Source organism: Paroedura picta, chromosome 9 (assembly GCF_049243985.1).
Source record: "Paroedura picta isolate Pp20150507F chromosome 9, Ppicta_v3.0, whole genome shotgun sequence".
In the NCBI taxonomy this organism is placed as follows: domain Eukaryota; kingdom Metazoa; phylum Chordata; class Lepidosauria; order Squamata; family Gekkonidae; genus Paroedura; species Paroedura picta.
The window spans coordinates 27,564,083-27,636,171 of NC_135377.1; the positions used below are offsets into that span (position 1 = coordinate 27,564,083).

Here is a 72,089-nt window from a genome sequence, read left to right on the forward strand (position 1 = left end):
CCTTCCCCAGTCATTACCCTTTACCCCCCAGCAAGCTGGGTGCTCATTTTACCGACCTCGGAAGGATGGAAGGCTGAGTCAACCTTGAGCCAGCTGCTGGGATTGAACTCCCAGCCTCATGGGCAAAGCTTTCAGATGACTGCCTTACCACTCTGCGCCACAAGAGGCTCTTTATAGTCTTTATAGTCTGGAGATGAACAGTAATTCCAGGAGATCTCCAGGTTGCACCTGGAGGCTGGCTACCTCTGAGTTGGAAATATTCCTTGAGGTTTGAAAGTGGGGCCTCAAAAGGGTATAGTGACTCCACAGCCACCCAACCAGCCATATAGTGCCCCCAATCTATTTCAGGTCAAGAAAGCATTGCAGAGAGGAGGTAAGGTTGCCAGATAGGTGTAGGTTAATGTTCTGGAATTCCACATTTTCTAGGTATGCTTGAACCAGACCAGGTCAGAACTGCTGTGCACAGAGACCTCCTCTTAGGGCTGCCAGCTTCTAAGTGAGGCACAAATCCCACACCAACCATGAGCTAGCACCAGTTGCATTACAGCACACAATGGGCTTTATTACTAGCAAATAAATAAATGAGGGGTTGCTGCAAAGTAACTTCTAGTAATGGCAAAAAAGAAAAAAAAGACGGGAGCGAGTTTGATGTATCAATCAGGAGAGTTACCCTGATGTGCTTAGAGGAAGGGTGGCATAAAAATGAGATGCCTGTGAGTGCTTATTGCCATCAAGTTGCTTCTAACTTAAGGCAACCCTATGAATTAATAACCTCCCAAATGTCCTATTGCTAACAACCTTGCTCAGGTCTTGCTAACTGAGGCAGTGGCTTTCTTTATGGCATCAAGCCATCTCATGCTGAGTCTTCTTTTTCTCTTTGCTGCCCTTGACTTGCCCTGGAGTTATTGGCTTTGTGGGTGACTCAGTTGAGTCACTGTAGCTTCTAAGGAGAGTTTGATTGGATCTAGAATCCTCTTCTTGGTCTTTTTGGCAGTCAACTTTCTTCTTGTTAACTTCCTTAAAACTGCGATTGGGATGTGAGTGTCCTGCATAGTGCAGGGGTTGGACTAGATCAGGGGTAGTCAAACCTGTGTTCCTCCAGATGTCCATGGACTATAATTCCCATGAGCCCCTGCCAATGCTGGGAATTGTAGTCCATGGACATCTGGAGGAACACAGGTTTGACTACCCCTGGACTAGATGACCCATGAGGCCCTTTCCAACTCTATTATTCTGTGATTCTATACAGCATGAATTATTGTGATCTTAGTCACTAGAAACACATCTTTGCCTTTAAGAATCTTTCCTAGCTCCTTCTTGGCTGCCTGTTTCAGGATTTCTTGGTTGCAGTCTCACTTTTGGTTAATGACGAATGAAATAGATTAGATCATTTCAGATTGCAATAGAAGTTAGAAAGACAAAGGGCATGGCTCTTGTCCTCTTGTGAATATTGATTGCCTGCCACAGTTGCCTTTCTTCTTGTGGGGTTGCCAGCCTCCAGGTGGGACCAGGAAATCTGCCACTATTACAATGGATCGCTGAACCATAGAGATCTGTCCCCCTGGGGAAAGCACTTTGGAGGGTAGACTCTGGCACTGCATTCCCCTGAGGTCCCTCCTAAAATCCTGCTCTCCCCATGATCCCCGCCCCAAATCTCCAGGTATTTCCTAACCTAGAGCAGACAACAGGGACTGGCATGTTCTAATTGGTGTTTAGAAAACATCACATTGACTGATAACTTTATATTTTCAAGCTCTCTTTTGCAGCTGCCTTTGGTGCACTCAAATCTCGCTTTGTACCCACCATCTCCTCCAATTAAGTCTGCAACAATTGCTTTTTAAAACCATTCCAAACCCCGCAATAATTGTGGTGGCATCTTCAGAGTGAAATATCATCTTTGAACGACTGCCTGGAGTGAGACGCTGTAATATATATATTATATATATATTTAAGTTACTTAATTGCAAAGCTGATTAATCAAGACCACGGAACAAAGCCCAGGGATAAAATCCCTGAGAATCCCTCTTGCAGGGCCTCGAGATCCTCTGTTAACTAGCTTCCCAACAGTCCTAAGCAGATCTCCCCTAAAAAGTGTCCTTCGGAATGCAGAGCTGAAAGCGAGGCAGGCAAACACCCTCCTGCTCCAGCTGATATTGTGCAGCTATCGGGTGGGATGGGGCGGGGAGAACCAGCAGAGCAACCGGGACACACCGGCCGCCTTCAGGCCACTGGCAGCAGAAGAGACGGGGAGGCGGCGAGGAGTCTGCGCCGGGGGGGGGGGGCGACGGTTTCTATAGCAGCGAGTAGGACTCAGCCAAGCAAACCGGGCTGACTCTTAAGCAGCTTCCAGCTCGCCTTCTGGGGGCAGCGACAGGTGGTGGGGGCTGGTAAGTACGTCTGAATACTTGACACTGAGGAAGGAATCGGGGGAAATCTGCCTTGGGAGGCACCAGCTCCAGGACTTAGGGCCATTTCCCACGGCGATCTTTGTTGCAAATTGTTTGCGGAATGAAAAATCGCCATTTAAAATAGTGGAATTCGTCGTTTTGCACACCTGGCTTTGTAGTGGAATCAGTTGCGTTTTTTAGCGTTTCCCACAGGCTTCCGGTCTCGGCAGAAATCGCTAGAAAGGAAGCGCTATTGCCAAGCTTGTCCCGCCCCTGGCCGTCAAGCAGCCAATGGGCAGCCGTTAGCATGCTCCCAAACAGCCCCTTTCCCTTTAAGAAAGCTTTTTTAAAAAAAAAAACAGACCCATAGCAACGAATCTACGTAGATTCCTTGCACTGGAGAGACCCATCCAGCTGCCTAATGTGATCTATCGTTTGATTGTATGATCGTTGGCACGCTGGCTCGAGTGATAAAAAAAAATTCCCCCCCCCCCTTCTCACGGGCTCGATTTTCGGCTGAATTTATGTGTAAAAAATAAAGGGACTTTATTTCAGCAAACGGGCTTTTATGTGGTTTGTGCTTAGTGACTAAAGGTGAAGGACTGAAGCCAGGGAAGCCTCTAAACAGAAAGAGGCTCGCCGGTGCGTTTATCCCCGCTCGCTCCGAGAAAAAAAAATGGCGATCGCTTCGCCGGAAGTTTGGAGGAGAGATCCAGGGGGAGGGACTTTGAAGAACCAGCTACAATGGTAACGCACAGGTCTTTAGCGCTACTGTTGCAGATTGGTTGCAGGAGTGTATCGCTATCCGGAGGGTGAATCCAGTTTTCTGGATTCCCCTGAAAGCGCCACAACGAAGCGCTTATTGCTGATCGGTTTCAGGATTGTTGCAGATTGTTGACGACGTCGTGCGTTATGGCAAATTAGTAGCGTTTTCAATCGGCAACCATTGTGCTATTTTTAAGCCGTGGGAAATGCCCCTTAATCTCAGAGAGGCTGGGGAGGGGACGATACAGCTAGGTTTGCTCCCTAAGCTATTGAGGGGCAGAGGGTGCTGTGTCCTCTACAGCCTAGTCGCCCACAGGCCTGGGGGATCGGGCTCTGCTCCAGTGTCTCCTCTGCACAGACACCACGCCTGGTATGGTACACTAATCCCCTCCCCATTTGCAACAGAAGGGTGCTGCTATGGGCCTAACAGAATTCCCCAACAAGATGCAGATATTTGGCAGCAGCTGTCTCCACGAGGAACTCAGCTGCGTGACTTAAGGTAAAAGTTGTAGCACCTACCACGTTCTGTCAGAATTCCAAAACTGCCCACAGAATCAAAATGGTTGGGGACCCCAGTCTATCCTGACATACTGACGGCAGGATCACAGCTATAGTATGTGAAGCATTGTGTACACTCGTGGTGCGGGGCCATTATTGTTAGTTCATGCCTGTGTCCTTTGCAATGGCAGAGGTTCACGAGGTTACAAGAGCAGAAGTTCAACCATGGAGCTAGCTTGCCCAAGGCCTCTGTTTAAGCCCAGGGCTTCCTTGCCTGAATGCAAAACGGGCATCATAGCCACCTACCTGGTAAAGCCGTGGCGGGGAGAGGGACGGATGTGGAAAGAATGATAAGCCTGTGCTGCATAAATTATTATTAGGGAGTATTAGTCATAGCAAGCAGGGTTGTAGATCATCTTCCTCACTTAAATGGAAAGAGCCAGATCACAGATAAAGTAGCCCTCACTTGGATAGCCCAGGCAAGCCCAATTTGATCAGATCTCAGAAACTGAGCAGGGCTGACCCTGGTTAGTAATTGGTTGGGAGATCTCAGAGGACTTGGGTGGTGGTTCCTGCAGAGAACACTAGGGGTCATGCCACAGAGCTAGGAATTGGCAGACTAACTCTGAACCTCCCTTATGATAAATGATACAAATTAAACACCGGTTTTAGAAAGAACTGTGCAAAACAGCGCTCCAGGTGGGGTGCAGGATAGAGTCCTGGACACAGCCTTGGATAGCTGGGACTGGATCACACAGAGCAGGGGTAGTCAACCTGTGGTCCATGGTCCATGGACTACAATTCCCATGAGCCCCTGCCAGCATTCTCATGCCAGCATGAGAATTGTAATCCATGGACATCTGGAGGACCACAGGTTGACTATCCCTGACACAGAGAATTTCTGTGAAAGGATGGGGTCAGTTTTGCTGCAGACCTCAGACATTCCCCAGGAACAGCATTTTGGACTAGAAGAGGTAGGGACAAGGGCCTGCTTTGCGGTTGGAAGAGTATTTTAGTAGATTTCCTGGGTATTAAGTAGAGAAAGGAAGTATTTATTCTGTCCATGTTGTAAAATATACTCCACTGCCGTAGTAATCACAAACATATGAACATATGAACAAAGGGTATCTAGGCTATGGAAAATGTGCCTAGAATACAGATTTTGGTTTTTAATAGCAGTCAAATAAATTCATACAGCTACCTTATCCTGAGGCAGACCATTGGGTTGATGGAGATCAATATTGTCTGTTCTGATTGGCAGCAATTCCCCAGGATCTCTGGTAGAGCCCTTTCATGTCAACTGCTCCTGATCGCTGGAATGGAACTTGGGGCCTTCTGCACACGGCCAATGTTCTATCACGGCCCCTCGCACCACTAACCTATCAAATTGCAAAAATGAGAGGAATTTCAAAAGCAGTTTGATTTAACACTGGGTTCTAAAGTCAAAAACAGGTCAAAATTCCGCTTGAGTAGCAGAAGCCCTCTTTGTATCCTAGGCATTATGCAAATGCAAATATTGCTATGAAATCCAAACATAATTACTCATCCTGTACACTTTTAGCATTAATTATAAAAGAAAAGTAAATGTAGCTCTACTGAATTCTGTAATTAATTTCTGCTACTCTGAGTTATTTTAATACTGTTTCTAGAAACTAATTTTCCAAGTCATAATGCGTAGATTTCTTAGCACTTGGCTTCTCTCCCGCTGCCCAAATAAGGACAATATAATGTGGACGCTTCCACATTTTCTGAGCTGCCTAGATTTTGCAGAATATAAACAATTGTGCCACCATATTAGATTGTTTCCTCTTTTTGGTTCCTGTGGTCTCCTTTGTTCCCCCTCAGAAAGATGGATTCTCTGGATTCAATTGAGGTCGAATACATAAAGAACTTGCAAAAACAAGTGTGCTTACTGGAATCTGAGGCATCATATCTATATCCTTTCAATAATATGGTTTTTAAAAATATATGTGTGTGTGTATAATAAGTAATACTTTGTACATTTAGAAAAAACAGTGTTCTGGAGAACTGAAGAGCCAGGTCCATTCTGCAGGGATTGCAACTTGCTGATCTTGCAAAAATCTGTAATTTTCCATTGGAAAAGAAATGGAAAGCCTTCTGGTAATATTACAGAATGTGATTGCTCAGTTCTCCAAGCAGTACCATGTAATCTGAACAGGGGTTTTCTTCTATATTTGGATAAACAGGGCTTTTATGTATACCAATCACGTTTTTTTATTGTCCACAGGAATAAATGTAGAGGCAGTATTAGGTGAGGAACAGCAAGGACAGCTTGACCTTTGAGAAAAGTATAAAAGGTCCCGCGTCTGATCTAGCCAGTGGGCCATCATTCTATTTCATACAGTGGCCAGGCAGTTACTTCAGAGGACCAGGGATTAGGGGGGTGGTCTCCTTTGATTTTGCCTTGCTTCCTTGCACTGGTAGGCTTACTGCATCTAGAGATGCTCTTTAGTCACTGTGGCCTATCACCATGCCCTCCGGGAATGTCTCATCCCCTTTTCAAGTTACCTGTGCAGGTGGCAATCAGACGTCTTCTGACAGAGAATGCTAGATTTAATTTTTCATTGAATGGAGCAGTATTAGAATACATGGGCCTATGAAGTTACTTTATACCCATTCAGATTTTTGGTCTCTCAAGTCTAAGATCTCAGACCACTGGTCTGTCAAGTGGCTTCCACATCACCACAACATATTCCTTGCATCATATTGCATTCTCTCCAGCATTATCTCTTATTTGCTCTTTTTATGTATTGCATCAATATTTTATGTATACCACTATTAATATTTTAACAGTTATATAAGCCTTGTATTATCAATGAATATTTACACTGGAATTTATCCTCATTTGCTGGTCTTTGACTGTAATAATAAATAAATGGACAGCCAGTTTGGTGTAGTGGTTAGGAGTGCGGACTTCTAATCTGGCATGCCAGGTTTGAATCTGCGCTCCCCCACATGCAACCAGCTGGGTGACCTTGGCCTCACAACGGCACTGATAAAACTGTTCTGACCGAGCAGTGATATCAGCGCTCTCTCAGCCTCACCCACCCCACAGGATGTCTGTTGTGGGGAGAGGAATGGGAAGGCGACTGTAAGCCGCTTTGAGCCTCCTTCGGGTAGGGAAAAGCGGCATATAAGAACCAACTCTTCTTCTTCTTCTTCTAAATATTGATATTGGGTGCATTAGCGTTGTACAATTTAGAAGGATTTTAAAGAAAAGAGCAAAGATCACAAGGAAGAAAATCTGATCCAGTGAATAAATGTGAAACTAGTGAACTGTTCTTCCAACATCACATATGTGTCTTAATCATGCATTATATACCAGAGAGAGGGCTAAAAAAGCCACAAGTATTCAACCAAGAATTACCAGAGAAGCTGAAAAAATACTGCAGAAAATGAAGGTAACAACCTAAGTGTTCACAATGTTCTCACACATTTCCATCTTGACTAATTCTGTTTCAGAACCTGTTAAATATTGGACTTGCACACACGTTTTTGCATGTGTATCAGAAATGTTGGGGACTTTCTTCTCCAGCAGCCCCTCCGGATCTTCCACAAACGATTCATCAAGTCGAGGTCCTCTTTGACATGCCATCAAGTGCTGTAGCTGGGGAGATCAGGAGGAGTGCATTTGTCTATGTGGAGAAGCAAGCTTCACACGTGGGGCTCTTTTTTTTTTGCCCCCATTTCCGTGACCGGTAAAGGTTAATTGGGCATGCTCACAAATGGTCATTTTATAAAAGTAATGGCTTCTTAAAATTAATCACTGAATTTATAACTTCTGCAATTCTCTTTGGAGAAATAGGACTACGATGGTAATAATAGTCTGGTCATAGATGCCTGGGTGAACGAATGCATTTTGGAAGGGATTTAAATGTTCTATACCTTGGAATAGATAAGAGTATAAGCCTAAACAGAGTTCCACCTTTCTAAATCCATGGCAATCAGTGGGCGTAGAAGGGGGTAGCTGCTTAGGATGGCACAGATTATCTGTTTTTCTGAACTTGCTCACTCCTGTTATCTGGTGGGCCACAGAGTATAGCTGCCTCTTAGGAAAAAAGCAGGCTATTTTGCTTAAAGGCAGGTACTGCAAGCCAGCTGGAAGGACAAATCTACTGAAGGCAATTTCTGATAAGTGAAACAGAAAAAGGAGGTGTTTAGTTGTAGAACCCACACACTTTCGCTGCTACTCTGCCCACTCAAAGTGAAAGCCGCAGCCTTTGAAGCATTTCACTTCTGATTTAGACTACCCAAGTCTCTTATTTTAGATTGTCATCTATTATTTCTGGGGATGGGTCTGCATATAGACCTTTTATAGCGGGCAGGTTTGGCCCAATCCAAAAAGAGCAGTGTGTATAGTAGCTTAAAACCCTGTATTTCAAATAGGTGTTAAGGAGTTGATCTGTATCTTTTGATGTAAAGGAATTGGAGGCTACAATCAACGCAACTCAAATAGAAATCGTTAAGAAAGAAAACAGATGCAAGATGTTTCAGACTGAAATACAAGGGATACAAGGACATCTCCAAACACTGTCTGGTAAAAAAAAGAGAGAACTATTTCATAGGTTGATATCCTTATAGGCATTTCAGTTTTTAATTAGAGATGGGCACAAATCAGTTCACAAACTAAAGTTCATCATGAATTTTGGCCAGTTCCTGGTTCATGAATTGATGGTCCTAGAAGGATGCCAGGCATGAACATGAACTTTTATGCTGATTGTGAATGGATACATTTCCAGACTGACTGTTCTGCTCAATTAAATTATGTACAAACTCCAAGGCAATGGGGGATGGAATTCTCCAGCCTTGGAAACACCAGCAGGAGTCCTCCGAAGCTTAACAGGCACTGCTGACTGCCAATAACAGAGTTCCCATTCTGCTCTAAGGGATCAGAAGTCTAAATATATATGCTCAGCTCAGCTCCACACCATTTTGTTTGTCTGCAGTTACACAGAGAGGCAGAGAACCTGTTAAAGGCCAACTGGCAGAGCACACAAGATATAGAGGAACTGGAGTGAGTAGTTGTAAGTTCCTGCATTTGTGCAGGGGGTCGGACTGGATGATCCTGGAGATCCCTTCCAGCTCTATGATTCTATGATTGTGAACTCCTTTTCCCTGCTGGGGTTTGGGTGTTAGATGGACTCAGGCTTCATGGCCACGCAAGAGAGGTCAGGCCAGATGACAGCCTTGAGTAACCAGTATTTGGGGGTCAGCATTGGTGAGGCACTCCATCACCAGCACTTCTGCCAAATCCTCTGCCATTGTACACCTGGCATCTCTGCCACTGCTGACAGCCGGTAATGTGCTTCCCCCTGGTTGGCCTCTGAGGCAGAGGTGCTGGGCTGTGGCTCTTCCCCCTCCCCATCTTCTTCCACCTGCTGTGACTACCCTTAGATGTAAGCGGGAGGGAGAAGTAGCCGGGTGGGGGTACTATAGTTGTATGTACTAGCATTTAGAGCAATAAATTAGCATTTGAATCTAGCAAAGGAGATTCATATGTTTAAAATGTCTATACTTGTATCCCTTGCACTAGGACCTGGCATAATTAACATGGGGGGGGGGCTCTCTCCTGCACTATGGGGGGGGGTACATTAACAACACAATGCTAACTTGATAGACTTCATCCAAACTTGTATTTAAAACAAGAGAGAGAATTTTAAACGCCTAGCAGTACTGAAGGGGGGGTAGAAGCACTTAACATTCATACCAAGATAGCTACCTGACAGTAAATGTAGTTGGAAAAATCTCTTGTTACAATTACAAAAGCCATGCTCTGTCCAAAACTGACCAATAAGGAGAGACCAACCACACAGCACAAAATAAAACCGTGCTATAACAATATCCTCTTTTTCTCATTGGGGAACACATACTCTATGATTTCCAAGAGAAAAATTAGATTTTTAAAAAGGTGCAGAGTGCAGGCACAGAATTTGATCCGGGCCTTTCCTTGGCTTTGATCCAGAAATTGCAGCTGGTACAAAATGCGGCTGCAAGGGTCCTCACTAGAACACCTTGGGGGACCCGTATTCAGCCAGTGCTAAAATATCTGCAGTGGTTACCAGTGTGCTTCCAGGTCAAATTCAAGGTTTTGGTTTTAATCTTCAAGGCTATACGTGGCCTGGGTCCTTCCTATCTGCAGGACCACTTATCTGCTTATGCCCCCCACAGAACACTTCACCCTGTGGGTACAAAACTGCTGGTTGTCCCGGGTCCCAGGAACATTCACCTAGCCTCGACCAGGGCCAGGGCCTTTTCAGCCCTGGCCCCAACCTGGTGGAATGAGCTCCCAGGAGAGCTGCGGGCCCTGACAGAACTATCAACATTCTGCAGGGCCTGTAAGATGAAGCTCTTCCGCCATGCTTTTGGTTGAGTCTGGGGAGGAAGAGCTGTCCCAGGATTTACAAACTGTAGATCTTGCCTAGTGGAAAGCGCTATGTGAGGTCCACCTGGTTGTGCCAGAGTATGGATACAGTAGGGTTTAGGTGATCTACCAACTGGGATAGGGGAGGGATATTGTTTCCACCATCCGTTGGATTTTTTAGATTGTACTATTTGGGGGGGGGGATTGAGGGGTTTTTATGGAAATTGTTGTATTTTATCTTTTACCTTTTTGTAAGCCATCTCGTGCCAACTTTGTCGGGAGGGGCAGGGTATAAATTATAAATAAAGGCATGCCAACTTGACTTCTCCAATAATTAAAAGTAACCTGTGCGTGCAGAAAAGGTAATTAATAAGACTGTCAAGATTTTAATGTGTGGAGTGAAACTGATGATGTCCTGCAGATACAAATGCGCAAGAAAAATTGGTATTAACAGAGGATGTCATGAATTTGAAGAAACTGACTGCCGTCTCCACTCAGGATGTCTTGCACAAAGAAGGAGAACTGTTGAACATTCAGAAAGATCTAGAGCAAACTGTAAATACGATGAAGGAAAAAGAACATAATATTAATCTTCTAGAAACTCAAGTAAGCTGGTTCTCTTTCATCATAAATAAATCTTTTCAAAACTGCATTTAATGTAGAGGACTGGAGTTTTGAATGATTGAGCTTTGGACCCCTTTTTGGTGATTCATAACACAACAGGCAAAGGAACTAGATTTCAGTTACATGGAGGATTTTTATTTGCTTAATCAAAGTATCTTTATTTCTCAGAATACAATTTAAATTGGTGTGCTTTAATATACACCAGTTTTAGACCATCAGATTAGAATAAATTTGATTCCATTTTTAAACCAAACATTTAACACAAACTGTTATGGAAAATGTGATTCTATGTTTAAAAAAAAGAAAAGAACAGACTTCCCGAGACCAAGACCTGGTTCATTTCCTGAAGGATTCTCCTGCAACTCTGAAGCTGCCATGATCTCAGATAAGGGATATTAGTAATCCTTTGATGTAAAGCACCTGATAGACTGTTTGGGAATTTCAATCTTCCTCATCGGAAAGGAATTCCTCCTTTTCCCCTTCTTCCACTTTACTATCTGAATATATGTCTGGATCCCATTAGGAACTCTCTCTCTGTCTACTATAAGTTTCCTTCTTAGGTGCCTTAGTGCGACAGCCAGGACTTCCTTTAGAAGAAACAGAAGGACAGAAACTGAATTGATCTCTTGCATCTCCACTCTGGCAAAAACTGGCAATTTCCTCCTACATGATTTGTCTAATCAAGATTAATAAGTAGTCCAGGAAGAACACTGAGGGTCTCAATCCCAGCATATGAATAGACCTGATGCACCTGGACCCAGTTGCCTCTCTGACTTGTGTTTTTGAGAAGCAGCTTGACTGACTCTCACTGGGTTCTGCATCATTTTTAGGATGTGGAGAAAAAAGCACTGCAGCCCCCTGCAGGTCTGTTAGCAAGGGTGCTGACAGTGGGCACAGAAATGGCAGCCGTGGGCTCCATCAATAGAGAGGAATGGTGTCTCTTTGCGGGAGCTTTTGAGGCTCTGTATACCAGGAATGACTGCTGAGGCCATTCCTGGGTGATCTATGCCAATTGCATTGGTGCTTTGCCTGGAATCAGTGGTGGAGGGATTTCTAACTCTCCTTTTGAGATGAAGTAATCACTGCCCTCATCAACTTCTGTGTTAGAGCAGTCAAAGGATGTGCTGTCTAATGGCTGCCTGGACAATGGAACCTCTCCTGGCTCTTCAGATCTTCACCTGCAATCTTGCAGTGGGAGCACAAGAGACAAATCAGAATAGGAGGGAAAGGGAGAAGCTAGTGGGAAAATTAGATAAAGTAAGTATCCAGGCATATGGAAGACTAATAAAAGGAAATGCAGTTGAATAGGTGAGACACAGCCTGTTCCGTGCTTTTCTCTCTGTTGAGGCAGGAAAAGAACTTAGCACATGGGTGCCTCCCATAATGGAGACAGGAAGTTTTTAAAAAATTGTTTCTGCCTCCCTGAATGGAGGGTGGGAATCACCCACCAAGTTGTCCTCTGCCATAGAGGGAGAACACATCCACTAAGGGCCTTTCCTACAGATTATTTGCCTTGGGTTCAACACTGTTGGAGAATGGGGTTTTTTTTGCTTTTGTTCCAGCATCAGGACGCATTTGTGGACCTCCTGCAGTTTGTCCGGCTTTTTCCCTATTTTATCCAAAACCATTCTAATGCAAAACTTTGGGAAAGATTGCAGCAAAACTTGGATGGCTCTGAATGAGTGGGAAAGTTTGGATATTCCTGGTCCCCACCCACATGGCAGCCATTTTTCTTCCACTGTGGCCATTCTCCACCCCGCATGATTTTTTTTTAAGAACTGAAAAAAACCTCAGTAATGTGGGAAGGAGTTGGCAGTGTGAATCCTGACGTGGAAGCCACAGGAAAATCACAAAAGCCAGTTGTGTGGGAAAATGCCTATATCTGTATTGACACAGAGTGGAATGTGGTGAAAGGGTATGCCTTGATAGATTAACATAACTCAATCCTGCAGGAGAGCCACACATTAAAGCCTTCCACATTGCTAACAGTGTATTGTAGTGCAATATCCTAGCAGCACAAGTGCAAGCACATGGCAGAGTAAAACTTTAAAAGTAAAAGTAAAAATTAATAACAATCAGTTGTCTGGATCCTTATGATAAACAGATTGGGAAAGGCCCTACTTTTTTTTACTGTTGGTAGGATTTAATTTTAAGCATCAAATGACCAGAAACCTGGTGCAAGAGTGGTCAGTTTACTATTCACATCACACCTATAATGTTTTTTTATTCAGCTTCAGCAGCAGAGTCATAAGCTCCAGGATATGGAAGGAAAACTTGCAGAAAGCAGATCAGAGTGCATACAGATGCAAGAATCACTCCAGCAGCTAGAAGAGAAGTACCTGACTGGTGGCCAGTCCACACAACAGCATATTGTTCAAGAACTCCGGTAGGGACATTTAAGCACATCATCAGTCTTTTGGTACTTCCAGAACAACTGAACATCTACTTTTCACACTAAAAGGCCATTGGCTTGCTTGTTTAAAAAAGCACAATACTACTTTTATCATTTAGCAAGGGGTGAAGGAAAGAGAAAGCCACCACTTAGAATTCCCATTTAACATCCATATTTAGATGTCACATACCTTCTAATGTTAGATGATGGAAAGGAACATGAATTGGACTGTTGCCTTAAATTGCATCCTAATGTTTACAACTAGGGATGGGCACGAACTAGTTCATGAGGCAAGATTCTGCATGAACTTGACCCAGCTCATAACCCCCAAACCAAAGTTTATCATTTATCAGAACAGTTTGACTATTCAGACCATTTAAAACCTAACAATTGAGCAGGGTGAGTCCACCCATCAGCTGCTAGGTTTAAATGGCTGACAGCTATTTAAACCATGTGTTTTACCCGGGGAATTGCTGATGGCCACTGTGGGATGGTAGGTGAATCTTCTCCAGGCCTGGCTGGATTCTGGAGATTTTTGGTGTATGTGTGCGGGATCATTTGGACATGAAATTGGGATCACTGTGGGTAGGCAGGTAGCTGTGAGTTCCTGCATTGCGCAGGGAGTTGTACTAGATGACCCTGGAGATCCCTTCTCACTTCCAGGAGGAGAGGAAGCAAAATGGACTGGTGAAATGGCTCAACTGTTTCAACCTGATAGTGTACCTGGCCCACCATTAGGCTAAAATGGCTGATAAACATTTGAACCCAAAAGTGTGGTGGATCTATCCATCAGATGTTAGGTTTAAATGGATGCACACCATCTAACCTGTCTGTTTCATTCGCTCTCCACTTCTAACAGCTGACAGGTGCATCTGTCCTGCAGTTAGCCTGAAATGGTTATGAGCCATTTCACCAGGCGGTTTGACTTTGCCCTGCTTGGCCAAACCGAACATTGAAATTGCTGTCAGCCATTTAAACCTAACAGCGTGGCAGGTCTCTGCCTGTCAGCTGTTGGGTTTAAATGGCTAGCAGCCTGACAGGAGCACCAGCCACCTGCCAGACATTTAATTCTTCCAGGGTGATCCCCCCATTTCTCCTCGCTGCAGTAAGCCCTAGCCAGATGAATCTAAACTGTTTGTGTTCATTCCTATTCTCAACTGTCGCATATGAAATAGTTTTGGAGAATTAAGTTTTGCTAACAGTGTCCAATTCACTGAAAGTACATTTAAAATTGCCCTACTTTTGCTTAGCTATGAGCAATGTAATGTGCTTGACTGTCCCCCACTCCTAAATACTCCTTTTAGCAGATCTATATGAATCAGTATTTAAACATTATTTACACCTAGAGAGGAGGCTGAAAAATTAAGGCAAATGCTCAAAGAGAGAAAGCTTTCAGATGATGAGGATAAATACTTATTCAACAAGATGGCAGAAGACTGTGGACATCTGATAAGAAAAAACAGCTTTTTACAAACCCAAGTGCTGGAAGTAACCTGAAATCTAAGCAGGGTAAGTTTCTTCCTGCTTCCTAGGAAGTTAGCTTCTCATCTTCACTGTCTTTCCTTGGGAATCATTAGAAAAGATCACATTGTAGTTCCCTTCCAAAATCTTTTAAAACCTACAAAACACGCCCATGTGTTCTTATTAATTTGTTGGAAATGCATGCATATATCTAAAAGCCTCCTATAATAGGTTTTAATGTTTCAGCTAATACAACTACTTAAGTCTAAGGCAGTAGCTTAGCGAATCAAAAGTATAGGTCCCAGGGTCAGTGCACCATGTGGAATGCTATCATATTCCAAGCACTAGCATGAAAGCAATACTGCCTTAGTTGCATCAAATGGATGTCTACTGGCTTATGACTACAGCACACCTCTATGTCATCTCCTTTAAAAGTATTTTATGGGAAATGGACCACAGCATGAATTGGCAACTAATTTATACTTCTGCAGCAGTCATGAAATGAACTATTGGCTGTGCAGCAACTGCAGCTAAATGTATTGAAAGTAGAACACTAGTTTACAAAGCAGTGACATTATAATAGACCCGTTGAATGCAATAGAATGACGCTAAAAGTAGTGAATTTCCATTGTGGCTATCCAGACTCTGTATTTGGTTCCTAAGGAGAAGCATGAGGGTGTATTGAGAGGTAAACTCCTTGGGAGTAGCATTCTGAGCCTCAACAGCAGCCAAGTTGTGAAACAGCCATAGGAATATAAGCTGAGATACTTTCTCCAAGGACATATCTGCAGGGACTTTTTTCCGCCGCAAGCTCTGAAATATTAACTGCCTTTGATCTCTGTAGACCAATCAACGTGTACACACAATCTGTGTTGATTTCATAACAACTGGCAGAGATAAATTGCCAGGAAATAGCATGGGTGGAAGAGTCTATGTATCTATTGCATAAAAGCATGATACTTTGGTTTTCCTGGTACTGATCCTTATCATTCTGGCTTCATCATACTGTAACAAAAAAGTGGAAGCATGAGAACATGACTCTTTCCCTCAAAATTATTTTCATATAGTAGTTTAGTATAGACTACAAGGGGAGAAGACAAGTAGCTTAGTCATGTAGGTGAGTCTTGTATGCCCTCAACCATCCTGTGCTGCGCAGGTTTTGCTAATGTATATTCTAATTCATGGAAATGCTATAGGAGAAACAACTGAGAGAAGAAGAAAATACTTCCGGTTCAACACGGATATCTGAGCTTGTATCAGGAAAAGAGGAAGAATGGCGTCTTGAAATAGAACTTGCCTACTTGAAGACACTCCTCCAGGACAGCAGACAGAGAGTTATTAAAGCACAGGATAAGGTCATTGCACACAGCACACTTCAACTTTGAAGGATGAAAATGAAAAGGAGAGCACTTGACCAATTAAGTTTTTAATTAATAAGTTTATTTAGCACTAACCTTCCAAATAAATAACCTGAATGGAATTTAGTTGGACATAGCCACTTAGAATGGCATTCCCCATATGCTTAGTGAAGAGTGAGCATTGTGTATGGCATGAAAGTTGTGATGAATCATGTGCTAGTATTTCTCCACCTGTCCATCTTAGTCTGTCTTCCCACAAGCCTAATTTAGTCTCTGCATACAGCTGTCTGATCCTTTTCATGGCTGCCTGCTTCTGCTTTTCATCCTTATCTTATTAATTAAGATCATTTCCCCTAATTACAAGGATGGTACACAAAAAGTTTAGAGAATCTGGGGGAATTATACCCAAGACGCCTGTGTTTCATACCTCATGAAGGTATTTTTCAGGGCATGTACATCTCTGTCCAGCATGAGATGTACAATAAGCATTTGTAAACGTTACAAAACTTCACAAACATAAGACAAGTTTACCACCAAACTCGCTCTAGCCATCTCAGCTCACATTTCCCTTTATGCAGCTCCTGCTTCTGATCTTATTCTTGTTGCATTGAAGAACTTCATTATAATTTTTGTTTTCTTCCTGTTAATTTTATATCCTGAAAGGCATTCAAATTCTTCAATATGTTCTATTACATACTGTAGCAATTTTTGTGGACGCAAAATGTTAAAACCATATCTGCATAATGATAAAAAAAATTCTGTCACCCACTTTAATTTTTGTCTTGCCTAATGAGTAGGGCTCTGTCCCCTTTCTTTGTAGTTTACTAAAAGGAGCAACAGCCACTGCAGGAATCTGTTTCCTAAATCTATAGGTACTTTTATCATTTTGGGGATTTAAGGATTCTCAGATTTGGTCGACTTCACTACTGGAATATACAGTGATTGTATTAAACAGTCTATGATCTATGAAGTGTGTTAAAGCTAAATTTTAAATATGCTAACAAAAGCTATTGGCTGCAGGTAATATATCTCTGGCAAGGAAAAGTATCTGAGGATCAAAGTGAGTACTCCCTTCAGTCACAACTAAGAGATTTAGAAAGGAAACAGTCTACCATACAACAAGAGAATTCCAAGCTTCAAAGAGAAAAGATTCATTTGGTGGACTATGTTTCTCATTTGCACAAACAAGTAAGTTTGCAACTCCCTCCCCCCATATTCCCAATAAGCAAGCCAGTGGGTTTACTCAAGGTAGTAAATTAAATACATTAGCTTGTATTAGAAGTGGAGGAATTTACAGAATGGATCTTTCTCTACGTTTCACAAGTCAGCGACTGTTTGTCCTACTGATCCTGAGGCTTTTTAGCCCAATGACCCTTCATCACTGTAGTTTCCCGGTCCCTAATGGCAACTGCCAGGGGATTGGGGAGGGGCTTACTGGGAGCAGGAGAGAGGCCTAGCCTATGTGCAGGCCTAGCAGAGGGAGATCTCTGCCTCCACCAAGGATCAAGTAACTCATTACCACACTCTGTACCATGGTTCATTTTGTTAGCAAAACTTTCCTGCCCAAAAAGGATTTCAGTGGGGAAAAAAGGCAAGCTGTTTGGGGAAGTGAGTTCTGCCAATCTGTTCCATTAGCTTTTCCAATGGATCAACGTGCTAGTTTTACAACAATCCCTATTAAGCATAGTAACTAATCTTCCCATTTAATTTGCTCTGTGCTCAAGATGCTTGAGCTGTGTGCTTGTCAAGCATTCAGGCTTGTATTGGCTGAAGACCTGCCTCACAGCCTACAAACCCTCTACTTGTGCATGGCCCACAACTACTGAAACTATTTTGCCCAAAGATTATTGTTAATTAATACTAAAGGGGTTTTATTTTTTAAACTAGGTGTATAATGCAATTGAATGTATTTTGGGAAGGCTGGATAGACAAATTCACAGGGCATTTAAAGGGACAGTGAGCCTTAGCATTCAGAGTTCACTTGTAGCTTGTAAAAGGCATTTAAAAGGAATATATTCCCTTTAAATGCCTTTTCCCCTCCTTCACTGAAACCAACGGAGGATGCGGACAAATTCAGTGCCTCTGCCTCAAATAATGCCCCCCCAGCCCAAAATATCTCTGGATCAATTCTCCATTATACTCTGTGGCTATCATTATAACTATAATGAACTCCATAAGGTATAATTGAGCCATACCAATTTGGGAATCCTGAATATTTGCTTAATCCGAAAACTATAGTTATTGGGATTCAGAACATAGGAAAATACCAATATTTTGGGGGTTCAATATACCTGAACCCCGCCCCCTGCCATTTTTGGCTCACCCCTGATTTTGTACAGAACAGTCTGCATGTCACCGCATTCAGCTTTCTATAGTGCAGAATTTTTTGCTCTGGCCCCAGCGTATGGCAGGTTTCTAGACAGATCTGGCCACCGAGGCTCAACAAGGTTGCTTAATGTGTTCAACCCATAGGCACCGTTTCCTGGCAATTGTCTGTAGTGTTGTCCAAATATTATGTATCTGCATTCTCTTAGAAACTTTTTAGAAGGCTCAAGTCCTCCCCAAATATTATGTAGACAATCAAAGACTATAGATTTCATTTTTGTTTTTAATACCTTTATTGTGGTACACTGAGGTAACATCTGTTTCCATTACCCAGATTGCTGAAAAGGAAAGACAGATCCATTGTCTCTACAGTCATGCCAATGGTTTGTCCAATGACATTGGTAATTTGAAGTCTCATATCGATATAGCGGCTCATCTGCAGAAAGAAAACAAGAGAGTTCTCTAGTACGTTAATAGAAAACAACTCAATAACTTAACTTTGTGATTCTTCAGAGTGCCAAATAGACCTCTCACACTCCCCCAGGCATGTTGTACCATCAAACATTACATATATTCAGGCCCTGGCTGAATCTCTCTCTTGGCTGGAAGTTAAATACAATAGGAAAGTATTTCCATTAGCCAGGTGCTCTGCCCTGCCGTCTGCCATCCTGGTAGGCCGTTTTAACAAAGTCCTGTTAGCAGACTCTGTCCTTGTAACTCTGGAGAGGTAGTTCATTGAACATGAGCTTCTTAGGTGCCCTTTTTATATATTTGCAAGGACCAGGTGCATTCTTATTCAGAGATGCCACTGAGAGCACAGGCAGATGAAAAGTCAGATTCCTCCTGTGGAGTAGAAAGGCCCCCCTAGTCAAGCAGGTTGCCAAGTATTGTGTACGCATATATAGCTCAAGGGGAAGACAGCTGAAGCTATAGCAGTGATGATCTAGATGTGCTTTATTATCAGATTTTAAATTTGTATTTTGTGATTTTAAATTTGGAGATTCTTTTACTTTCTTTACAGTATTTCAGTAAATGCTTGTTCTAGAAAATGTTTGCATCTGGCCACAGTGCTGTATCAAATAAACTTACTTACTTAGTTAATCAATTATTAAAGTTTGCTGGATAACTTGAAAAAAATCAAGCCATCTTTCTAACAGATCTTTTGTATTTTGAAATGAATTAAACTAGGCCTTTTGGTTTAATTATAATGTAAAGGAGATGTAGATGTCTAGGTAAGTGGTTTAATTAAATGTAGGCAGACCTTTGGATAATTCAGGAATGACCACTCACTAATTTGAAAACAGTATTATTCGTCTGTTCTAAATTATATTATTTATCAGATCTATTTCCTGCCATTCATTGCAACCTGTCTCTCGATGGGTTACATAGTAAAACCCCACATTAAAACCACAATTCCTGTTAAAATACCTATTAATAATTATATCAGAAAGCTGGCGATAAAACTATCAACCCCTCCCCACAGCCAGTGCGGCTGCCTCTCAGTGTGCCAAGGGGACTGCACCTGCCGACAATCACCAACGACGACCTGGCAGTATCTTCCAGGGGGCTTGTCTGATCTTCCATGCCCTGGCTCAACCAAAGACCTGGTGGAAGAGCTCCATCTTACAAGCCTTGCGGAACACAGGAATTTCCCACAGGGCCCTCAGCTCGTTCTACCAGGTTGGGGCCAGTTCTGAAAAGACCCTGGCCCTGGTTGAGGCCAGGCGAACTTCCCGGGGGCCAGGAACCACCATTAAGTTGGTACCCACAGAGCATAAAGCCCTGCAGAGGGTGTAAGGCGACAGGCAGTCCTGCAGATATGTGGGTCCCAGACTGCAAAGGGCCTTAATGGTCAAAACCCAAACTTTGAACCTGATCTGGGCAACCAGTACCCAATGTAATTGCCTCAGCACCGGCTGGATATGGGCCCTCCAAGATGTTCCTGTGAGGACCCCAGCAGCCACATTTTGCAATTTGCAAATGAAAGGAATAACATATTTTTGATGGCAGGAAGGAAACAGTCATTTCAGATATCCATATTTAAATTCTCTCTGCTATCGTAGATAGCTTCAGAGGGTAGCTGTACTGGTCTGCAGTAGAACAGCTAGATTTGAGTCCAGTAGAACCTCAGCGACCAACAAGATTTTTGGGATATAAACTTTTGAGGGTCAATGCTCTCTTTTATCAGTTAAGAAGTGTTGGTTCTTATATGCCGCTTTTCTCTATCCGAAGGAGTCTCAAAGCGGCTTTCAGTCACCTTCCCTTTCCTCTTCCCACGACACCCTATGAGGTAGGGTGAGGCTGAGAGAGCCCTGATATTACTGCTTGGCAAGAACAGCTTTATCAGTGCTGTGGTGAGCCCAAGGTCACCCCAGCTGGCTGCATGTGGGGGAGTGTGTAATCGAACCCGGCTTGCCAGATTAGAAGTCTGCACTCCTAACCACTACACCAAGCTGGTATCCAACAAAGGAAGCATTGTCTCTTGAAAGGTTACCTCAGATTTTGGTGTTCTCCAAAGTGCTATTGGAATCAAATTTAGCTGTTCTGCGATCTTTAGGTTTTGACAGGCAGCAACAGTTTCCCACTTATTTAATAGTTAAACGTGACCAATCCAATAAACTATCACCAACACCAGTACATGGAACCCCACTGGAAGAAGGCAACCTTCTAATTTAGTTTGTTTGTAGTCATAAGTCCTTTGAGCACATGAGGATGCCTCATACCTATAGATGTGAGAACCCAGGAGAAAGTTCTATGAAATATTTTCTCTTTTAGAATGCATACAAAGTTTCATAAGCAAGACTTAACATTCAAAAAGTGTAGCATGAAAATTCAGAGGACTTTCCTAATTTATCCAATGGAAAATTTAAGAAATTTTGGGAAGTACTAAAAAACCTTATACTGTAGACATATACAATCTTTTAAAAAAACGTTGTTTAGAAACAAAATTGGCAACAGTTAATGTTCTATAGGTTTCATAATATTACATTAATGGGCTCAGTGTTTTCAATATTACAAAATTTAGCATATTAAAAAATGCTTCAAGTCCTGAAGGTAGCATTGTGACTTGAGTTTGTCAAAATAATACACTTTCTTACCTACATAAATTGTTTTCTATCGTCACCTTTTATTTCTTTCTACATCTCATGTAGTAAAAATTACACTCATAGGCCACAGTAGCATAAAATGTAACAGTTTGCAATTCTACGTCTTATTAGGTATATTTGGAGTTTTTAACATAGAAGATACTTAAACCTTTAAATTCCATAGATATGCCAATAGTACATTTTTACATGCTCACTAAGTTATAAATGAGGAATTTCATGTAACTCTTCATGAGTTTAGGCAGGCTCTCTATTACTCACTGTGCACTAACTCAAAGAGAAATGGACTGACCCAAGTACCTTCCTCATACAAAACATGTAATTTTGCCATTGACTCACAACCTCTACACAGGGACTCCACTGACTGGTATTTTCTACAGTGTTCTTTCTGCAGAAAAATGGGATATCAGGTAAGTTCCCTAAGCTTCTTGTCCAGTAAACTGAGCAAATATTAGAATCATGAAATAGAAGTGCATTGCAAGAACACTAGAATGCATAATTTAAGCATGCACAGAATCTCAAAGGTGGGATTTCTCTGAAATAAACTCCTACCTTTTCTTGTAAAATCGGTAGCATCAAGAACTTTTTTTCAAAGTTTAAAATGATCAGAAGGTCTTCTGTGGACTGCCAGACAGTAGACTTGACCAGGAAAAAAAACTCTACCGGATACATGGAGTGCCAATTGCCCATGATTTTGTAGTATTCCAATAATACAATCAGAGTAAATCAACATTAAGTTTGAAATAGATAAAAATCCCCCAACTACAGCTGTTGGAAACTTAAGTTTGACTAGACAGATAAGCTGGAAATTCAAAATTCAGACCTACCAATATCCAGGGTCAACTGAAGAATGTTTCAGTACTTCTACAAGCATTCTTTGCAAAAAATATAACCCGAACAAAAAGCACAACAATTCTGTAGTGTACCAAGTGTATATTTCAATTTACTGTATGCAATCTAACAACAAATTTGGTCATAATTTACCAGATATACATAAATGATTTAAGTAGCAAAAGGAGATTCGGTTTCAAGAGAAGAAGTAAAATACATTAAGAATGTAAAGCCAGGTCCAGTTTAAGCATCAGAGTAGTATATTCTAATAAAGCAGATTTAGGTGAATTTCAGATTTATATATATCTATATAGATAGATATATCTATAGATAGGCAGGTCTACCAATCAAACTATTTTAAGGGGGGGAAATGGGGTGGAAGAACCTTTATACTATAACTTACATATTCACAGAGCAGAACATTTACTTAACGTTTAAAATACTTCCCATTCATATTATCTTTCCCCACTATTTTCTACTTTGGACCCCACCAGAATTACACATTACTCATTTCATTCTAGAACGAGAATAAGTTGTATTCAGTTTTTTTTTAAAGACCCAAGAACTACCCAGCTGTCAAGTTTACAGTGATGTGGAATCTACCAATGAAGCATTTGGATAGAAAAGTTACAATTTAATACCCATATAATTCAGTATCTCTGTTTCATCCTGCAGAAACAGTGTCTAACATTAAGCCATTGTTGTAATGAAATAAGGGATAATAAAGCTGTCTCTTTAAATATAATATAATATAATATATATATAATATGAACTTTGATCAGATGAGCACCATTAAGATTCTATCCGTCAAAGCAATTAAGTTTACCACACAACTACCATAATTTAGTTACTGATATAAAATAGGAAAATATACTCATTTTAAAGTTAAAACTCAAATATGGTGCCCCCTCAAATTATTATACAGTACTGTCACACTGGCCTAGCTGTGTTATGGTAAATGCTGTGCATATTTATTCATTGTGACATAGTATATTGAACGCAATGACACAAGTTCAAGTAGTTCACTTGCATTCAGACTAGATGAAGTTGAGAATTCTAAGCATAAAAAGGTGCAATACCCTCCCTTCCCTCAGAAAAAAAAGGCCTGAAATCATTGGTACAATATAACAAGTTTAGAAAAGATTTATGGCTACAAAAATTCAAGTTTCAACATCTCATCCAAAAACAAGCAAAGAGCACTGGGGATAAATAGCTCTATCAATTATATTAACAAATACCAAGATTATTTTTAAAAAGATTCCAGCAAATAAAGCTGCCAAGTTAATGTTAATTTGTTTGGTATATAAAAGAACCCCCAAAGTAGGAGAGAAGCAAAGACTTATTTTGTGTTCACTTTAATGAAGAGCAATGGGGCACAAGAAAAAAAAAGACAGCCATGTCTATTTTTTTCCACATAACAGAACTAGGCAAAAGCAAACAACTTGGGTTGAACTATTTAAATCAAATTTTAAAAGTCTGATGACATTTACTGTTTCTATGACACTCTTCTTCAGAATGTAGGACTCTAAGCTTTGTGATGGACTGAGGTATACAGTAGTGAATAAAAAGGATAACCCAATAGGAATAGTGCTAACATAACATAAATTAATAACACTGGCAGCCATGCCAGAAAGTGTCTAATATAAAATATTTAAGTGGCAAGGAGAAAACTACTTTCATTCCAATCACAACCCTCCTTGTAATTTAAGTCATTATTATGTATTTGGTGAAAAAGTAGTAGGTTTTTGCAAACTCACAATATCAAAACCAAGGAAATTAGTAAATTAAGTTATCATTGATTAAGTTCTCCAGGAGCTGGAAGATAAACTATTTCCTGACCAACAGCCAAGCAACATAGATCAGTTTTATCAAGATGCTGATATTTTAAGGGGAAGGGATTTGTGGCAAAGCCCATTTTCAGGAAACAGAAATTATTAGACTAGTCCAAATTAGCCACATTTGTTCATGAACTATGATTGGATCTGAGGGAGCCATCTCCGTTATTTCTAAACAAGATTGCAATTTGCTTCATTCATGTTAAAGGACACATGAATGCGTAACGCAAGCATAGTTTTTACTATGCTTTAATAGGAACCAAATAGCTATATCCTATAAATAATAAAAATACATTTTTTTCTTTTGATAATTGACTGTAGATGTGAGGACTCTATAATTCAACCAAATGGCTGTATGCTATACAGTCCTGTGCAAATATCTTTAAAAAAATTAATAATCCTTTTTTGCTATAAGGCTTTGACCCTACAATTTTCACAGCAACATAACTTTTATCCAGCCTGTACCATGTTTTCCAAGCCTTCAGTCAAGAAATCTACATGGTCAATCCATATGATGTCCAAACAAAGCATCCAGAAGGCCATCATGCCCTGTCAGTCTTCTAAAGGCACACAGATTTCCCCAGATTCATCCCATCGGGTCTGGTCATTCTGTTCTTCCACATCATCAGGCAGTTCTTCGTCAGCTTCTCCCACTTCATTTTCCTCAAATTCTTCATCTCGTGGAAAATCTGTGTCCTGAACCTGGTCTACTCCCTCTTGCCCTCCTGATTGAGATTTATCTGCACAGTCAACACAAACACCATAACGACGAGATCCATGTCTTATTCCAACACTGGCTGCTAGCATGAATATCTTCTTGCATACCATACATTTGTACTTTTTATCCTTTTTGTGAACCTGAAAAAGAAGGGACAATAAGTAAGTGGACTTTTATTCAGCTCCACTGCTTAGTAAATCTGCTTCTCTACAGCTAGCAATCCTGAGCACTCTTTCAATAATAGTTCCTGTTCTATGCTGCTTATCCTGGAACTTTATTTCCTTGTTTTACACAAAGTGCTGGAAACACACAAGTGGTTGACATTGTTAGATGAAGGTCCTGGTCTCAGGAAGAAAAGCTTTTGCAGTACTTATACAGGCCTTGTTTCTTAATATGCTGTTTTGTACAGTATTCTCAAACCTTGTTTTATTCTATAATAACAGAGTATAAAAGAATAAATGATTGAAAATCAAATATTTATTTTTGATGGATAAGCACTAGCAACTTAGCTGCAAGACTGATATTAGCTTAGTTAACCAGACCTAACAATAAAGTATAAAGAAGCAGTAAGAGTAATGGAATTAATCGACAGAAAGGTTTCCTTAGAAGCGCTGAAACATTTTCTTTTTGGGGACTGAAAGTACAGACATATCAGCACCATTCTATAGTTACCAGGAATGTTGCTACCTACATGTTTCTAATCTTAGTAGAAATGTGTTCCATATCAAAATTATTTTTCACAGAATAAGGATGCCGAACTGGAAGCTGAATCAAGCATTCATAAGACAGATCAGAATTTTTTCACTATGGAAGTTTTGAGAAACAAAAACATGACAAGCAGTATCTATCAATGCAGACTTCAGTGGGAAAAACATAAATATCTATGGTCTATTTCAAATATTACTAGAGGTAAAAACATGTGTAATTGTATGCTCTGTGGAGTTCCAGCTTATTACCTACCAATAAGTGTACCTGTACATTACACACATTTTAACATTAAGATGGTGCAATCTGTTCAGAGTGCTTATACCCTCAAGTTGGCTATTTAATGAAGAGAATATTCCTATGGAAACTGCAACATTCCATGTAGGTTTACAGCAATAAATCTCCTCTGCTGTAGACAATGCAGGAGAAATTCTTTAGGTCAAGAGTTAATTAATGACAAAAACAGTTCCACTCTTCTATGCCTGGAACAAAGATGATATTTTGGCTTCACTGAAGCCAATTCAGTTATTCCAAAGGTGACAAGAACCAACATTCATCTACATGTCAAGCACAAGCTTTCCTGCCTAGAATATCAGAAAAAAATCTACATGATTTTATCTCACATTTGTGTGATGAAGACATACATTGAGATCCCAAATCAAAATGTAAATACATGTGGCTATAGAAATGTGACACAAATTGCAGGCCAAATCCATTCAGCCCAATGTTACACCAAATTCTGGAGTTCTTGCATGATGACCAAAACCTGAAGTCTGACCAACATTTGAATGCTGCATAGGCACAGTTATTCTGTAGACAGATGGATATGTGATCTCAAGTCACCCTTCTATAATCTAGTTTCTTAAAGCAGTTACTCCAGTGACTTATGGATTCCCTTTCCATAGGCTACATGTAGTCGTATTAGCTCTTATACAATCACCATTCTGTAATAAGTTCCAATAGTTCAGAAAGTAGGTTCTGCCTAAAAGCCTGCTCCACCCAATTAAAAAGGAGTGGCACAGGCTAGTCCTACACAGAGCCTTAAGAACTTACATCAGGCACAAAGCAACAATGTGTAAAATGGGCCCACTGCTCATTTGGGTAAGCCCATCAAAGAACAGGAAGTCTCCAGATCAGCAATAAGCAGCATTGGATGCTGAAGTTCCTGAGCAACAGAATTGTTAAGCAGACATGTGGTCATCCCTCTTCACCTTTGTTAGGCACTATGAAATGAATAGCCTGTCAGCAGCTGACACAGCCTCTGGAAGGAGAGTACTACAACAAGTAGTGATAAAGCTGGAATAGAACTGATGTTGGACATCTTTATGTCAAATGCTCTCCCTCCTCAGAATCAAAAAAGAATGCTGTCCCTTACAAGGGTTCCTTCTGTTCTGAAGAAGGGAAGGCACCTTGTATCACCCTGACATGGGAGAGATAATCTCCTGTTTTCTTCTGTCACTGCCTTCTTGCTTCCTGAACTAACACATTACTTGCAGTGGATGAATGTTTAATTTCAGGAGTTAGTAAACTGAGGAAATGGGTGGCTCTGCCCAAAAGACAGGAAGTCTAGAAGAATTTCAGTCCTGCCTCCTTGACGGACAGATGATAATCACCCACATCAAGATGCCTTCCCTTTCTCAGTGCAGAAGGAACCCTCATTAAGTACCCATGTTCCTGTCTCTATAGTACCCTCATCTGATATCCTGTCAAACTCACATATCTATCTGCTAATGATTTTGAGCTGCCTTTTATATATATCCTTGTCCTTGTCATGAGATCCAGAAATATAGCTATTTACAATTACATGGTAATAGTGGCTTTAAAAAAAAATTACAAGTTTTTTTTGTGTACAGCCCTTCACGATTGACCTTTGTAAGAAGTCAGTTTTGATTGCTTTTACTGATAATACATTTGTAAATTCCAAAACATCTCTACAACTTGCCCCCCCCATCACATTTCTCAATAGAAAAGCTGTATTGGAGAGCGCTGGAAAAACAGCAGTGAAATATCTTTAGTTCTAGGTGTATCTGCAATGCTGTTTGTAGAACTCAAAGCCATTTATACATTTAAATTCAAAAAATAAGCTTAAACAGTAACATAGGAAGTTTAAGCTTAATAAAGTGGTATTGCATACGTTTCAATCCCCTCTTCCACACACAATTTTATTTCCTTCAATGTATATCTGTAGGAACACTTAGACACACACACAATTCTGTAGTTCTGAAGTGGCTAGTAACCTGTTCAACCATTGAGGCCACCCACAGACATTCTGGGATAAAAGCCAATATATTTTTTAAAAATCAAAGTTGCGACAGTGCACAAAGTAATTTGACAGTGGTTCAAAACTGTATATTGATTCACTATCTACAACAAACTCTTTTCTATTCATCAGCATAGCAATTGTAGAATGTTACATACCAAGGAATGTCTCTTCACGTGTTCTCTACGAGTAAACAGCTTTCCACAAATGTCACAGCTGAAAGATCTAACTCCTGTATGAATGAGCAAGTGTCTCTTTAGTGTTCTTCTGTATTTGGCTACATAATTACAATGTGGACACTTCAGTTTGTTCATGATTAAGGATGAGTCACCTGAAACCAAAACACAACCAGTTTAGTATGAAGCCAGATGAAGCCAGTATAATTTATTAAATATTTTGCTATTCATAAATATTACATTTGCTGATTATTATTAGTCTACAAATTAGTAATTAGGAGCATGTATTTTAAAGAAGAATACAAATCTCATTTTGGTTATGTGCCTTGCTAAGACCATGTACCTTTAAAAGATTGGTTGTAAACATGTATAGAGAAGCTCACTCGCTTAACTGCTCTAAGAAGATTCATTCAGCTTGCAAGAGCTGATGCGGGCTGGTTTTTTATATTTCACTGACTGAATGCCATTAAAGAAACGAACCGGGAAGTTTCTGGGTTGAAATGATGTTTTAGGCATTGACTGCATTTGGGTCTAAGTAGCTGAGTTAGTCCAAGTTTTCGTTCGGTGTGCTGATATTAATTTGATTAACAGAAAATGATGTTTTAATGTTAGCAATTTTAAAAATCTCATCAACAAAGCTTTATGAAAATGCCTGGGCAAGTCGAAGCAGTGATGTGTCTGAATGTGGGCTATCCAATAATACATACACACACATAAAAAGAAATTATGTACCACATTAATACAGTTGTGCTCTGTGGCATTTGTGATTCATGCTGAACTTTAGATCAATAAGATGGAACAGAAAAATTTTCTGGTGCTACTATGTGGAAAATGCGCACTTCACATATGCAAACATAGTCTGTCTATAGTTGTCAGAACTGATGTGCTGAAAAACATTCACTTTGGTTGGGCTAAACGTGGAATATGAATGATGACAAACCCCAGTCGTTCTACATGAACTACGTAAGTATGAACATGGTGCATTTATTTTGTTAACATTATTTCATTTTAAATTTCTGGAAAGCTCATACCTCTGCCAAGGATAGAGAGCAAGGGACTTGGCTGTAAGTGTATACCATGTAAAAGCAGCATATATTATTTACATTGACATATTAAGGATGCTTTGGATTTCAGCAATATACAAAGATTGTGTTTGTTCATGACTAAATTTGGCTGGCCTGAACCAGGCAAAAACTTCATTTCCACATGTAAGCAAACATGCCCTAATACTTACAAGGGGTAAAGAAATATCTGTATGACTACTATACTGCTACTAATGTATGCCATTTATATTTTATCTACGGAGACACAAGTAACACTTTAATTATAACTTTGCAGGAAAAAAACTATATCACATTAATGGAAGAGGCTGAATCCTGCTACGCTGTTCCTCTGGTATGTACTTCTGGTGCAAGCAGCCTTTTTACTCAAAAGAGGAACATGCCAATTCCTTTTAAGATCCAACTTAGCATATTAATGGCATTACAAAAGCAGCAGTAATTTTTAGTACTGTCTTCAGTGTTTCCTCTAAGCTGTGCATATGACTTGCCGCTGAATAACACAGGAAGCACCACTCAGCAGCAATCTGGAGCCATGAAGGGTCTTGCACTGCCCATTGTCCTTTCTAAGGTTACAGATGATATATTCTGCTCAGGATGTCCACTGCTCTGCTCACCAGAGGGAAAAATTAGAGGGAATGACTATTCTTGTATTTCTTCTCCATTTCAACCCTACAACCAAATATATGCTGGAGATACAAATCATGTGACATTTATCCTTCCATGTATTTTTCAATTGGAAGTTTGTGTTCATTGATACACAATTACTTCAGCAAAAGATGTATCAGTTCTAAATCTAGAAGGCCAACTTCCACTTAAAATGTGTTTCTTGTCCAAACATCTCAAAGTGTAATAAATGTTGAAAGCTACAAATAAGCAATTGATCAATAACTGTTATGTAAAATTTAAAGAACATCAAACCAGAACATGTGCCAATTCTTATCACTTTAAACACATTATGTAAGCAGTAATTTATTAGGATGCCGAAACAAGAAATCTGTTCTAATGTGGTAAAGCAATTTCTTAGACCAGCTCTCAGCAACTGATTAAAACTATTCTAATAGTCATTATCTTCGTACACAGAAGTCAAAATACACATGTTATGAAAAGAGACAACCATGAATATTTATACAAGTTACTTGCCATTTTCCCAGGTTTCCTTTGGCCAAGATTCAGGTAACAATCCATACTTGAAGTCATTCGAAGTACCTGGCAATAATCCAAACTTGAAATCATTTGAGATAGCAGGAAACATTCCAAACTTGAAATCATTAGAAGTACCTGTGAGAAGAGGGTAAGGAAGTTATCTATGTAAGCCAAGCGAGTAACCTATTTCCATGTGAGAGTGAATGAATTATGAGTAAAGCCACAGCTTCAAGCTAATAGTACCCTATCCACTATCATTGCTGGGTAACACAGACATATCGATAAGTAGCAATCCTTGCAAGCAATAGCAGATCAGTGACTAGCACCTGATATTTGCTGATATGATCTTTAGAAAAGTAAACATAACTACTCTAACCATTCTCTACACAACTAGGAACCTAACAGCCACACCACTGAAGAACCTATGCTGGAAACCTGGCAGATGAACCTAGATACAATGAGGGAGCATGTGTGTACTGGATAATTTGACAAGAATTATAAAGAGCCTGGTAATTAAATTACAGTACCTGAACTCACCAGTCTTCACTCATTGCAATACATGCACTAATAAGAGAACACGGCATTGACATTTTTGGCAGCCTTTGGAAGAGAGCTTATGACTGATACATCAACATCTACACTCATTAAGGGACTTTGGTATTTTACAGGTCTTCCTTTGGAGCTTTTATTGGCTGCTACATATGCTATATGTGTAATGAACTGGTGTGTTTTAAAACCAGACCTTTGAAGAAGGTCCTATAAGGGTGAAAACGCATTTATCTATTGGTTCATATAGTGCATAGCACAATGTTTCATAATAGCCTGTATATATGTTTTTAATTCCTAAAGTTTTTTTTTATCATGCACAATAGAAATCATAAAACTTTAACATTAATACATTCAACCTTTGAAGGTCCTAACTGTCATCAGTTGGGTTTTATGGTCCCAATCAAATGATAGTACCTGAACTCACCAATCTTACGAATTCTCTTAAGATCCAAGTATTCTTAACTATATCCCAGATCTCATCAATATCATCAATAGGTATATATAATATACCTGCTATAATGTCCCATCTTTAAAAGATCCAAGGAGACAAAAAGTCAGTTTTACTGAAACCATATATGTAGGAAGCAGCAGGCTGTAGGTGAGGAACACAAGCCAGCTTTTTTATTACTTTTTTATTGCCCTAGCAAACCTGCCATTAGTGGTACTGTCAAAAGCTTCATCTGATGTAGAACTCACCTACAAAATCTACACATGCAAAATATACTCCCTAGTGGATAAAACCATGAACACAGAGCATGTGTTACATTATCTGTGTTGTTGCCTATATTCATGCACCTGGGTTTCTTTCCCATTTTTCCCTGGAAACTGAAGACAGGCCAAGCAATATTTTCTTGGTAAGGCTTTGCTTATTTCCTTCTCCCTCCTGCCATGGCAGCACTAACTTAGCAGTGATTAAACATAGGGATTCCAAGAAGGATTACCAACTGACCAATAGAACCAATAAAGGCATGACAAGTCAGCAGGAAATATAACTGCAAACTGTTACCCACAACTCATCTCACAAATAAAACAAGACAATGTATAGAACAGACAGTATATAAATACCTATTAATAAGCAGTTCAGTCTGTTCACTACTATCCTCAATGAGACACTCAGGATACAGTTTTCAAATTGTTACTTAATACAGATATTATGAACACTGTCACAAGATTTATTTTTACCCACTGATCATCTGTGCATGCTTTAAATCACACATTTTATCAACATGAACATATCAAACGTGAACTGGGTTTTGTGCTGTCATTTCCTTGATTATTCTGATTGACTAGCTCCCTCCATTATGAGTTGGTCCACCAGTATAATTAAATAACCAGAATAACTAAGGATGTTACTACAATACCAAACTCAGGACTGCAACAAGATGAGACATAGGTTGTTTAATTGAGAAACATCTATAGCTTATTCAATGCCCGGCCAACAAGTGCTAGACTAGAAACTAGAAATGCAAGAGTTCTCCATACTGAGGGAAAGCTGTTGTCCCCTAAATGGCCTTATCGTCTTTTAAACTAAGGGAAGTTACACCATTTCTAAATAAGGTTAATTATAATCTGCAGTATTAATGTCTAGTCAGAGACCAGGCTCAGCCACAAAGGTCATAAGTCAAAAACAGAAGTCATGACATGAACAGACTGAAAGCAACCTACTGAAGGTTCTAAGCCACAGATTTTAAGGGAACAATATATAATAAGCTTATCCACTAGAAGTAGTTCAGGTGGACAGGACTGTGCAGATAGAGTGAAGATTTTTTTTGCTGCTATAACTGCCTTGAAATAGGACTTCAAATGTACCCTAATCTGCATTTGATTTATCTGTTTATCCTTGTCAGTTTACTGTGCAGCTCACTGAACTATGGTAACATAAACTTTGTGACAGAATGAGAATGCCTTTGATTCACTGGAACTGCAGAAGTCCCCTTATTATTGCTGAAGGATATTAGGGCTTCAGCAGATTAGCCAGGCCCAGTCCTTGCCCAAGGCTGTTCAAAAACAGCTGGGTCTATAAACAGTTAAAATGACCCCTTCTCTTGTGACTCAATGCAGCTAGCAAACACTGGGACAGATTAACAATCCTCTGAAAGGACTCTATTCCAAAAAGCTATCAGAGAGGCATGCCTCTCTTCGTTTTTGCCTCAGCAGTATCTTCAAGCCCTCTTAGATTAAAATATCTATGAGCTCCACTTCAGTTTGCCATGTTATGCATCAGCAACCCTGAGTAGCAAGAGTAACGAACACTTTTTTTATTTAAAAGGCCCATGTCCTAGCAGATAGAAAAATATGAAAGATATAGAAGAAAGGCCAGATTCAAGAAAAGCCCCTTGAAACACCTTTTAAACCATGGGAGATCAACCGAGTGGAAATTTCCTGCCACAAGAAGTGACAGGAAGATAGCACCTCCTCAATATCAAATGGATGATTAATCTCAATCAGGATACCTTCTGTCTCCAAGTAGAAAAAGTGATCAGAACCAGCTTTTACCAGTCATCTTCATGCCAAAGGAACAGTTCTCTGAGGTAAAGTTCAAATGGCAGCTTTATTCACATTGAAACTAATGTCCAAATCCATTCTATATATGGCACCAGACGAGGGTAGATATGATTTAAATCTCTAGCTGGGAAGACTCCATCACTTTTCATGATATTCTACCCAGAAGTCAATTCTTGACCATTATATAATCTTTAAAACATAATGACACCTCAAGAGATAAATATATATTTCACTTTTAGAAGTGCATGCTGCACATTTAAACTTTTCAGATTAGTTTTACAGCAATACCAGAAAACAAAAACACAACTCCACAGTTTGAAACTTACAGAGCTATGGTCCTGTGATGTCAATTTTTTTGTTACAAGGGCCAGATAGGACATAAAATGTCACTTTGTTGGTCCAGGCTATGTCTGCCATGTAATGGAGACATAAACTTATAAATGACATGGGCAAACCCAATTAAAGATATTAGTTTTTACTGAAAACACCATGAGGGTATATCTTACACACACACCACCCCCCAAAAGGCCAGCTTCAGCAAGCAAGCATAGCAACAAACCATCTATAGGTCTTTATTTCCTTACCTCCTCCTGTCATATCCAAGGATCTAGAGGAGGAATGCTGGAATTCCCCTTCCATTACTCCATTCCTACCAACAACAACCCTGTGATATGGTACAAGCTGAACCACCAGTCTCAGGACATCCAGGCAATAGGTTCCTAGCTGGGCGTCTGAATCTGGATGTCAGTGATCAAACCTATTGCCAGTTCTTATGTCTCCTGCATTTCCCACAGGAGCGGTGGGGCTATGGGGAAGGCCTGATGGAAAGGCTTTTTCTTAAACTTCCAATCGGTGCTTTTTGTCCTCCAGCAACCCCTTTTCCTACATGGGCTGAGAAGGGGTGTGGTGGAGAAGGAAGATTGCTACAAAAGTAACACAACCCAATCAAATTTAGAGGGGCAGTAACTGGCTGCCAGAGCAAGTATAGTCTTGGGGTCATAGACTAGATAAGGGGTCAAGAATTGACAAATGCTAGTGGTACCAAGACTCCAGTGTTCTGACATAGAACTGAATCATATTACACAAATCCATAAAACTGGATCCAGGGTAGGTTGAAGCTTTCAGATCACAAGCAAGAACATGATATGCTCCTTTGATTTACTGTAGAAACTGGTAAATTAAGTACTTAATGTACTTTAGATGCTTATATTCCAAAATCCTGGTATTTCAAATCTAAGTTTTAATGTTGACAAAACTGCAGTTTCTATCAGTACTGACATACAACAGAAAAGGTACTTGTTGGAATGAAATAATTCCTCAGATTATGAAGATGAACTATTTGCTGGTTCGTGGCCACAATAATTATGTCAGCACAAAGAAAATAAAAAGATATGACCCACCACCTAACTCAAGCAGAAAACCTTTGCCTACATTTCATGCGTTTTCCATGCATGTACCTTATATATTTACAAGCTATGCACAGCTTTATATGTATAGGAAGGATTGTAGCACTTCTCTTCCAGCCACATGTTTGATAATTTCTTGTTCATCCCATGTTCTATCAAAGGAACTAAAGACTGTTCAGTACTCAAGAGATTACTAAATGACAAAAGCCGAGTTCCTAATCTATATTTTGTGAAAACTTTTGAATTGGTTCTTCCATTTGAAGGGAACTACTTATTTGTATCCAAGATGCCAGTTCTTTCACATCACTTCTTACTTAATATTTGTATCCTGTCTTTATAAATATTTACCCAAATAAAACAAAACCCTCAAATATACCACACACACCAATAAAAGAGAGTTCCTTAATGCTTATATGCATCAAAAGCCCTGGCAAACCAGCCTTGCAGTTCCACCTGAAGAAGACCAAAGAGGGGGCTCCCCACACCACTTCAAGGAATTTAGTCTACATAATAATAGCAGCCTTGATGAAAGATGCCTGGGCTCTGGTTAATGCCCCTGCTAAGAAGGGAACAACCAACAGCTGGCTGTGGTCTTCTGACTGCCACAGGAACATACTGAAGGACATGGTTCTTCAGACCATGAAGGAGTTTTAAAAGTCATATCTAGAACCCTGAATTGAATTTGAAAACAAGCTAGCAGCTAATGTAACTCTTTCCAACTGGACAACCTATGCACCCAATGGCTATCCTGCAACAAAAATCTAACAGAGATACAGAAGCTGATAGTTGTCAAAAGGCTCTGCACTGTGCCCTATATGTGTCTAGCAAAGTGTGGAGGAGAGCAGTAGTGGGTGTGGCCAAGTAATTGGCTTGTTGCTAGCTTCCCAGCAGTGCCACTGATACATTCTAATGAAAGCAGGTATTGTGGTTGTGGTCACCATGGCTGTGTATAAGCTTGTAACTGTTCGTATGTGAGAGTGCATACTTTACAGGCATCCTTTAAAACTTGGTAGACACAGGAATGGCAAGATTTATGACACCTAATTTCCTAGCTACAGAACACAACAGTGTATAGACCTGCTAGCTTCTAAGATGGTTGAGCTGCTGGGCAAAAGATGTTTGGAGGTGTTTGCCATTGCCTTCTCCCCCACATCACAATCCTTGTATTCCTTGGAGGTTGCCCTTCCAAATGCTAGCCAGAGTTGACCCTGCTTAGCTTCTGTCTAAAGGAATCAGGATGGCCTGGGCTTTTCAGGTCGGGTCTTAACAGAGTAATAAAGAGGAAGAAAATACATACAGAAATTGTAAACAAAGTTGTTCCCTGAGTCTAGTGTTTTACAGGTAACTTTATGGCTCAAAGGAGAACTGAACTCTAGTATTCATGTTACCTCATTTAACAGATGCTGGGGTTCTAAGATGATACTCTGGGCTTTCTCCTTTTCACAAAAAGGGAAAGTAGCAGCCTGATAAATACCCTTCTAGCATTGAACCGCTAACAGAATTAAGGAACAGCACAAAGAAAGGAAATTTTCATGATTACTTGCAGCCACATTTTACTTACTACACTTAATCAGTTTCAGCCAGTATGGGTTATTAATTCATTTTCTCCTAGTATGCTACAGATTCCATATATATAGCTAACTAGCAAAAAGTCCATTGTGTGAAAAAAAAACCTTTTGGGGATAAGATATGAGACATATAAGATATGAGAAGCTTAATGGAGAAGCCAATCTCCATTTTCTCTATCTTTGAATTACCATTTAACATTTGGCAAAGGTAAACAGGAATCTTTCTTTGCATTAAAATTTTTATCCCTTCCTTCAAGGGGAACATGATGGAGCATGTGGTCTCTCCTCATCCTATCCTCACAAAAACCCAGTGAGATAAACTATGCTAAAAGAGAGTGGCTGGACCAAGGTCACCATGAAGCTTTTAAAGTTTTATTATTGTTGTTATTCACAAATCAAAATAACAAACCCACATTCCTTATCACTATCATCACTAATCACCATCAATTCACTATAACTAATTAGGGTTGTGCACGGCGGCATCTGAAGTGGCCGTTCCAGGCCAACACAACCAGCACCACAAGGGGGAGGAGAGACACGGGCGCCAGCACATCAGTTGCCGTACACACGCAGGCCCAGAATTTCAAGGGACAGATAGAATGCAATGAATGTCTTATTCCAGTGAGTTAAGGGTTCCTTCAAACAGCCCAAGGACATCAGCAGAAGGAGCAATTTCACAACCCAGGCCTACCAGCCTTAATTTAGTATAAGGTGACAACAGCCTCTCAGTCCTTACTCAATGATGACTCAGTCTTCTGCAATCAGCAACTGTCTTGGTAACATGGTGTAGTGCCTTTTAGACTGGAGCTCTCTTCCAGCACATAGCTAGCATTGCTTAAGTGGCTCAGGTGAGCTGACAAGGCAGGGAGCTGCAGCTGGAGGATGGGCAGAGGAATGAGGAGCTCCTGCAACAACTTCGAAATCTAAGCCCTGATCTGTCTGCAGCTACATTCCCTTCTGCTGGTCAGAGCTCTCTGCCTTTTGAATATCTGGCTGGGCTAAGCTCTCATGCAGCTGAAGCTCAGGTAAAGCTGAAAGCTCCTGGTAAAGCTTTTTCTCCAAGAAGTCCTCCCTACCAAGATCTGGGCTCACAACACCTCCCTATGGCCCTGCAGCTGGCTATTGGAGAACACTTTGCTTTCCTCACCCTCCCTCTCCTCAAAAGGGCTGAGGGGATCCAGCAGCCTTCCCCACCGAACCTGGCCCCCGGGGATGTGCAGGGGAAGGAGGCAGGCCACCCCCACAGCCTTCCCAGACCAGCCTGCCCTTTAGAAGATGGGATGGGGGTAGGAAGGAGGCATCTCACCCCCCTGTGGCCTTCCGCACCCAGCTTGGACTTTGGGAGATGTGGGGGAGGCGGGGAAAAAGGTAACATCCTCATGGCCTTCCCTGTTTGGCCCAGTCTTTGGGAGACGTGGGGGTGGGTGGGAGACAGCGCCCCCACATAGCCTTCCCCACCCAGCCTGGCCTTTGAGAGATGTGGAGGAAGGGGCAGGAAGGTGGCAGCCCACCCCTCCACAGCCAGTGTAGACACTGCTGCATGGGGGTGGGAGGAGGGCCAATTCCCTTCCAAAGCAGCTATTTTTTCCAGGAGAACTGATGCCTGCCTTTCCTCCTGCCCTATCTACCCCCTCTTTATCGCTTTCTCTTTTTCATCCTGACTTTCTCTTTCATCTTCCTGAAGGTTTCCAGGCCCCCACGTGGAAGTTGGTGGCCCAGCTGGCTGCATATAGAAGAGTCAGGAGTCAAACCCAGCTCTAGAGATTAGAGTCTACTGCTCTCAAGATCAAGTGGGGAGTGGGCAAGAACACAGGAAGGTCACAGTGCAGGTACATATGCTAGCCCCCCATGGTATTTCTGGGTGCAACAGGCTTTTGGCATATAAAATTATCACAATTAAAATGAGAATGAGTAAAAATAAGAACAAATTGCTTAAAATTACAAAGAAATCACAGAATTGATGTTTTATTATTATTTTTGTTATGATATTGTTATTATCAAGGGGGCTATCACTTAACATGGGAAGTCCAATCCCACTAAAATGCTTCTGACAGCCAGTTTATAAAAAGCTTTCCAGGCAGTACTGAGTCTGACCCTTGCCCTCAATATAAAGCACTTCCCACCCTGCTGCTTATGGGACATCCTGGTGAGGATGTTGCGCAGTGCCCACCTGCCCCTCATATTGGCCTTGACTGCCTTCCACACAGGCTCATTTGCCATGAGGCTGCAGAGCTTCCTTTTTGAATATGCTACTATTTCCAACACCAACACAAATGGAAAGCCAGGACTTCATTCAACAAGTTGTCCTTTATATTACACCAATAAACGTCACTTGAAACATATCAGGTATTTAAGCCATTTCATCACAAATAGGTAATTCTAAAACACAACACAAAATAAGATTATCTATGTAACCCAGGTTTTGAAATTCTCCAGGCCAGGACACCACAGCTCCTGCCATTTAAAGCTTCCGTAGCCTGTAGTCTGCTAACTCTGTTAACAAGTTTAAAAGGAGGGGAAAATGGGGAATCAGCCCTTAAAAGGAGTGCCCTGATCACACAGCTTATTTGATAGGACACCGCTCTGCTGAAAACAGTACTTAATGGCTGCTGGCTCTGCTTTGCCCTTCTTGGGAATTTCTGCTGGAGAGGGATGATAGGCAGGTAGTTTTGCCGGAGGGAGAAAAGACTTCCCCCCAAGAGGGAGGGTACAGAAGCCTGGCCTAGAGGAAAACCAAGTATTTAATCTTCATGCCAGCTTTCAGAGGTATTACCATTATTCAGAGCACAAACATTATAGGTAGCTTTATATTCAGACTTGGTGTGATATAATTGTATATAAAGAATTATGGGCAACTTTACTGAATCACTAAAGTGGGAGTCAGGATTAAAACTTTGCATGACTATCACACTAGATTAAGGTGACCAGATTGTCCCACTTTTGGTGTGACATCTGGGGGTACCTGGCAAATGTTGAAATTAACAATATATATTACAATACTATTTTTGCGTTCTATACATATTCTATGAAACTTTTTGTTGTTCCATATAGACCAAATTTTTAATCAAGCAGTCAATGGTGTCCTGCTTTAACAATGTTAAAATCTGGTCACCTTACACTAGATCCCATTACTTTAGGCCCAATGTGTTTCAAATGCTGGGGTTTTGTAATATAGAAAATTAAGTTTTTTCTGGGCTGAGCTTCTCCAGGATAACCTTCTCACAAACAGATGATTTATACCCCACATGAAAGGACAGTAGGAAGCAACTCTGCACCTTATTCAGGAAGGCATTCGAGGACAGTAAAGGCTTTACAAATAATTAATCTTTACAAATAATTAATGTTCTATCTCTTAAAATCCATGACCTGTTGGATTTATGGTTGCCAACTGGTATTGGAAAAAAAACATGTCATGACATGGAGGTAACGAACATCACCTGATAACTATAACATCCTAAGAATCCTCTATTAAAGGGAGAAGACATTTTCTCCAGGCTAGTTTAGTACTCCATAACTTTAAAGGCAACATTAAACTTAGTCTGACAGAGAAAAAAATTGTACTTTGTATGGCTGAGTTTGGGGACCTTAATCTGGGGGTTAGCACCTAAGCCCAAAAGAATTTGGTTAATGTTTGATATAACCCAAGAGGGGAAGGCAAGTGACCATGTGCTTTTTAAAAAGATGAGGTTTGTCCTTTGTAGTTCTACACCTTTTGCTAGTCTTGTAACAGAACATTTGATCACCACCTATGAGATAATTTAAGTTATTTCAAAGCTAATTGCCTCTACTTTGTCGCACTTTTAGAGGGTGCAAAGCCAATGGTAACTGAAAAAATCCTTAGCTGCATACATTTCTGCTTACTGTACTATAAGCTTTCAGAAGCCAAAGTCCATTTTTTAACTGCATGAGATGTTACATTCACAGAAACAAGAGAAAGAGGGTATGGAAGTTATTACAACTAAAGGCTTGGAGAACATCGCCCCTTCTCGATGTTCACATTTCTGATATACACATTTCTGACAACTGAGCTTAAAAGTTTGATGTGTGGATTTTAGCTTCCAGAACTTTGTGTTTTAGCTACAAGAGAATACAGGTACTTCTCTGTAGATTATACTAATATTTACCTGCTTCTTCTTTAATGAACTGTAGGTCTTCTTCTGGGTACTGAACTGATGTTTGAGCTGTTGAGTGTTCTTCTAAAGTTTCTTCATTATCGGGTGGTACATTGTAAATAAACCTTTTTGTAGTCTGGTTTTTCCTTCTTGTTTTCCCAGGTTCTTGAAAAAACTGTCCTTGTGAACTCATATCATTCCACACAAAGACTTTCCCTTCACCCTGAGACTCATTTTCAGCCATTTCAGGAGAGCTGTCCTGGACCCACTCATTGATTTGGTAGTTTTCAGACTGGCCCTCATCAATGCAGTAGCCATCATTCTCAGTTTTTATACTGCTTGCCAGGTTAGTAAGATTCCTTGTTGCCCAGAAACTAGCAACTTTCTGATCCCTTGATGACAATCCATCCCTACTAACCGACCTTCTATTGTAATCCACAACTACGGCTTCTGGAGCTTCTGATTTAATGCTTATATTTAAGGCATCTTTGATAAAATTCCGACAGGATTGAACAACCTCTGTCATCTGAAGGTAGCTGGCAACTGACATAACTTCAATAGCATTCTGGCTTGTAAGCACAAGGTTACCAGAATATAAGAAGTCCAAGATGACAGAGAATCCTTGAACAGCAACAACATCTAAGTAGGTAACAGTGGTTTGGTTACGGCTTTCTTTGTTTGTAAAGCAATACAGAGTTTTGAAGAAACGGCTGCCTGCAACCAGGATATTTTTGTGGGCTCTGAAGACTCTTCCACTCACCACAATATTGACATCACAGAGAATGCCCTTCTTTCTCTGCTCATTTAATTCTTGCAAGAGTTGATAGCAGTAAGAGTTCTCACTTGGCCTCACATTGTAATCACAATCTCCTTCGTTAGCCAATTCTGATGTTCTTTCTGATTCCTGAAATAAGTGAGGGGAGGAAAATTAGTATTTAAAAAGCTACTTGCTGTTTTAAGAATAATCTCACTTACAAAATGTGCATTGAGAGAAAAATAACAATTATTCTTGTACACCCAAAACCATGCATCAACCAACTGCTCTAATGTTATTGGGACATTTGCTACCAACTAGACCTTACTGTAGTGGAGGTACATTTGTATGCAATTTCTGATGTAAAAATCTAACTGCCCATTTACTTCCATTATGAACAGTCAATCCTGACTGCAATGGAGAGCTAAGTTAATGGAAAATGTGCCTGCCTCATGCATGACTTGATGATTTCTCCATTACTTTCCAGTCTCCTGCCTCCTCAGCCCATACAGTAAAATCTGTTCTGATTTCATCTTTCTATTCTCAAAGGGTTTTGAGAGTCTTTCCCACAAAACTTGACAGTTCCCTATCTAGAAATTGTTTTTCTAGAACCAACTGTGTGAGTTGTCCTTACATTACGAGCAACATTTCTCTGAACTCATATGCTCTCATAGGCAAGCACTCTCAGAACTGTGTGTTAACAGCTACCGGTACAGCACTAGCTCATGCTGATACATTGACCAGAGGTTGGGATGTTGCATAGTTAAAATCAGTGACATTTCCCCGCACAATAATTTGATGAAGCTGGTAATGTGCAACTGAAAAATTCGTTGACAAACACAATTTCTATATCTGCTAACCGTAGCATGTATTAATCACAATACATCACAATATCTCACCCATTAACGATAGTTCAAGGATTACTAGCACCACAGCAACTAAAGCTTAAATTTGACTTGGATCTAAACTGCTTCTTGCACAAGCGGAAGGCATTTTTAATTACACACAACCCTTCCCCTCCTGCTGGAGGAGTGGGGGGAAAGAAACATTACTATCCATGTAGAAAGTCAGATGTACTTCTTTAGATACGCACCATTGTATTAGAAGGTTTGGATAATTTTTCATTATATCTAACAGCCAAGGGATGGTTTCCATGTGTCTGTATCAAATCCTCCTGTATCAAATCCTATACAGACACATTCACTGCATCATCTGGTTTCATACAATGGTCACCCAGTTACAATGGTTCAGGAAGGAATGGCATAAAGGGAAAGACCTTTCCTAATGTTGCTTTTTAGCTTAAGTATGTAATGCCTCAGTTTCCTTTTAATTGTTATGGTTAGTAGCCCCTTAGGAACCTATCCTCCATCAGCATGTTTAACTCTTTCCAAGCCATTTAGGCTAGTGGCCATCCTCTGGTAGCAAATTAATACTCACTGAACAAAGAAAGTTTTTCTTTTGCCAAAAAATAAATTGCCGACAAATTAAACTAGGCATTATAGGAGAGGGAGAAAAATTCTATCCACTTGCTCCACTCCATGCATAATTTTAAGAACCTCTATCATGCCTCCCATCTTAGTGGTAAATGAGGTTGAAGTCTGCCCCAAGATTATTTTGGGGTGCATCCTTGCCCCAATGTCCTCCTGGTTGTTCCAGGGCAGGGGTGACCAAAATGTGGCTCTCCAGATGTCCATGGACTACAATTCCCATGAGCCCCTGCCAGAAGTTAAAGAATGGCAGCCTGTAAATAGGAGAGCTCTCTCAACCCCACTTCCCTCACAGGGTGTCTGTTATGGGGAGAGGAAGGCCATTCTCGCCCCCTTTCGATCCCCTCCCAGAAATCAATCCACCTCCCACTTACATCCCCCTGCAAACTTTCTCCAAACAAGCTTACCTGCAATGCAGCTAATACGGGCCAGGCCCCGGACCCCTTTCTCCAACAAAATGCTGCCATGGCCTTCAAGATGGGAACCTTGGCAGCCTCACACTGCCCTGCTCTACAAAAGCCATCTCCACTACCTTCTGCCATCCAGCCCCCTCAAAGCCAGCAACCATTCCCATCCAACTTTCCCTACACTTTCTTCACAGCCATGTCACTACTACCACGCCCCCCTTTGCCCCCCCCAAATACCCCTTCATCCCCATGCCCTTGCATACAGGACAACATTCTCTTTCCTCTTCCTATCACTATTCCTATCACCAAGCTCTAGCACCCGTTGTATTCCTGGATACAACAAGCTTTACCCCTCGTGGTTTAATAAACCAAAAACATTCTATTAGCCTTTCTGCACAGGAAAATATTTCAACCCCCTAATCATCTTGCTTGGCCTCTTCTGCAATAGATTCAGATTAATAATTAGGTTTAATAAATTGGGGGTTAAAAACCTCATAACATCTTTATTACATCTTATTGCTTTAATGTAATTTATTGCTTATTGTGAGCCACTGTAAGCTAGCTGGTCTAGGAGCAGCAGCATAAAAGTTTAATAAATAAGTCACTTGGAAAATCATAGTTAATGTGGTTGTTGAAACTTGAAACACTACATTACCTATGGCTAGTTAAATATGTTAAGCTATAATCTGAAATTATGTCTTGAAATTGGTTTCTTAATTGTAGTTGTTCTTAACTATTGCTTCTAGTGACATCCTGGTTACTCAGTGCCAGCTAAGTATGTGCAAAAAATAGCAAAGGTAATGAAATCAGTATTTATCAAGCTGCCATCCAGTATCTGGATGAGTATCGATAGGTGAATTCTAGGATTACAAACTATCCATATCCATTGTTAAAATAAACCATAGTTTCATGTTATATTTGAACCAAATATCTGGGCTAAAATCTGACTGAAATTAGATTAGTTATAGTTAGATAACTATAATTGCGCAAGAGCAAATCTAACACTTGCCATAGTTAATGATGACCAGGGAAGTGAAAGCAATACAAACCATACAGAATACAGACCTAGCAAGGTTTAAATTTGTAAGCAATTTTCAACTGATAAAAAAAAATCTATAATGAATAATGGGTTCCATAAAATTAGGAATATTCCAAGGTATGAAAACCAGAATATTAAACCAAAGCCAATGGCTAAATTCAAACTGAGGAAACATTCCACTTTGATCTAGAAGTGTCAAACATTGAAGATATGTAAATCTTTTAGTTAATCACCCCAATTTTATTTGTTTCTAATCTACTAGATTTAGCACTTAAAAGTCTGGTGCTAGAGATTTTAATTTTTTTCTAGACCCAGCTTTAAGTAACTATATAAAATACTATTTTAGCAGTCTTTTAAAGTTCTCCTCACACCTACTAGTTTTCATACTAACCCAGTTTTCCACATGGTGCGTTTCCATTATAAAGCATACTATGCTATCCAGGAGGTCATGTCATTTTTAAGAAATGCATACTGAAAAGTAAGGAAAGAAGACAACAAAGACTGCATACAAAAATTCTGTGTTTAGGATCTTCCATGGGATACTGAGTGTATTTTAACCCTGCCCTTTCTATAAAGAGGTCAGAGCAGCAGTCATGGCGCTGTTTCTTCAGTTCCTCCACAAAACTTGCCTGTTAACTAAATTCCGTGAAGCAAGAACATGCCCAAGGTCACCCATCATGGTTTATGGAAAGCAGGGATTTGAACTTGGTCATTCTAGATCAACTGCAGCTTCAGAGGAACTTAAATCACAACACAGAAGGGAAAGATTAAAATCTCTGCCTCCCCCCACCCCCAACTCTTTTCTGATCAAAGCTGACTGGAACGACTAAGCCTAAAAAAGATTCAGATGCAAATCACAGATCATGTGTGCCTTATCTAGGCTATGCCTTAAACATAGGTGAATATGTACATGTGTGTATTACAGCTCTATGAACTGAAGCAATTCCTAATCACAATACAAATTAACAGATTTTTTAGGCTTCCCTTCTACTTTTGGTTTCTCAGAGCTACAATGTTAAAATTTGTGTAATCTTAACTCTAAATGAAACAGTTTGCCAATCTGCTAGACTTATTTATGTGTTTCTTCCCTGTTGAATTAATAGATTGTGAGTTGGCCTCAATGCAATGCTTGTCACCAGGTGTAACAGTAGTCTTTTTAAAGCTGGATTCACTATTTAAATTTCTATATATCTCACTGAATTCATACCTTGATATCAGTACCAGTTTCCCGCCCCCCGCCCCCAACATCACCACACACTGATAGATGAAGTTGGCTGAAGTAAGCTATTTTCTTAAAAATCATTAAACTAATTGGGACTGCATCCAGTGACCCAAACTATTTTTGTACACCAAAGGTACTTCATGATTACGTTTCCAAAGCATCCGAGCTGAAGGGATTTTCAAAAGTGCTTTAAAATAAGGCATGGAGTAGTTTGCTGTTCAACGTCAGAAATCCCACTGGGCATGCTCAAGCTGTTGGGTACATGCAAAATAGCTTTGTGGATTGCAGCTCTATAGCCCAATCTGTTGCATGTTTATCTGAAAGTAAGCATAAATGTTCCATAGGATTCACTCCAAAATAAATCTTTGGAGGACATTATTCACAAAACCTTATGGTAAAGAATGTTGCTCTTCTGATACTTGGACTGCAAGAAGCAAAATATTAAAACCCTCACAAAATTAATTTAAACTCTACATATGTTCCAAAATATATGTGCTGGAAGTAGTAAGCAGATGATACAGACTTTTGCTTCTGCTGTCATTAGCTCAAAGTATAGTTCAAAGCTACATATCCAGGCAGATAGGCCAAATGTTTTTCTTTCCTTAACATTATCCCCCTTGCCTTGTTTAATTACCATAATGCAGCAACACTAGTGACTTGGCATAACAAAATTAATTTTGTGCTGTGTCTGTGACCCTACTTTCCAGTAAGGTATGTATTTACTTCAACTGAACCCCCCCTTCTCTCCAAGGGGGTCCCAAAGTGGCTTGCATCATTCCTCCATTTTACCTTAACAATCCTGTGAGGAAGATTAAGGTGAGTGTGGGTCTGGCCTAAATTCACACAGCAAACTTCCATGGCAGAACAGGGACTCAAACCCCAATCTCTCAGATCCTAGTCCAATACTCCCCATTTCCATTTATTAGCAGATATAGCTCATGGGATATTAGTATGGACAGAATTCTACATATAAAATCCTTAACACTTTGTGGCTCTTAATATTTGTGCAGAGCCCTCCTGGGCAGAGCGTGTCCAGACTCCTGAAGTACCAAAATACTGAACATGAATACTGAGCTATTAATGAGCTCAATAACCTAATCCACTCCAGACACCGTTACTGGCCAGACACGCTTTGCAGACCAGTCAGGATGCGCACAGCTTCACTGTCTCCAGGTGGGACCTGATTGGGCCGGCTCCAACTGCGCATGCCCCCACAAGCTGGCCACGCAGCATGCCAGCACACTCGCCGGCAGAAGCAGCCTCACCACTGACTGGGACAGACCTGCAAGCCCTGGTGCAACTGCTGCTTTGGGCTACTACAGCTGCCGGAAAGTACAGCTGGCCTCGGGGCACCCGCCGTCCTGCTGAATGGAGCTGGCCGCTGCCTGCACATGCCTGATCAACCACCCTACGCAACGGGCTTTCTTGCTAGTATAAAATAAAATGAAAGCCCCCCTCAGAATTACTGGCAAAAATATATGACTCCAACAAAATAAACAGATGGAACGAAATTTCAAAATGAAAATTTCATAGCCGCAGAAATATCTTCATCAACTGCCAACATAGTGTCAAACAAGAGAGACTAACAACTATATCACACTGGCTGTCAGTGTGCAGCCCTTGAAAGTTGTATAGCTTTCGTGTATTTTTTTTCTTACATTTTGTAAAACAGCAGACTGACTCCTGAAGTACCAAAATACTGAACAGGAAAACCAAGCTATTAACGAGCTCAATAACCTAATCCATAAATTATCTCCAAACACAAGCCCACAAAACTGGAGACTTAAGCCCCTACATCTATTTCAGGGATCCTTGGAAGTAAATTTGAGATCTTACCTCCATAAATACAAACAATGTTAAAATAACTATAGACATTTAAACACAAGCAGCATTTTTACCATTTAGTATAGCCCAAAAGAACAGTATCTAAAATTAATAGTAGTCACTTTTTAATTCTGAGGGGGAAAAATGTTTCTTAAGCAGGCTATCTGAAAAACGCTCTTTAAAAACCACAATGTGTCATATGCAAGAAATTTAAATAACATCACCCTCAAGAAAATGGAAAACTTGTTTTAAAGCAAATCAAACTAAAGAATGGTGAAGATCATTAAAATTACTTTTCAAATATGACATTTTAACCAAATTACTTGAAAATGTCTGTCCTCTATTGGTCTTCCCCCATACTGCCACCTCTGAATTGTAATGTGGCAGCCATAAAACAATATAAGGAATAAGGAAATTAGAATATAAAATGAAACATCTCCACCTATCTAAATGTTAATGCCTGAGGACACAGGCTGAATGATACACTGCTTTTATTAATCTGCAGTATCCAAATTGTTAAATTTGGTATTGCCATAGGTTAGAAAAGCAGATTTTCAGCTCATTTTTTAAACAAGGTCATGGGGGGAGCAACTAGTGAATTAGGAAAGAATTTTACACAAAAAGGCGTTAAAATGTATGCATGAGATAAAGCAAGCTAAATCACTCTAAGATCTATGCAAATGTCTTCACTAAAAGGACAATATGGCTTAAGCAGGAAAGCCAACACTACAGAATAGAAAACCTCCAATCTATTATTAACATGCCTTACTGTGTTTAGTAACTGGGTGGCCAACTGTAGTACAAACAGTGGAAGTTTGTGGCACAAGATCAAAAGAACCAAAGCTTATGGCAGATGGTATGACCTATACATTCAGTCTATCTACTGCTGCCTAATTCAGGAGATTAGGCACAATTTTGGCAAAGCTGGCAGAAGAAGTCTGTATGGAAGTATATTACACATTTGCAAGATTCAGGGGTTGTGTGATGCAATTTGCACTTTCATGTTCAACTTTTAAACTTATAAGCATGTCATTGACCATAAACTATCTCCATACTGAATGTGACCACAGCTGAAGTAATGCATCTCCATCACCAGATATAATAGTTACATTCAATGAGGGCATAGGAGCACTGAGATACAAATGCTCATTTGCATCAATTTAACTCACATCTTGTTGCTATACTAGGTTCACTCATGTTTTAACCTACCTTACCTAAAAAGCTTCTTTTGAGCTACATATGCAGCCCCTGGAAATGAAGAAACCTAACCAAACGATTGTAATCAGTGAACACAGAACATTATGTAGAAAATTATCTCCATCCCATTTGAAAATATGGAAGTGCCGTGTGGGACTAGTTTCAGTATCATTTCTATATTGAAACCATAGTGTTTAAATTTTCTGGCAGAGGCCAGCATAATAGGCAGCTCTTCATAAATTACACCAGGAATTTCTGATAGCTTGAAAACCTTACCCTCATTCAAAGAAAGGCAAAGTATGTTTTCAGCATTAAATGTCACATGCAAAAACTTCAAGAAAATAACTTTGTTTCAGGACCATCCCGCATAAACATCCATACTGAAGGCAATGCCAACACCTTAAATAATCCTAAATTTACCTCCAAATGTACTAAGTTCAGGTGGTTAGCTCCATTGGTCTGAAGCAGCAAACTTTGTTCTGCTTCAAATGTACTAATCAGCTACTGCCAGGGAAAGAGAATGGTAAAGTTTCTAGAGATACTCTGCATATCCATACACTTTGAAGGCATAGGCTCTAATATCTGAAAGTGTCATACACATGAGTAATCTCACTACCACACTCTACTGGTTTTCACAACCATCAAAAAAAGGGATGATACCAGACTCGGGTACTGTCACAGCGATCAGCTACAGTAGCTATTGCACACCTGGAAAGTTTCACTTGCTCCCTCCCACACCAAAGAAACAGATCAGTGAAAGTGACAATTACCATAAAGGAAGCTATGATACTACAGTGGAACCATTATGGGCGCTTAAAACCGTTAAAAGCTAATGTGGCCACCTAAAGCTTTCATACAGAACTGTAGGACAACTCAGCCTGAAACAGAAGGCAGGGTAATCTGCTTACAGGAGACAGAAGGTAAACTGGGAGCATGATGTGCCCTCAAACCCAGTGGTGAGGAAGAGAAGAATCCATGTAAAGCAGCTCAGCTAGGTGGGCACATTGCCTGGCAAGTATCACCCCAGGGGAAGCAAAGCACCCCTTCTACCAAGGCCCCAAGGCAGACCCCCCCCCCCTTACCTGCTCCGTGACAGGCTCGTTGAGGCGGTGCTCGGCGGAAAGATGATGCCTGAGAAGGAGGGTTCGTTTGTAGTTGCGGGTGCCCTTGGAAAGCTCGTCGTGGCCCCCGCTACTGCTGCTGTGGTGGTTGCCGCCGTCGGCGGAGACAGCGGCGGCGCACCAGGCGCAGGACATGAGCCCCGTCTGCTGGCAGTATTGCAGCCAGGGGAACTCCTTGAGCCAGGAGCCCTGGAAGGAGACGTGCAGCTTCTGCAGCAGGGACTTGGGCCGGGCCGCCAGCGGGAAGGGCTGGATGCTCTCCCCCTCCCCCGCGCCCACGCTGTTGACCTCCGCCTCGTCCCCCCCGGACCGCCTGCTGCTGCTGCAGCTGCCGCCTTCGGCGCCGCTGCCATCGCCCAGGCTGCCGCCCTCGCCGTCCTCCTCGTCCTCGGTGCTGTCGCTCAGCGACCCCCCCGTCCTGCACCAGCTCCTTCCCCTCGAGCAAGCCCTCCAGCTCCAGCTCCTCCTCCTCGGCGCCCCCACCCCGCCCGTTCAGCGGCCGACGCGGCCAGGCCGCCCCCGCCACCTCGCAGCCATTGTTCGCCGACGACGCCGACGAGCCCCCGCCGCGGAAAGCCAAGGTCCGGCGGTTCCGCTCGGCGAACATGGGGCCGGCCGGGGCGGCGGCCGCCGGGTCCGCGGGAGCGGCGGCGGGCAAGAGCAAGAGCTCTTTCCCGGCGACGTCCGGGGCCTCCAGCGCGGCCACCTCCAGCTCCACCGTCTCCAGCTCCACTTCCTCCTCCACCCCCTGGCCGTTCAGCTGCTCTGCCTCCGGGCGGACCCAAGCCTCGCCCGGGTCACCGCTGCCGTTAGCTGTCGGGCCGCCGCCTGCCGCCGTGGCGGCGCTGACCAGGCCTCCCCCCCGGAACGCCAAGGTCCTGCGGTTCATCTCGGCGAACATGGCGGGCAAGCGCGCGCGCCCCCCGCCCGCCCCCCCCCTCCCTTGCCTCGCGCCCAACTGTCCCCTGCCCCGACCCCTCCCCCCCCGCTCGCCTCCCAGCCGCCCGCCCTGACGGGGAAAGGTGGCGCCGGGGCTGGAGAGAGGCGGCCAGACCCACCCGGCCAGGTAGGCAGCTCGAGCCAGCCGCCGGGTCCGTGGACGGCTTGGGGGAAGGGGGCCAAACCCTGTCCTCGCGTTTCTAGCCTGTCCGTCGCGACTGACTCCGGCGCTTCCCCCCAACAATGGCTCCGGCTCAGGCGACAGCAGCAGCCCTTCCGCCCCAACAGGCCCCGGGCCCAGGTCGAATGGCAAATGAACAACGGACTGCACCCACAATGCACCAGGGCGGCAGCAGCCGCCGACGCCGCGGGGGAGGGGAGGGGAGAAGGAGAGAGAGAGAGAGAGAGAGAGAGAGAGCGAGGCGGGGGGGGAGAAGGAGTCCGAACAGCCGGCGAGTGTCAGGTTTTAGTGCGCGCTCACGGCAGAGCCCGCCCATTGGACGACACCGCCTCGCCACGACTTGGCAGGACTTTCTGTGCGCGACCCACTCTTACACACAACCTCGGGGGCGCGCGCGGGAGCGAGCGCCATACCCCCCCCCCCTTCCGTCCCAGAAAGCACAACAGGATTTCCCCGCCCCTCATTAAGGAAGCTCTCCACCCTCCTCGGGCGCACGAAGTCACTCCCTCCCTCCCCCCTTTGACATCATCATCATCACCACCACTCTGGGAAGTGGACATCTTAGGGAGGGCCCCCTCCCTCCACCCCCCCCCCGGAACCCGAAACCCTTTCCCACCCCCTCGCCCCGGAGCATAACGAGATCACTCACACCCTCCCCCGTCCACACCGCCCCCTGAGTGTAGATAACAAACCGCCCCTTCTGCCTCGTCAACACACGCGGGGCGCCAGGGACAGCCCGCCAGCCTAAGCGCTCTTCCGCACACCGCCGGCTTCTTCCAGCGCCCGGGGGAACCCCGCGTGTCCTTGAGCCGACGCCCCTGCCCACGCGGGTGTGTGTGCGTGTGTGTGTGTGTTCTGGCTCGGTCGGTCGGCCGTTCGTTCCTCTCCCCCCCCCCCCCCAATTCCCGGGGCTGAAAACAGCCGCCCGAAGGCTCCTGGGGCGACGCGCTGCGCCAGGGCCGGGCCCCGGCAATTACTTGGAAATCCACTGCCCCGAGTGCCTTTCTTGCTCGCGTTGGGAAACGGGGAATTTAAATAGGGAGCTCCCGCACGTGCCGCACCGAGCTCGGCTGCCGCTATTGACACGGCGCTTGCATCACTCCCAGGCGCAGCCCCGGACATGCCGCTGCCTGCACAGCCGCCGACGTTGCCTCAGAAGGCAGCGAGGGCAAGCCCGGCGGTCGGCCAGCGCCTGGGCGAGCTTAAGCCCGGCCGTTGAACGGGAGTGTTTGGGGAGCGATGAAGTTTGCCTAACTTGGCTCTCCAGCCCACCCCCCTCCCCGGTATGCTGTCGTTATGGCAAGCGCGCCAAGGAAACGACAGAGCTCCGCTTGTATGGCGCTATAACTCCTCGGGACCTTTGCTTGAGGCTTGCCCTCATCTGAAAGATGTGAATCGCTCCTTTCGGTTTACTATTTTCTCAGTAAAATAATACGCAACCCAAAAGGGCAGATCTGGCGGATTCTATGGATGGGCACGACTTGGCATAGTAACAAACATGGTTACTGTTAGGAAATACATATGGATTTATACAATAGGTATCCCCCACACACATGCACTCATTGTATTTCTCATATTTCCAAATGGAAATATAAAAACTACCCTGAAGATACTTGTCATAGTTACTGGCAAAAAGTCAATAACTGAAACTACCAGACCATGGCCACACAGCCCAGAAAACCCATAACAACCAGTTGACTCCAGCCATGAAAGCATTCAACAATTCAAAAATATATTTTATGTTTACACCCTGTTCCAGCAGGTTTACATCTCTTGCTTCAGATGCTCCCTTCCCACTTCAGGAAGGAAAATGTCTGATAGTGTCCCACATGTACATTTTTTAAAAATATTGTAAATTAACCATTTTAAATATTTTCTGCCTAATACAGCCATTTTAAATTAACCAAAAGGATTTTAATCCATTAATCTAGCCAGTGAATTGATGAATTTTTGCAGTCCTATCTACTCCAGACTAAAAGCCTTCCCCCACCCACCCACCCACCCACCCACCCTGGCAAATCCCATTATACACAGCATAGACAACTGTACTGACTTGCCCTATGAGAGTTCCACTTTGTTCAATAGGATTTATTCCTATATAAATAGACATGGAATCACAGTTGTGCAACTTGGTTTAATACATTTTTACTTTTTATTTGCTCCCAGATAAGGGTTGCTGATATCTGTACTCATCAGCAACCTAGGATAGCAGCAAGCCCATTCATTTAAATGCTCCAATCTGAATCAAATATCTATCAACAACCATGGTCCTAGGGTTGCCAGCTCCAGGCCTGGAAATACCAGCAGATGGGGGGGTGGTGCCAGAAAAGGGTGGGGTTTGAGGCATAATGCCATAGAGTTCAACTTCCAAAGTGGCCATTTTCTCCAGGTAAACTGATCTCCAGCCACAACCTTAAAAGCCCCTGTGGCACACCGCAGAATCCACTCTGTGCTATATCTGCTTAAGCGGTACTGCCACTAGATTCAGTAACAGCAGCTATACGATCCCAGGCTCTTTCATCTGAATGTTTTCTGACACAGCAATGTTTTTCTGCTATTAATAGTGGCTAAACTGTTTCATGCACAATAATACATGGATACAAACTGGACACCAAAACATTCAGAAAACAGCAGGGAAACAATGCCTTCAGATACTCAGTAAGAAAAATGCCACTTTTCAGCAACAAAAAAAGGTGCAAATAGAATACTCCAATGCTGAGTGTCTATTCATATGCAAATCCAAGATGATTGGGTGTGGACTTAGTAGAAATGGGTCTTGGTTAGCTCACTACAGGAAGTAATGCCTCTTTAAAGGGTTATGTACATTCCTCATTGTGTTTTGCCGATTCATCATCTCTTGGAAGTAGTCCACTTCAATTCTAATAGGATACTTTACTCTTTTGAATGGAACAGTGGTACTTCAGGGACTAACAATTTATTCCAGTTTAAGCTTTCATCAGAGGTCATGAAAGTTTATGACAGAATAAGTTCAGTTGGTTTCTAAGTGCTACGAGTCTTCAGTTTTAATTCATTGCAACAAACTAATATTGCTACCTATCTGAAATTATATTTTAATTTTCATCAGACTGGAGAGAGGTGAGTAGCGGGGTACCTCAGGGTTCGGTGCTCGGCCCGGTACTTTTTAACATATTTATTAATGATCTAGATGAGGGGGTGGAGGGACTACTCATCAAGTTTGCAGATGACACCAAATTGGGAGGACTGGCAAATACTCCGGAAGATAGAGACAGAGTTCAACGAGATCTGAACACAATGGAAAAATGGGCAAATGAGAACAAGATGCAATTTAATAAAGATAAGTGTAAAGTTCTGCATCTGGGTCAGAAAAATGAAAAGCATGCCTACTGGATGGGGGATACGCTTCTAGGTAGCACTGTGTGTGAACGAGACCTTGGGGTACTTGTGGATTGTAAACTAAACATGAGCAGGCAGTGTGATGCAGCGGTAAAAAAGGCAAATGCCATTTTGGGCTGTATCAACAGAGGCATCACATCAAAATCACAAGATGTCATAGTCCCATTGTATACGGCACTGGTCAGACCACACCTGGAGTACTGTGTGCAGTTCTGGAGGCCTCACTTCAAGAAGGACATCGATAAAATTGAAAGGGTACAGAGGAGAGCGACGAAGATGATCTGGGGCCAAGGGACCAAGCCCTATGAAGATAGGTTGAGGGACTTGGGAATGTTCAGCCTGGAGAAAAGGAGGTTGAGAGGGGACATGATAGCCCTCTTTAAGTATTTGAAAGGTTGTCACTTGGAGGAGGGCAGGATGCTGTTTCTGCTGGCTGCAGAGGAAAGGACACGCAGTAATGGGTTTAAACTTCAAGTACAACGATATAGGCTAGATATCAGGAAAAAGTTTTTCTCAGTCAGAGTCGTTCAGCAGTGGAATAGGCTGCCTAAGGAGGTGGTGAGTGCCCCCTCACTGGCAGTCTTCAAGCAAAGGTTGGATACACACTTTTCTTGGATGCTTTAGGATGCTTAGGGCTAATCCTGCGTTGAGCAGGGGGTTGGACTAGATGGCCTGTATGGCCCCTTCCAACTCTATGATTCTATGATTCTATGATTGTGTCATTTTCATTTGCATCCTAATGTAACACATCTATGCCTCTTAGATTTTGGGGTTTTTCTTTTTTTAATGCCTCCATGCTTACCCCTTCTGGTTTTACTCAGTTTTTATACAAACTGAACGTTCTTAATGTATCTAAGGAAGTGAGTGCCCTGTCTCACAAAAAAGTTATACATTTAGTTCTTAAGGTGCTATAAGGTTCCATATTGTTTTGAATCCTGCAGGCTTACAGAATTCCCCCTCTGCAATGTATTATCTATTACTGGCTATTTCATATAGAAATATGCATTTCATGCAGTTTCTTCACATTTTCTGCCACAACTTCCCATATGTTAGAAGCTTCACCTGGGTTATTGAATTCCTGTTTCCAGCTATTTCAGAAAGGCAGCAATGAGTTTTAATACAATAACTTAGTAGCACCTACTACTGTTAGGCTAAGGGTATAACCAGGCAAGCAGATTTGGGGTGTTTCCACTTTCATAAGGGGAACATACAAAATACAAATATTGTATATGCCCACTTTCATTGTAAGACAGCATTCCCCCCCCCCCATCTATACATACTTAAAAATTTCTGTAAATCACAAGCCCTCCATCAGTTTTCCTGCTGCTTTTCTGTTGTGTGGCTGAACCATACAGGAGAGACAGTGTCCTCCTAAACAGTTACATCTTTCTAAGCCCTGTTTACCATGTTTACATAGAAGTAAGAACTACTTTATCCAGTGGGACTTCCTCCTAGTAATGTGTGCATAGAAATACAGCCCGAGTCTTGTCAATGAGTATGGTATGTTGACATTTTAAGTTGGTAACAGGATATCTTAACAACTACTCCACAGTAGGCTTGGTTCTAATGTGGTGGGGAGTGGCTGACCAGATGCAATTAAGCAGAGAATTTAGTAGAGCACAATGCAAAGGCCACAGAATTTGTGCTTTACCAGATGATGAAACACTGGACTTCCTTTTTAGTGCTGTTCTGTACTTTCCCTAATCCTGCTCTAACCATCAGAAATGTTATATCCTGTGCTTGTGTAAAGAATGCAGGGTGATTTGGCTATGAAGGCAACACTTTGCTGCTTCCCAATGATAAACTTGAGCTGCTTTACAACAGTTTAAAACATGCTTTCTAAGTGACATCTACAGCTACAGAAAAAGTGATAAGCTTTACAGGTGTAGCCGCTTTTTAAGGCAGGCTACATGTATGACCAGAAGGTATAGTGGGAAAGCGTTATGCCTCTATATGTTTTTTAAACTTTAAAAGGTCACCAAGTGCTATTATGAAGTGTTACTTTAGATTATAGACAGGTATGTTCATGTATCATGTAAAAAATACAATGAATCCACTAACTGGCAAGAAGCTGGGAATGGAATTCCAATTTTCCAGAATCAAAATATTGGATTTTTATAGTGCAATTCCAAGAACACTTCTTGAGAGTAGTTCCAAGTAGGATGTTGAGTAGACCAGCTTAGGATAACAGGAAACGTAGAAATTGTTTCCCTGAACATCCAGTATGGTTTCAGATAGGCCTGGATATGTAAGTCCTGCCCTTTAATATAGCCTTTGTGTATGGAAAATAGTTGAAGCTTTTGATAAAAAAGAAGTAAATAACATCACTTGGTCAATAACATCCTATTAAGCTATAGTAAAGAGCCACAGCTTTTTTCTCCCTCCAGGCATTAGGCAACCCTAATATTCTGTGTTAATGTATTTGCTGTGCAAGTGTCCTGCTTTGCAGCAGGCAAGCAGAGAAGGAAACAACAAGCCTTTTGGGAGTTATAGAACCATTAAAGTTTCCAAACTTCTGCTGCTTTGTATAAGAGGCTGGGAGCCCCACCTTTCCTGATGGCCTGCTTGAAGTCCCAGCTCCTGTCAATAAGTACTATACCTCATTTGCTTCTTGGAAAAGGCTGGAGTGAGGTAGACCCCAGGCTGCTTTTCATGGGTTTCTTTGTCAGGTTCCTGCTCCTGCCCTGGATGTCCTTTGTCTGGGATCATGCCGTTCTGGGGAAGACTCTGTGAGTGTGGCAGCAGGACCTCGTCAGGGTTTCTACAATGGCTCCAGGTCATTGGGAGATGCTGACAAAGTGCCAGGCTCTTGAAGCTGTTCCTGGTGTGTTAGCTGTCTGGGGACCAAGTCCAGACAGACCTGGTTGCTTGGGATGGGTCATGGCATCTGCCTGCAAAGTGTTCAAAGGTGTCTGTGCACTGGCTTTCTCAGGGCCTGAGAGAGTCTCATCACTTGAAGATCCTGGCAGTGGAACAGGGGTGAGCCAAGACAGCAAGTTTCCTCTTCAGTATGAATAAGAATTCTTTTGCCTTAACTCTACTGCACAACCATACAGGAAAATATACATTTAAAGTACATTGAAGGTGTATTAAACAACATGTGTGGAATGGGCCATATACATGTGGAAATTTTGTGTAAGAAATGGTAGAACAGCTTCTCATACTTGGCAAGGGAGGCAGGCAGTAAAGACTCTAGCTTTTCCTATTTACCACAACACTCCCCATATTGTTTTCTTCTGATGTATGTCCAATAAGGTACACTATGAGAGACTACCAAAACTATAACTCCCTTTCTACCATGGCTGTGTTGGAATTGCTAAAATTGCTTTGTGAAATACTATCAAAATGTCTTATCAATCTAGCTATATAGAGAACCAAAGCATAACAAACCATGTGGAACAGCAATCATGCAGCTGTGATTCACACAGCCTCATTACACATTGGGGAAGGAATTCTATTTTAACAAAACGTGTGTTTAAAGGGATATTTTCTTATATAACCCCCATCACCCTTTAACCTCATCATGTCCCTATTAAATTGTTTTTTAAAAATATGGCTCATCATTAGACAATATTAGATTCAAGAATGAATCTTTTGCTAAGAACTGTTCAGCCATCTTTCAATGCTTGAATTTCAGATTAAATGGACATTCAGGGGTTTAATTAGTGCAAGCTAATCAAGGCAAATCCTTGAAGAGTTTATTAGAAGATTGTTAAGATAGGTTATTAGAAGATGGTTAAGACAGTTTGTCAGTATGACAAACTGTATACTATTCTCTCCACACAAAACTTACAACACAAGCTGGCAGTTTGTTGCTGAACCAGTCAATTCACATGACCAGTTTACCTCATACACATTTAGAGGTTCGAATAAGCTCAGTTAGCAATTACCTGAACTGATATTCTAAGGTTTATCATGCTCAATGTCTGAGGAAACCAGGTACCACCAGAGCCCTACCTCTTGTGATGGCTCTAGGGAGGCATGACTCTCCCCCCCAACCCCCATATCTCTAGGGTTGTTCACCTCTAGGTAATGGCTGGAGATGTGGGATAACAATTTATCTCCAGTCAACAGAGATCAGATCACCAGGAGAAAATGGCCACTTTGGGTTGTGGACTGTATGGCATTTAACACCAGTCCCTCCCCTCTCAAAACCCTCTTCTCATCAGTTTCCACCCCCCCCCCCCATACCTCCAGATATTTCTCAATCTGGAGCTAGCAACCCTTGTATACCTGTGGTTTATGCGTATGGCTGGGGAGAGTGATCTGACTTCAGTTCTACATAGTTTGTTTATCCAGAGCCACTCATTTTGTAATTCTAGGCATGATCAGCTGGCTACCCCTCTCCTAACTTGGTCTAGTACTCTTTCCTGTGACTGAATATCTCCCCATCTCCCAAGACTTCATGTATTGCAATCAGGGATCTGCTTCCCAAGTGGAGAATACTTCCCTAATAACTTTAAATTACTCTTCTAATTGGGGGCAATGTCAAGATCCAAAAGAACACTGGGTGGCCCCAAGGGGAGCAGTTTACAGTCCAGAAGAGGAATGCGTAGGAGAAGGTTGGCTAACCTGGCTCAAAAATACTTAGTTGTTTATATTTATTTATATATCCTATTTCTATCCCACCACCTTCCGTAGACTTGTATATTTATTCATTTGATTTATATACCACCCTTCAATTCAATGTCTCAGGGTGGTGTTCTGACCCTGTGGTGGGGAGGTCTTTCAAGGAGGGGTGTAGGCAGATGGTGTTGAATTTTGGGGAGGCTAGGGAGGCCCATAGTCCTTGTCTGTTTTTTATCCTGGTGTCAACTGTAGGCCTGATGACAAAGCACTGTTTTAGAAGGCTCCAAGCTTTGTCCTGGTAAATCTGTGTCATAACTAACCCATTGTCATTTGCTTAAGACTTTTAATTATATTTATTTTATTTTGCTTTATTGATATACAGCAAAGCTCTCTGAGCCATTCCCCATTCCTGGTTCTGAACTTTGCTAAGACAAGTCTAGTCAACTTCCTCTTTGTACAAAATAGTCATTGTCTTCATTGTGTTTTTTCTAAAATGTCAACCTTCATTTTCCACAGCCTCCATTTATCCTGTATACTTTCCCTTGGCATTTCAGTTGCCTGTCACTCTACTCTCCCCTGATATTTCCTTTCCTAATTGGCACTCATTTACATTTCTAAGATCATAACAGTGCTCTGTCAGCTAACAAAGCCATTGTAAGCTAATCACCTAGATAGAAAAATATTCCATTGTGTATATGCCTCCCTTCTCCACCCCCACTCCCACGATATAAGTACTACTTTCCAGTGAGACTAAAAGTTCCTATCTAAGGACTGCTTCCACACTTATTTTGGTCCACCTCACTGTCTTACTGCAGCACTGTTTTCTGGAGCATCTACAAGACACCATCCTCTTTCTGTTCTGTATCTGTGGATTTTTCAGCTTTGCTCTGATCTTTTTCAAACCCAATTTCATGCAACTCTCTGGGAACAATCAAAGTCAAAGCAGGTTTACACATCATGCGGAAGAGGAGGTGCTTGCAACTCCTGCCCACATCAGCACCACTTCTTGCCTCAGGTGCCATTCCCACACATCCACATCACAGAAGGCTTTTTCAGACTTTAAAGAAAGCAATTGACACATCGCAATTATATTAAACATGTTATTATAATATATCAAGTGCCAATTTTTAAAGCCCTCTGGTGGCAGGAAAAGGAATGATGGCCGCAGGGGACTGAGGCAAGAAAAGTGTGAGAAAAATGGAAAACCAGAGATACTCAAACACACACCAGTTCACTTTGTATCCTGTTCACCAATCTTGAAGAGGGAGCTGATTTTTCTGTGTTTGGTTCAACTTTTCATTGACCCAGTTGCAGATGCTGAGGAGGCTGCTTTACTGTGTCCTTTCCTAACCATGCAGTAATGTGAAACTGGCTTTTTGCACATGCATGTTTTCACACAGACTACCTCTATCACCACCCCGTCCTCATTGCATGTCTGCTCCACTCAGGAGGCAATTATTTAAATGCACAATTAAATCAGTAACAAATTCTACACATCAATCAATCACATTGTGTATGAAAGTTAATACAATATCAATCTTCAATTTTCATCTAAGCAGTCCTGAGTGATGCTCATGTCTGCTGACTAGTTCGAACTGGTAGCATCTTTGTATATGACTAGCTTTGCAGAAACACAGTACAAACCTTTTCAGTAGCCATTCAGCACAATCAAACAGACTGGGTGATCAGCTCACATTTGACAACGTTGTTGAATACTAACACATTTTTTGGACAAAAGTATCCTTAGTGGAACATTAGTGTTTGGACACTGTACTACTGCAAATGTCTTTGTACCCATAGCTGCAGTGGAAGAAATATGGGAAATTATTGCCATACAGGAGCAACCTCTGACATCAATAAGTGATGTAAAGTGGCATCCACAGGCTAAGTGCAGGGACATTGTGCTTTTACACTTTAAATTGGCCAGTTTTATTTACTGAGTTCACTAATAGGGTTTTGTGAGCAAGAACTGCCAGACAATAGATAGAAATTTTCTTCATACTGTTCAAAACATCAGAATGGTTTTCTGAGCAAGAGCTGCAGAAATAGTCCATAATCAATAGAAAGAACACTATCCAGTAAAGGTAGATTCAAGTGGGTAGCCATGTTGGTTTAAGTGGTACAACAAAATCTGAGTCCAGTGGCTCTTTTAAGACCAACAAAGATTTATTCAAGGCATAAACCTTTGTGTGCAGGTACACTTCCTCAGGTTTCTTAAGATCCCTGTTCCATTGTCTGAGGAAGTGCGCTCACACCTTGAATAAATCTTTGTTGGTCTTAAAGGTGCCATTGGCCTAAAATGTTGTTATCCAGTAAAGGCTTGTTAATGAAGACTGTATTATCATTTCACAAGGAAGACTAGTAGGAGCCAGTCAATGCATCCATGAAATGAATACTGGACTCCTTAGGCTGCATGTCTATACACTTTGAGAAAGTTTCCTCTGAGGAAAAAATGCATAAGATTGGGCTGTAACAGTGCAAACCTAAGCAGAATTACACTTTGCTAAGTTCACAGAAGTCAATGGGTTTTGAAAGGTACGACTCTGCTTTGGTCTACACTATCAGTCTACTTTTCTTTCACTCTTTACTGAGCAAGAACAAAAACAAAAAGTATTCGTGATGTATTCATGTCACCATGAGAAATGTCTGTCCTGGCTAGATTCCTTTCCTGTACTCTCCTCCTTCCTCAGGTGGTTGCCCAATTGCAGCTCCATATAGGGGAACTGTTGACATTGCCAAAGTAAGGTTGGCAAAAATTTGCAACCCTTTCTGCCAGTTGTGGAAACTTGAACTACTTTCTGAGGCATGATAATGGGGGTAAAAGATTAGGTTATTGTGTTAATTGAAGAATTGATTATTTTACTGGGCAGGCCTTGGTTCTTTGGGACACTCCTTGAGTGGAGTGGAATGTCAGGCTATTGTCTCATGAGTCCTGATAATTTCATTTGGTCTGGGTGTGGGAGACCCATGGAGTTACAAGATAAGCCTTTTATAATGTATATATATATGACAGTTTCTCATAGGGACTTGGCCATCTCATCATGCAATGGCATTTTTGTTACACTTAATTCAATCATGATTCTCTCCTTTTACCCAGGATGGAGTCTGCCTGGATAGGTTTCCTGTGCCTAATAGGCTCCAGGAAAGTAAGGAGTACTGGAGGTAACCAAGTCCTGATCCTTAAGGCAGAAATCTTATGCAGATCAGGAAGTTGTTCCATGAAACACCAGGAGGTTTAATTCCACGTGAATATGTGGAATTATTCTGTGTTTGCTCACATGGTAACTGTGTTTGCTTGTTTTTGTCTTCCCTGTTTCTTCATCGCTATATATTCTAAAGTGAAGTCAGGATATCTTGGATAATTAGATCTGGGGACTGGAGCTGTGAACAGGCAAGACAGATCTTTCTATGAACCCGGAAAAGGGCTTGGAAAAATGTGAAATCTAAATAAAATACACTGGGCAGTTTAAAATCCTGAAAATTCTAAAAGGCATGCAATGGATTCCCTGAGTGGCGGCTGCTGGCATCGACAGTATTCCAGGCTTCAGTTTCTGTGAGTAAAAAGGAAGTGTGAAGGCCCTTGCATTTTGGCTTTGAGTGGGCTCACTGGGGCCAGGCCTAGGCTTGGAAGCAACCTATGAGTGACTTGATATGACCCAAATTGCATGACTGAACTAGGCCTAGCTGCTTGCTGCTGTTCAGCAGTAGCCACCCTATGAAAGATAAGGTCACATCTTCAGAGTAGGGTCTGTGAGACCTAGGTTTGAATCCCCATCTTGCTGTGGAAATCACTAGATCTTAGAATAGTCACGTACTTTCAGCGTAACGTACCTTAAGATTTCTGTATACATAAAAATGTGGAAAAGGAGAATAATGTAAGCTGTTTTGGTCTCCACTGTGGAGAAATTGGGTATAAATGTAGTAAACAAAGAATAAATATAGCTGAAGATAAAAGGTAGGTTCATGAATGGTTGAGAAGGAGAGAACGAGGCAGGGAGACAATATGGGGATTGTCAAGAGGAGGGGAAAAGGTTAGGACATTCCTAGAATTTGGGAGGGGGCTGGGGGGGTATGAGGAGGTGAGGGGTCTCAAGGGGGTATAATGCTGTAGACTCGAGACTTCAAAGCTGCCAGCTCCTCCAGTGGAACTATGGTTACCAGCTTACAGATAGGGTTGGAGATCACCCCAAATTACAAATGCTACCCAGATGACAGAAATCAGTTCGCCAGGAAAAATTGGCTACTTTGAGGAGTCAGTTTTTATAGCATTATACCCTGTTAAGAGAGCCTCTTGTGGCGCAGGGTGGTAAGGCAGCTGACATGCTGTCTGAAGCTCTGACCATGAGGCTGGGAGTTCGATCCCAGAAGCCGGCTCAAGGTTGACTCAACCTTCCATCCTTCTGAGGTCGGTAAAATGAGTACCCAGCTTGCTGGGGGGGGGGGTGTAAAATGGTAATGACTGGGGAAGGGAATGGCAAACCACCCTGTATTGAGTCTGCCAAGAAAATGCTAGAGGGTGTCACCCCAAGGGTCAGACATGACTCGGTGCTTGCACAGGGGATACCTTTACCTTTACCCTGTTAAGATTACTTCCTTTCCCTATCCTGCCCCTCCTGACTACACCCCCACATCCCCAGGGATTTCCCAACTGTTATATGGCAACCCTAAAGGGAACTAATCCCTGTAGTTGGGAGATCTCTTGGGATTCCAGGAGATCTCCATCCCCCACCCAGACATTGTTAACCCCATAAGGTGAGAAGAAAGCAGGAAATGGTAGAGACTATAGCTTTCAGGAAAGGGAGACAGGAAGTAGTGGGAGAGGGGGAAGGGAGATGCCTCCTGCAAGTCCTTGAGGGTTCCCTCTCCCAGCAGACATATTTAAAATTGTCATCTCCTGGGGAAAGAGACACCTTTTTGGGATTATGTTAACATATACATTTATAAGTGTGACTAGATAATGCCTATGGAATCTTAAAAGGTTAGTTTGCCCACCTGTAGGCACCACCAAAGAGCAGGCTCGTGTCGCCACCTTCAGATTTGAACAACTGAGGTTGACAGAGAAGGAAGATCCACAAACTGAGGACCCCAAGACAGAGTAGCAAGCAAATGTGCCCCCCATCCTAACAGCTGGAATGTGAATCAACGTGGTGGTGCTAGCTAGCAACAGCACAAAATGTTTCTTGAAAAGCAAATTTAGTCTGCCATTCAGTTTGCAGCTGCATGTGTGCATCATGTTATATCTATATTTTTAGGAGCAGCCTTGTATATAGGTACTTCTTTCTACAAAGCAGTGTTTACCTTAAGGTTTCTGTGTTTTGAAATTTCACATGATTAAGATGATTTACAGTGGCATCCGAAAGAGAGTTACATCTTTAGGCTTTGAAGGGTATAACTATGCTCGCGATGGCTGTATAGATTGCCCAAATAATTTTGGCATCCTCCTTTGTCGATTTGTTTTTTAGAAAAGTTTTTAAGTGTTGCATGTGTACTGTATGATCACACCCTCTGTTTTTGTATGATGCAGCTATTAACAAGATAGCAAGGCTGACTGGTTTTCTAAATGCATGATATGAAGTACAGATATCAAACAAGCTAAATTTCTGAGCCTGTGTTTGTTAGGAGCTGTGAAAGCTTTATGTTGTTCACCAGCCACATATCTGAGAGGGGAAAATGGAGACAGGATGATAATGATTGATGATGACTTCACCCTATTCCAGCTGAGAATATAAAGGGGCAGGAAAGCAAATTAGTGACCTGGAAAACAAGCTCAGATTAAGATATGTCAGGTCAGTGGACAATAGCAAAGTAGCAAATATAGGTATAACAAAGATATTTTGTCACACTGGATTACGATGGGAAGGAGCCTGGGAAGATAATGTTTAGCTCCTTCCTCACTGCGATTAGGGTCATGCCTCTTGAGATGGAAAGCAAGCACTATATTAACAAGAGAGTAGGAAAATCTCCCTGATTCATTTAAAAAGGAGCACATACCACATGAAAAATGAGAACATTTTACTAGAACCACAAGGATAAACTATCTAGAGATCAAAAAAATTTCATTGTGTATTTAAAAATCTTATTATTACCTGAATTTTATTGTGCGAATCTGTGCCCAATCTCCCCTGTAATACATTTTCAGTGGTCAAAAATGTACTGAGAATACAGACTCAATAGCTGCTTGGAGGTGCTCACAAAATTAATCAATAGAATGACTCTCTTGAATGCTGTGTTCCATGAATGCTGATGAGAGCGCAAGTGTGGTGATTTCGTCTTTTGGTAAACAGCCAAAAATACAGATTGGTCACTGAAAAACAACAGTCTACACGAAGGAGAACTGGACCTATTGAATTGGCAAAAGCACAAGTGATAGAACACAAATCAACATGTTAAATGTTACAGAATTTTCATCCTGATCTGTAGTTGTAAGCAAAGAGTTAATGAGATAAAGATGAAACTACATTTCATTATGAGAGATAAAATTTTATTATCAATGTTTAAATTATACAAATGGGTTCTTTGGCTGAAGTGGATGAATTACTATGCAATGGTTACATTTTATTAGATGGAGCTGTTCATGAATGTATCCTTCAAGGTCAGTTTTAATTTTATAAATATCTTCCTTACAATCTGCCACTTGTCCATTCTTAGTTTGAGCAGTGCTGAATGCCAGAAAGCCCATCCAGAGGCTCAGAGCATTCTCATCAGTGATACTGAAAATGCCTTTTAACAGGAATGTGATTTAAAAAAAATTAAAATTCAACATGCATTCTGTTCAGTAACTTTTCATTCATTTTACAGATGTAACTGTAGAAGCCACTTTCAAAAACATTTTTACTAGAACTAGTTCTTTCTTTTAAGGGCGTGTGCAACATGAACAGCTGATGTGATTGGGCGAGGTTGAGGTTCTATGGCAGGAGGTTTCCTCTCTGTGGTTCATGCGACGCTTGGGAAATCTGATGTCTTTCTCCAGCATAGTCCAGCTCTTTGTGATAAAGAGAGTGATATCCTGGCCCCTTATCTTCCTTATCCAGTGATAGCTTGAATAATGGACTGCCGAGTGGATATAAACTCAAGAGGTTTCCATTCTCCCTTACCTTGATAGCAATATAGTAAGAAAAAAGGGAATAAGATATGGAAGAGGTGTGCATTTTTTTGTTGTTGTTGCTTAATCATTTATTTCGTGGAAGCTTAGGAGTTAAAGTGAAAGAGCCTTAAAAAGCTCCATGACCTCAGAGTCTGAGTTGAAACCCTAAGTAGTCCAATTGGTTTCAAGAAAGCATTCGAAGCCAGAGACTGCGCTGATGGCTGCTGTGCAATTGTTAACTGCTTGGCAATGTTTCACTTGCCCTTCTAGCACTGATAGACATCAAAGGACTGGGGCTCCCGTGATGTATTAGCAATTATATTGTTATCTTGCACTTCCAAGTATTATCTTGTTCTTGAAAGGTCTGAAATGATCTTAACCACTTGATGTAGCTATATAAACATCTATCAGACCTCGCTGGGATGCAGTCTTCTCTGAATGGAAAGTAACAGCTGTTTGACTGCACGTACTGATAGCAACACTAGCCAGAGATGAGAATTGCAGAAAGCAAGTACAATGAACTTGTGGAGGACCTATAGGTGGGTCATAAAACCAAGTTCCGGGACTTGTGGGTATTTTTAGTCTTCGTATTTCATATCTCAATCCTAAATAGTTTTGTTGGCTGCAAAACAGACTGATTCCAATCACCCAGTAAGATGTATTGAGAACTGGATTCTGACAAATGGATTTAATGGTAAGCAAAGTCTTGTGAACCCTGACCTGGATCGACCAGATTACCTTGATCCTGACAGATCGCGGAAACTAAGACAGGTATTTAGATTGGAGACCACCAAGTAATACCCAGGCTGCTACACAGAGGCAGGCAATGGTATGCCACCTCTGAATACCTCTTACCTTGAAAACCCTACTGGGCTGCCATAAGTTGGCTGCAACTTGATGACAAAAAAAATGTCTTGTGCAAAATTATACCATTTATTAGATCAGTTGGACAGAGCTATATAACCTTTTTCAGGTTTTCAGTGGTACATTTCAAATGTATCCATCCAGTAAACCATCATCCTGCATGGATAGCTCCTAGAATGATTTACAGTTTATATTAGAGAAGAGTGAAACAAGAGAGGAATGGAATCATTTATCTCTGCTCATTACCCACCCATATGCACATGCATAGTCAGCATGTGCACAAAGGTTTCTCTGTGTACAATCAACATACTTGCATTTTTGGGAGTTAATATTGTCCTGAGATCATCATCATAGGCTCTCTTCTATGTTGTTCCTCCAAGTGAGAAGGGTTGCAGAAAGAGAGAGAGACTTTTCTGCTGTTGGTTCTGCATCTGAAATGTTCTCCTATTGCGAGTCCATGTGTCCTAGTTGCTGGCAGCTCAGCTGAAGTCCTAGACCCATCTCAGTCAAGTTTCTGGCCTGGCCATGGGGTAGAGACAGTGCTAGTCACCCTAATGGATGACTAGCAGTATACTGGTATTTCGGCGCACAACTGTCAGCAGCCTCCCACTAAGGTTGGTTTTTCTTGAAGAATATTGGCTTCCCAACACACACTGAGTCCAGAAGAAGATGGATTTTCCGTGGATGAGCAACTGGCGACAGAGGGCCGGACAACACCCAGACAGGGTGGCTGTCGAGGCCCGGACAGGGCTGCCCACATGGCTCTTTTAAAAATATAAGAGCCACTTGTGGTTATGATATATAGCTAATAGTGACATGTGGCTTACATCTGCTGATATCGAAATCATACAGGCACTGTGAATAGATTTTCCTACAAACTTGGGAGACCTCCCAGGAAAATCTGAAATCTTAAAGAGATTCATTGGAGGGGGTTAAATTCCCCACAAAGCATTTGTTTGTGTTTGGACAGACAATGAACTTACCATGATTCTGTTGCAGCCACTGGGATTTGTTCCAGGCCTGATGGCAGCAGTCAGTAACAACTGTTCTGTGCTCAATGTGACTCGCATACACTGTCACCACTGTGACCAGCATCAGACATAGGTAGTGGGGCATGGAGCTACACCAAACTCTCTGTGTGGGAGGGAAATGGGACACCCCCCCCCTGCAACTTTTACAGGCCCCACACTTGTAATAAATATAGACTGAGTGTCTAGCTGTTACATAAGAATCTTACCTCTAGCATAAAAAGTGGAAAAGTTTTAACACATTTTTGAAAAGAATGACCAAACATTTTCTGATGCGACCAACTCATCCTTCATCGCACCTAGTTTGTAGTGCTTTAAGATGGTAACATATTAGGAAGAGCTGATTTTTGCACCCCGCTTTTTACTACCCAAAGGAGTCTCAAACTAACTTACAATACCTACCTGTAGGTGAGACTGAGAGCTCTGAGAGAACTATGACTAGTGGGGAAATGGGGAAAATCCCATTTTAACAAGGACCTTGTCCTCCAATGAGTGACACAATTTAAAGGAACCTGTTTCCCTTGACATTTGTTGTGATAGCCTCTGAATAGACATCTGCTGTGAGTTTAATTGCAAGAAGTTCAAAGACTACTGAAGCAAGATACAAGATTAACCAGTAAGGGGCAGCAAATAGCTTAAAGAGTCAGCAGCTCAGACATTAGTCAAGAAAATGTATGTTCTGTCTTTGATAGCTTCAAGACATTTTTGAAACAATATGGGCATTTTGTGGCATTGAAGGTAAAAGTCAAGGCAAGTGAGGGTAAAGAACTGGCAACAAGAGACACGTGGATGATATCAGAAAATCATGATCTATCATGGCATGTTTTAAGACAGACATCAGCAAAAGTAGAAAAAGATGTTTTGCAGGGTATAACCATCCCTATATTTTAATCAAACCTGTTTCATAGCACCTTCCCCAATTTGGCCGCAACCCTTCTTTAAAGAAATTGGTAAAATATTATCATTAGGAATTCCTCCCCCAACAATGCTTTTTCCATCCCACTTTAAAAAATGCAGTCTTTCCACATATGCTTAAAAATAAGAAGTGGTACAGTTCTCATGCACCACTCATTGGCACTGTCTTTTCCTTGGCAATATTCTGAGATCACAACTGAAAAGGATATTTTTCGTTTGAATATTTTATAACAGTAGTCCATCACCAATGCTAAGACTTGAGGAATATATAAAACACTGGAATTACCTTTGGGACAGCGCCCCCCTGCCCAATAGGCAGATTGCAGGGGGCACCCAAGGAGGCTTGCTCTGAGTGGCAACTCCAGCCTGTCTCCCCCTTCCTCAGCAGGGCTGGGAAAGGGGAGCACCCAGGTCAACCTGGTTTCTCAGAGTGTGCCCAGGCCAGCTGGCAAAGGAGTATGCCCGTCTAGTTTGTGTGGAGTGTGCTTAAGGCTGGCTGGCCACTCAACCAAGACTGCTGTGTCAGCATCTGTGAATGAAGTGAGCATAAAGTGGTGGTGCTCCAAGTACTACCCTCAGGCTATACCTAGATCCATGAAATCATTTGGTAGTGAAACCCTAAACATGCACCAGGGAAGCTGTTAAAGTTTTGTCCTGCATCTATCATGTGGAATAGCTGTCAGAGCAAATAGTACACTTAGGTTGGCCCGCTTCAATTTGGAAATGCTCAGCAATCTGGAGGTGGAGCCCGTGGAGGGTGGGATTTGCAGGGAGGGACAACAACCAGGGCATAATATGAAAATTCATCCTTCAAAGCAGTCAGGAAATAATCTCTGTTAACTGGAAATAATATGTAATTTCTGGAGATCTCTAGGTCTCACCTGGAGGTTGGCAACCCTAAGTGCACTATTTCAGCATGGTAATGGCAGCTGACTGGTGGTTATATTGCACTGGAATTCTGCTCAGGGTGCACCTCCCAATACATTTCGAACAGCTTTATGGGCAGATTTCAGACTTGTTTACTTTTAGGGCTATGAATACTGAACCAGTACTCATGGTTGGAGAAGTAGGCACTCTGGATTAAATGTTAACTGTATTCCTCCTTTCCTAATTAACAATGGCCAAGCAGGCCGCATCATTCCACAGCAGCTGTTCATCCACAGAAAGTCCGTCTTCTTCGGAACTCAGCATGTGATGGGAAGCCAGTATTCTTCAAGAAGAATCAACCTTATTGGGAGGCTGCTGACAGTCATGCGCCAAAAGAGCAGTATACTTTTGTTGTGTTGATGTTAGGGGCAGAAGCCCCTAACCAGCAGAAATCAGAAAATAATTTTATGTCCGGGGGTTTGAGCTATAAAACGAAACAGTGCATGGGCAAATTAAAAAGCCTTCCATGCTTCAGTTGTTTCTGGAGGACAGATATGGAGTAGACTCCAGCAGAGGGAGCTCTTTAGGAACTGGAGATAAACAAAAGGTAAGAGATAGCGGCAGCCCAGTATTAGTTCTGAGGGGTTAATGCTGTGGAATTTCATGTTGTCCTCTTAATCCACTCCTCGTCATTTGAAAATCACTAATTTCTTCATTTTAATTGACAATATATTTTTATTTAAACATTTGTCATTTATTTGCATGGATTTGTGTAAAGTACCAAGAAATCTCAGCCAACTTGTAGCTGCCCCACCAATGGACCTCAAGGCAAGGGAATAAACAGAGGTGGTTTACCCTTGCCTTCCTCTGCAGAATCTTCCTTGGTGGTCTCCCATTCAAGTCCTGACCCTGCCTAGGCTTCTGAGATAGGACAAGATTGGGCTGTATCATGCCACCTCCCCTCCTGTATATTTCTTAGTATTTTTTTGTGTGTGGGGGGGAATGTTTCTTACACATGATATTATGTTATACATTGGTCAAAATCCTATAGGGTCCTGCTGCCCCATATATTTTATGCATAAGAGTTTACCATACACATTAGCAAAATGCCAAAATGGAACTTTTATATCTTCAGAGAGATTATGTAGGCTTTGTTTACATACCAAACACACACGTAGAGAGCAAGAAATGGCTTCCTGGGTTTTCTCCATCCCACATCCTTATTTATCTAAAATGCTCACATCTGTGGTCCAACCCCCCATACATTACAATTTGGCAGACCCAGAGACAGAGAGAGATAAGATTGAGAATTAGAAGAAATATTACTTAGAAAGAAGTTTTGCCTCATTCAGGTACATACGTTTTTGAAATAATCTTTTGCTCACTTTTTTGCTAATGTGTATGGCAAACACATGTATAAAATTGATCTATAATTATTTCCATTCTATTAGGCAATATTTGTATAGCTGTACCATTGAAAAAGGGAAAGAATAGAAAAAATACTGACAGATATCATTATAAAGAAATTTTATTTATTATCACTGTAGTTATGGTATTAATATACATTATACTAATGTATAATAATTATTTATTTATTGTTACATAGTGTCACTGAAGAAGACTGCACAAACGGGTGTATACCTAGGAGCTCACTTCAACACAAGTGCAATAAATTGAATTGCCATCATTGGCTTGAGACTTTTTCCTTTTGGTGGCTTCAGACCAACATGGCTGCCCATCTGAGTCAAGGAAATAGTTCAACAATAGCCACTGTAACTCAAGAGCCCATTTCGATTGGCACTGAAACAGATGCCACAGAGGGGCACACTAGCAGGTAAGGCAATGAGCTCTTCATTTTCAACCTTGTTCAATCTTAGGGCATAGCTATAAACTGTATTGGTCTGGCAGGTCTTCCCCCTGAAAGGGACCCTGGGAGCTGCAGCTCCATCAAAGTGTGAAAAGGTTTTAAATTTACACCAAGTATATATTGCCCTTACAAGGGCTACCAAGGCAACTAACAATGTAAAACATACATGATTAGGAGGCCTGAAATAGTATTTTTGGCAGCTTAAACTGCACATCTGCCTGAACCCAGCTTACAAATTCCCCGGATACAGCCATATTAAAACTAGCCAGATGGCAGCCCTATGTGGAGGCCCAAGGAGCTTTGCCTGTATAAGAATTGCAGGAAGGAAACCAGCATTAATTATACATTTCATAGTTTTTCCTCCCAGTAGTTCTCTGAAGAGCCGAGTTTATGTGGGTAGGACCTGGCTGGATGGAAACTGACAGCCTAACCATTTAAACAGTAAAATGTCAAAATGATGAAGCCTGTACTTTTGAAGCAGGATGCAACCATTTATCTCTGTCCTAGCCATTTATCTCTGTCCTAACCACTGCCAATTACCCTCTCACTCCCCCACTTACCTTTTTGGCAACAGCTGCTGTCTCTCAGTAAGCACAGTACCTCAGAGAGACAGGACATAGGACTCCAGCTGTGGCATAAGGCAGCTCTTCAGTGCCGGTCCATTACTTCTTGCCGCTGTACAGTTGAGCCCTTCTTCCTTAGATCTTTTGCTGTTACAAGGCATATTTCTAGCTAAACTTGCTCAAGAGTATATTTGTCTATAATTGTGCTGTGTGAGAGAAGGCAAAGCCCTGTGTATAATACAATGGAAAATCAGTACAAATAGGGAAAACATGTATCTTGAATTCATATACAAGGCAATAATGAGTGATACATTTAACTGAATTTAAGTAAGCAAAGAGCTACAAACACTGGTAAAGAATGTCTACTTAAATCACAGGAGCAGAAAATGTCAACAACCACTCCATAATCCCAGGGCATAGTCAGAAATCTTTTGGTAGAGGGGCAATTTTTTTTGTGAGGGGGGCAGTAGAGCAAAGTGATGTGTCTGTACAGAACCACCATTCTTATAGTACTCTCCTGCTGTTCTGCATTTGACATCGAGATTGTTGGTGTCCACCTCTAATTACAAACCTGACCATTTTCTAAGAAGAAAATATAAACGTTATTGAATTGTTGCCAAA

At 41.7% G+C, this 72,089-nt stretch overlaps 2 protein-coding genes and 1 long non-coding RNA gene across 9 annotated transcripts in view; 2 read left to right on the top strand and 1 right to left on the bottom strand.

Annotated features, from left to right (window-relative positions):
• The first annotated feature begins 2,308 nt into the window (after positions 1-2,308).
• Positions 2,309-29,189, top strand: LOC143844647 (uncharacterized). 7 transcript variants are annotated; one of them, XR_013234065.1, is made up of 9 exons: positions 2,319-2,387; positions 4,912-5,585; positions 6,994-7,072; positions 8,094-8,208; positions 10,454-10,638; positions 12,888-13,042; positions 14,395-14,557; positions 15,706-18,657; positions 29,160-29,189. XR_013234065.1 is itself a non-coding variant. In XM_077352063.1 (8 exons), the coding sequence occupies exons 2-7, from the start codon at positions 5,500-5,502 to the stop codon at positions 14,543-14,545; spliced, it is 771 nt and encodes a 256-aa protein (XP_077208178.1). In that variant the 5' UTR covers positions 2,309-2,387; the 3' UTR covers positions 14,546-14,557; positions 15,706-19,306. The 7 variants fall into 7 exon arrangements, 4 of the variants coding, with proteins under 4 accessions (XP_077208178.1, XP_077208176.1, XP_077208175.1 ...); XR_013234063.1 differs by lacking the exon at positions 29,160-29,189 and having other exon boundaries at positions 15,706-17,055; positions 18,527-19,306; XR_013234064.1 differs by lacking the exon at positions 29,160-29,189 and having other exon boundaries at positions 15,706-15,864; positions 16,888-19,306.
• On the bottom strand, positions 23,085-50,144 carry ZBTB10 (zinc finger and BTB domain containing 10). Its single transcript, XM_077352058.1, is given in 6 exon segments — positions 23,085-24,820; positions 27,804-27,976; positions 30,023-30,160; positions 40,178-41,069; positions 49,178-49,630; positions 49,632-50,144. Coding segments are annotated over 6 exon segments (2,448 nt in total). The 5' UTR covers positions 50,118-50,144; the 3' UTR covers positions 23,085-24,514.
• Positions 50,145-65,658: 15,514 nt separating this feature from the next.
• LOC143844649 (uncharacterized) overlaps positions 65,659-72,089 on the top strand; it is an 8,886-nt gene continuing 2,455 nt past the window's right edge. Inside the window, exons 1-2 of the long non-coding RNA XR_013234066.1 lie at positions 65,659-65,903; positions 70,645-70,872. This is a non-coding gene — a long non-coding RNA (uncharacterized LOC143844649). The remainder of the gene's footprint in view (positions 65,904-70,644; positions 70,873-72,089) is intronic.

Bases quoted from the DNA above. Each gene is read 5' to 3' on its own strand.
- LOC143844647 (XM_077352063.1), top strand. From the start codon at position 5,500: ATGGATTCTCTGGATTCAATTGAGGTCGAATACATAAAGAACTTGCAA. The intron at 5,586-6,993 runs ATATCCTTTCAA...TGCATTATATAC, and splicing joins GAATCTGAGGCATCATATCT to CAGAGAGAGGGCTAAAAAAG. The intron at 13,043-14,394 runs GTAGGGACATTT...ATTTACACCTAG, and splicing joins CATATTGTTCAAGAACTCCG to AGAGGAGGCTGAAAAATTAA.